Source organism: Ictidomys tridecemlineatus, chromosome 11, assembly GCF_052094955.1.
Source record: "Ictidomys tridecemlineatus isolate mIctTri1 chromosome 11, mIctTri1.hap1, whole genome shotgun sequence".
In the NCBI taxonomy this organism is placed as follows: domain Eukaryota; kingdom Metazoa; phylum Chordata; class Mammalia; order Rodentia; family Sciuridae; genus Ictidomys; species Ictidomys tridecemlineatus.
This window is the reverse complement of record NC_135487.1, coordinates 123,837,289-123,909,377: the sequence shown is the minus strand read 5'-3', so window position 1 is coordinate 123,909,377 and position 72,089 is coordinate 123,837,289. Positions and strand designations below refer to the sequence as shown.

Here is a 72,089-nt window from a genome sequence, read left to right as displayed (position 1 = left end):
AAGACACTGAGGACAATAACTGGAGTTTTTTTGTGTGTGTGTTTATTTTATTTAAAATATTTTACTTTAATGTCCTTGGGAATTTAATCTTGGAAATGCAATTCCTCCCTGGGGAATTGCATGATGGAATGAGGTTTATTGCAGAGTACCTTGGCATTGTCGAGTTGTGATTGGAGTTATGATCAATGATTGGATCTCGTTGCAGAATCTCTGATGGACTGTTAGGAAATATTGGTGAAATATTTGGGAATGGATGATACGACAAAGGGCAAACTCTGGCCATGAGTATGGGGTGACCTGGGTGGCCTGTCACTAGTTGGCTCTCTGTTTTATCCCATTTCAGAGTTCTCAAGGGACAAATTGTCCCCTACCTGGCAGTGGCCTCGGGAGGTCTCCATGACAGAGAAGCAGTACAGAGTCTCCCTGCCCACCACAGCCCTGGTTGGCCACAGGCTCACTGGGTAGTATGTACCCGTGGTCAAAAGAACCAAAAGACGGGGAGTGCAGAAGTTTTCTTTTAAAATCGTCTTCCTGCTCCCCAGCTCCCTAGAACCTTCTCTCAGATGGCCTTTCACTCAGGTGGCACCTCCCTCAGGGGACACCTTCCCTCAGGGGAGACTTCCCTGGAGCGGGCTATCTCAAGTTTTACCCTGGAGAGCAGGCACTCAGCGGGCCCATTTGGCTCTCAGAGTTCAGCTTTGTCACCCACCACCTCCACCAGGGTTCTCCAGAGAAGCAGAACCACAGGGGTCTATTCATTAGAAGTGAGTAGGCCTTTTGATTAGGTCTTTTGATTGACAAGCCCCAAGATCCACAGTCAGAAAACTAGAGACCAGGCAGCCCATGTGTGATCCCCGTTCCATGCCATCAAGCTGAAGAGCCAAGAGGAGCCGTTTCCAGTTTGCCTCTGAAGGCAGGAAGCCGGCACTGGGCAGGAGGGGTCAGTCCCCTTACTCGAAGGAGGTCAGTCCTTTGTTCTACTGAGACCTTCAACAGATAGCGTGGGCCCACTCACATCACAGAGGGCAATCACTGGATTTCGTCTATGGATCCCTATGTTAGTTTCACCTGGATTTGTCTTCACAGAAACACCCAGAATGTTTGACTCCGTGGTAGACGCCCCATGGCCCCATCAAGCTGACCCTTGAAGTGCACCATCCCGATCACCAAGGTGTTCTATGGACTCTGCTATCTTTCTTGCTTGTTTCTCATTTAGGTCAGGACTCTGATAGGAAGAGGGCGGTTATTGGGGAGGGGGCTCAATAAAAAGGCAAGGAGCTCCATTTCCCTCACTTTCGTGGTTAAAAACCACTAACAAAATTAGGCCTGATTTGTCTTTAGTCCCTCCTGGAAGTCTGTCTTTCTCTTTTGCCTCTGACACAATGTTTCCTAATTTAATTTTACTCCAGCTAGCCAACCTTACGGTCTGGCCTCCTCTGATACCTTCGGATCACTGCAGCGTCTACAACAGAGACCTAACGCTTAAAAATAGAACTAAGTATTTTTTAAAAATTAATGAACATCAGACATCACGCTAAGTTTTCTGCATAAATCATAGATAATGTTTTCCACAACAAGCCTACGCAATAATTCATTACAGTTTCTATTTTACAGATGAGGAAACTGAGGCTTAAGGAAATTAGTTTAACCCAAGGCCACATTTGAGTAAGTTGGACCTACAACTGTCCAGCACCAATGTCCAGCACCTGCTCTTAGTTACTTCACCAGATGTTCCTGGATGAGTTTTCTGAGTCCCATTGGGGCAGAAGCATTTGTGAAGAAGTAGAAAAACTTGAGACTTGGAGTCAGGAACTTGGAGTCTGGCTTTGGTTCTACTTGCTGTTTACCCTCTCTGATCTCTGATCACCTCACTGTAATACAAGGAAAATAAGAACAGCTGCTGACTGAACTCCATAGGCAAGGAGAGGAGGTTTGTGAAAACCCCTGCAGATGTTCACAGAAGCAGGTGGGGAGGTGCTGGTGTTTATCACAAAGTTCACTTCGGCTTCTGATTGACTTTATTTGTCCCTCCCCCCATCATTATAGTGAAGCAGCTGCTTAATTGCCCCCCCAAAAAAAATATGTGTCGGAAGAAAATGAGAGGAAATAGTCTGGTATCCTTTTTAACATGAAGGGAATGGGATAATGAGGCGGGAAGTGTGGGAATACCCAGCATTTCAGAGATGACCTTTTGTGATTTGGGTGTTATTTGACCACCGTCCAGGGAATTAAAGACGAGATGGGTGACTTCCCTAGAGCACTCTCCCGGGTGTTTTGTTGACAAAAGAACGTGTTGTTTGCTCCTGAGAGCATTCCCATAAATGCCAGTTCCTTGGGTGGGGTCCCTGGCGTGTCCTGCAGCTCTGGTTACCTGGCACCAGGCGGTTCAAGAGATGAAGGGCAGGGATGGAAAGAGATCAAGGGAGAGAGCTCAGGCTCCTGGCTTCTCAGGGCTGTCTGCTCCACACCCAGCCCCCTCCCGAGTCTCCCTGGCTGCTCTCATTCACACCTTCTCCACAGCCTGAATACCACATCCAGGGCTCTGAACCACAGTGCAAACCCCATAGAAAGTTCTGTGCATGGTTGGTTATGTGGCTATTGACGAGTGAGGGGGAGAGTTGGGAGAAATGAGAGAACAAGGCTGAGAGCAGGTGCCTCTCCCTCTTTCCATGTGCCCAGGGTGCCCTCTCCCAGTGAAGGAGCTGTCACCTGCCTGACCAAAAACAGGACAAAGGACTGGGTGGGGGGAGGTGCTGAGAGAAGCCCAGCTGCATCCCACCTGCAGGGTCAGGGGTCCCAGGACTGAGACTCGGGCTTTGAGAGGCGGATGGGCAGGCAGAGGCAAGCTACTTAATTCTCATGGCTCAGGATCAGAGGAGACCTGGAGACAGCACTCAGCCTGTGCTGGAATCCTCAGCCCCGGAGCACCCCAACAGCCTGGAATCACAGGAAGTGAGAGTTGGAGGACACCCCTGGCGCAGCTTTAGTGCATGCTGGAGGGGGAAGTCTTTACACTTCCTGTTGCCCTCTTTGCACCCTGAAGTCTATCTGCATTAAGAAGATCCTGCTCCCTGTACTTATCATCAAAAGGCCTCTTCCAACAACTGGACCAGGGGAGCAATGGAGTGTGGGGAAGAACCTCCTCTGTCCTCAGGGTCACTGCTGGCCTGTTCTCTGGTTGTGTGCTCAGTGTATACAGCTGAGCCCTTCACACCTTTGCCTTGGCCGACATCCCCGTGAGCACTTCCCTGACTACCTTATTTATAATTGCAGATGGCCAGCGGCCTCGGAGGGAGGATGCCCAGGGAAGAGGGCACAAGCCATAAGACAGGATCACACCTGACGCGTTTGAGGACAGACAGCAGAGAGCAACAGAGTGGAAGCAGACAGACCAGCCAGGAAACCACCATGAGATCCAAGCAAGAGATGATGATGGCTGAGATGAGATGAAAACGGTGATGGTGGTCAGCAATGGCGGGATACCGGCCATATTTTAACTGGAATTTCCTGGTGGATGAGATGACAAGTACATGAGAAAGAAAAGAATCAACATGACTCCAAAATATTTAACCTGGGCCCCTAGAAGGATGGAAATTCTTTTTTTTATATTTATTCTTAAGTTTTAGGTGGACATAATATCTTTATTTTACATTTATGTGAGCTAAGGATCAAACCCAGTGCCTGGTGCATGCTAGGTGAGTACTCTACCACTGAGCCACAGTCCCAACCCCAGGGTCTGAGTTTTATAGGGTGTAGCAGGGACAAAGAAAGGGAGGAAGTTTGTTGGTCACTGATTGTGGACTCTTTTAAGGCAGGGCAGGAAGGCAGGTAGGGGAGCAGTTGTAGATAAGGGAAGTTCTCTGTGGCCTATTGTTCTAGAAGGATGGAGATTCTATCCTAACATGCTAAACAGCCTGAGTGGAACAAATCCGGGAGAGAGGATCAGAGTTCATTTTCAACAAGTTCCACTGGAGAGGCACAGGGGACATGCAGGTGGAGCTGTCAAGCAGACAGTCCATCACCTAAGTCCGGGTCCAGGAGAAAGGCCTGGGGATGCATCTGTCAGTCACTGGCATAAAGACAGCATGAGATCATCAAAGGAGGCATGGTGGGCACAGTGGCCGAGGTAGCCTTTGTGACCACTTCAGAAACATGTGTTGGCTGCCAATTCAACATGGTCAAAGGAGCACTCCAATTGACTCCTCTCAAAAGCCAACACAATATTATTTGATCATTTACTGGTCTCTGTCCTACAATACTGTATGCATTATCTCAATAGATCCCTGAAATTATCACTGAGAGAGTGACATTATGCCCATGTTTCAGATGGCATGGTGCTAAGTTCACATTTTTGTCAAAGATCAAAGATGAAGCTAGGTTTCAAACTCAAGAGGTCAGCCCTCTTTTTTAAAAATATTTTTTATAACTTTATTTATTTATTTATCTTTATGTGGTGCTGAGGATCAAGCCTAGTGCCTCACCTGTGCTAGGCAAGCACTCTACCACTGAGCTACAACCTCAGCCCCAGGAGGCCGGCTCTTAGCCACACTGTTATACAGACAGAGCATGCATTCTAGCAAATCTAAACTTTAGCAAAATAAAATAACATTTCTAAGAGGAAAATACACAAGACCCCTAAAAATGTGGGTGAAAAACCTTCCAAGGTGACAGCCACACAGCAGTCCTAGACAGTAAGTTGTCCTCAGAAAATCAGGGGACTCTAAAGGTTGTGTTCAGGTGAACCACTGCCACTACAGGAACTATACAAACAGGCACTCAAAGTAAAGATCCTAAGACATTGTTGATCAATTCTAAGTGATGAGATAAAGATATATGAATTTTAATAGAGATTTTAATAAGAAGAAAAACAGTAATTAGAGACCCTGGGAAAAACAAGACAGTGTAAGAAAGAGGTGGTACAGATTGGATGCAAACTAAACTATGGGATAATTGTGGATAATTGATGGAGTGGAGAAAAGACCCTTCATTCATAGAACATTCTCCTTCAAGTGCCCAAGGTTTAATTACACAGCATCTTATTTCCTTTTCTGTGGGCCTAATCATAATATGAGAGGACATTTTCTCCAAAGTCAATCATGGCTCAATTTAAGGTGTGAAGAGTTGAGTTATGAGCAATATGATTATCCACATTGTCCAGGAGTACATTCAACCTCTGCAGAGTTAAACTTTGGGACTGCAAAAGAAACTAGGAAGGGCCAGCTCTCCTCAGCTCTCCAGGACTTTTCATCACTAGGTTGGTCCAGCAATGGACACCAAATGCCACCAAGGCCAGTCCTTCCTTTTTCTTGAAAAGGCAAACAATTGGCTCAAATTTATTTCATAACTACATTTATTTTGCATGACCATGGCAAGATGGTCTTTCCACCCCTCAAAACACTAGGTGTATTTTGAGCTCTGTATTTAGAATGAGATGGAAGAAGCTTAATATCTGCCACGAAATGTCTACTGTGGCTCTTCTTTCTCTTAGCCTTTTGGAGGATGCCTGATGACCAATGTTGCTTCCCACCTGCACTGAGCACATGAGCTCCTGTGTCTGACAGCCCAACATGGTGGGCCTCCCTTCGTTCTTCTTCCCCCTGGAAAATGCTGCACTGGCTTTGACTACATTGAGAAGGAGATTGGATTTTCCCTGCTCTCTTTGAGTGGTAAAAGACATAGTCACTATCTTTGGTCTGATGTTAAATTCAACAGCAAGAAAACCCTTTTGAACATAGAGGCTGGGATGCTTTGTCCTGGAAACACCTACGGCAACTGTCATTCAGCAGGGCCTGGGCAGGAGCTAACACAGACACATGTTGGAGTGACTCAGGGAAGGGCAACTCCCTTCCAGTTTAGAGAGCAGCACAATTAACATAAAAATTTCACTGGTTTTCAAAGCCCAGTCAACATTGAATTTGGAGAGAGAAGTCGTTAAAGTCTGACCTGACTTGGACATATGATTATATTCCAAATAAACATTGGGAACTTCCTATGTTACCAAATACATCTGTAAAATATATAAAACAAATTATCTCCCAGCAGAGCTCCAAGACTGGGGTGAGAGCTGTGTGAGCGTGCTTGAGTCTCCCCTTTATATGCCTTCCCTGACTGATAAATGGCTTCCCCAGGCCCGGGTCAGGACAGCTGGAAGGTCTCTCCAGTCACCCTGCAGGGTCCATGCAGTGTCCTGACAAGGGTCTTCTCCCTCCCTGGCTTCTGTCGTTGGTTCCAGCTCAGTGAGAAGTGCCCACACACCCAGGTGTGGCAGCAGGAGTGACCCCAGAGTACAGGGAGGGGCATCTACATAGAAAACCAAGTTGTACACCTCAGAACTTGCTTGCAAGCTCCTGAGGTTTTCTTTCACCTTTTTAGTGCAACACAAATCTACCTTCTGTCTTCTTACCCAGGTGCCTCTCTTAGCCCCTAAAATGCCCTTCTCACACCCTCACAGTCCCAGGTCCTCGTACCTGAGTTATCTGGGTCCTGCCACATGGAGCCCTTTGCTTCAGCCCCACCTTGACTGGCAGGAAGCCGCCTGATCACATGACCTCTGGCTTCACTTGTTTTCTGTACTCAGCCCTGCAGGTGCTGGGCCTTGGTCCTGGAGGGGTCTGTTCCCAGCCAGGGCCTCTCCCAGGCAGAGCTGCTTCACTGGGTTGGAAGTTATCCTCTCAACAGGCCTCCATCCTCACTGGCAGCTTGGTTTCTAAACATTCCTTTCCTGCTTGCCTTGGATGCCTGCATTTGTTGGGACTTTTTTTTTTTTTTTTTTTTTTTGTTTAGTTCTGTCAATTGCTTTCCTCCCCCAGTTGGATCACACAGGGTTCCCCTGCACACATCTCCCCAAACCTGGGTTTATCTGAGTCTGAAGACCTTCTCTTCCCTGTGCCTGCCAGGCCTCTCAAGCTGCTGGTCCTTTAAAGCTTCACCTAATTCCACTCTCCTTTCCTCCATGTCTTCTTTTCTGGGTTCCCTATTTCAAATATGAGACATGCTTCTGGCTACAAATGCTGGGAACAGTAGGCACCCATGACCTCTGTCTTTCTCTTCCAGAGTCCCCCACACGACTCTGCTGCTGCACCTCTTCTGCCCCTTCCTGGCACAGCCCTGGGACCCCTTAAGGAAATTCACTTCTAATAATCCCCTGCATCAAGCCTCTCCCAATGGACTCTGCCTCGTAAACATCTGGGCACTTCATTTTCTTGTTTCTCAAAACACAAATATGACTATGTCATATCTAGAATCAAGGTTGGCTGCTTGTTTATTTTCAAATAAATTAAAATCATGTTGCTCCATCTGGCATCCAAACCCAGAGAGCCACTTTGCCACTGAGCCTCTATTGCTGCCACTTGGATGCAGATCCACTTACCTCAGGTCCCAGGGAGGCGGGGCTGCTGGGAGCCCTGCATCAGCCCAGCTCTGCCTCCTCCAGGTTCCTCCCAGGTGGGGCTTCCATTCAGTGGGTGCAGAGCATGGCCATTTGCTTTAGGGCCTCACATGCGGTGACATAATGATGGCCTAATGGCCTGAAAGGCAGAGGGTTTGATTCTAAATGAGGAACTTTTCTCGTGGCAAATTTAATCTGCTTGAGAGTGAAAGAAGGCATTTACATGGAAGGAGGACTGAGTAGACTCGGAAGTCACAGATGGACCAGGTCTGATATGCAGGTGCCACGTGGAGAAGAGAGATGGTACCTGGTGCTCCAGTTCTCCCAGCTGTCCTGGGTCCCAGGTGTCCTTGTTCAGGGTAGCCATTGCATCCTAACCCACCTCCTGCTGACTTCCCACCTTCTCAGAATGGTCTGTGTAGTAGCTGAAACCTCTCCCCACCTTCTCTGTGCTCTCCACCTGCCTTCCCTCTGCTTCCTGCTGATTCCTTCTGAGCCCTGGTCCCCATGTCCTCTTTGTCCTCCCTATTAGCCATGACCTCATCTCCTAAGCCTCTTAGCATTCTGGTGATGGAAAGTCACTATGTCTGCTCATGCTGCTTCTCCAAGTGCCAGACTCAAGTCACAGGGATGTCCTGGCACAACTACAGAAATGCCAGATAGCCTGCCCACCTGGAGCGCTCTGCCTCCTGTACTCAGAATACAGATGAACACAACCACACCCACCTGTCCCCAGCATACACCTGTCAGCTGAACTTCTAACCTGAGTGCATTTCTAACGACTGCTTCAGTAGTCTGTCTGTATGAGCCCCTGTGCATAGAATGCTTGGTGACTTCAGTGCTGGCCCCCTGTGCCCCCCAGATCTTGCTAAGCTGCAAGGGCACTACCTGCCCTCAGAAAGCCTCCACTCTCCTGGCTCATTCTCCTCCTTAGAAGAACTGCTGCTCGATGAGTCACAGTTGACATGTTTGTCTCCAACACTGGAACATCAGCTTGGAAGGAGTGTTGTCTGGTATATCTAAGGATTCTGGTTTCCTGAGTACTCAGTAACCTAGAATCAAAAGGATGATCAATAAAAGCTGGTTGCACTATTTTATTAATTGTAATAAATGCAGTAGCAAATGAAGTAAATGCAAATGCACCTAATAAGATTTCCTTTCAGTCTTCTGATTAGTAAAGATGAATGCACGAATGTGATTATGAGGTGATAATTAGAAAACTATCTATGTCTATATTATAGATATATAGATATAGTATCTATATATCTATATAATTTTATGTATCTAACATATATGTGCATATAATATATATATAGATAGATAGATAGATATAGATATAGATAGAGAAATAGATATGATGCAGATATTGAAAATTCAAGAAACTAGGTGGGAAAATATTCCAAAAATTAATTTTCTAGACTGATGAACATGAATTTAAAAAAATATTCTCAGCTTCAAATTACTATAAAACAATGGAAAGATTTCTTTTCTAGAATCAAACCACACTGCAGATTTAACATTTACAATAATTTGTCTTTTTAAAATTATAACAAAAGTAAAACTATGTGGTTAAACCTGAAGTCTAATTGCAAAATCGACAGTTCAATTATTTTATTAAGAAGGTACTCAAGGCTTGTCAGTGACTCAACCTAATTTGTTACAAGAAGAATGAATTTCAAATTTCAAAAGGCTCAGTGCAGTGGAAAAGCTCTCTATTTCACTGAAAATAAAGAAATTGGCAAGCAGTATTCATATGTATGCTTGTCAAAACCAAGTTAACTAAACAGTTAATGAAACCATCCCCTGGTGAGTGGAATGGTTGCTAGAGGCCAACACATGGGTGAGAGACACTGAACGAGAAGGAAACCAGTGGATCTCCCAGAGCAATGAAATGCTACGTGTCTCAGAACCCACTTATGATGGAACAGACCATGTTTAGGTACACTCTGTTTACATAGTTTTATATATTTTATTATTGCTACTAAATTAGAATATGATTTTAAAATGCACTTAGTATGAAAAATAAGAAAGCTATCTTTGACAACTAAAAGAAAGTGAACATGGAGTTGGGTGAGGATGTACTTTTTCCTTCACGATGAGTGGCTTTTGAGAGCAGGGAAGAAGATATGTCTCATCCTCTCACTGTCTGAAGTCTCAACATGCACAAAAGCCAGAATTGGGATGGGGGAACTCCCAGTGTGTGTCTTTGGTAATTTATTCAGAAAGAATTTTTAAAGAACTATTAAGTGCCACACAATAGATGCTATCAGTGGAAAGAAAAAAAATGCATCTCCACTCTTAAGAATATCAGTGAAAAATAAATACAAGGACCATACATAACACCCGTAGACTGTAGTGCAGTACCTTAAATTTGGGGTCAGACAGACTTGGACTCTCAAACACTGACTTTGAATTGTGATCCCTAATAGCTACTCAGCATTCACACAGCACTACAAGTGAAGGGATCATAATGGAGTAAATAAGATGGTGTAATGATCCCCTGCCCATCCCTGTTTATCCATACCCTATGATCAATTGGTTGATTCCTCCGTTGGTGAATTTGCAATCCAGAGATGGCTTCTATTAGCATTACTCTAGTTTACAGTTTAGACTGATACCACGTTTAACCCTTCTCACTTAAAAATACATGAACTTAGAAAGATGACTGAAACGATGTGCCTGACTGTGATAGCCCCATGCATGTTCATGGTTAGTTGTTCTGAAAATGGAAAATGCATTGCAAAGAACATAGAAGCAATTTAAGTCAAAGGTAGAGAAACCAGGTCATGTCTCAATCACAAAGGGTGGTCTATTTCCATTTATGCTGCACTTGTGGTGTGTGTAGGGTGCAGGGCAGTTGAGTTTTGCCAGGCTGCCATGCAGCCATCTCTACAACCTGGTGAGGCTCAGACTCTCTCCTGTGCTGGAGCCAGGCCCAGGCTCTCATTCCTACCACTCCTGACACCTCCTGACATGCCTGTCTTCACACAGCTCTTCTGGCAGACTGAGCAGCTGCAGATACTGGCACTGAGTCCATCAGAAGGTGCAGGCTGCCAAAGCACAGTTACAGGGAGGCGAGGGGCAGGGCAACCTCTGGCTGGGCTCTGACCTTTTCTGTACTTAGCTCTATTCCAGAGCCAGTGACCTGACAGAGCAGCGGCCCAGGCAACCATCTCTTCATGTGATCTCACAAATCAGAGATGCTTTTCCTCTACTCCTAACTCCCTAAAAAATCCTGACGTATTTCTGAGCTTAATTTGGCAAACATTTGTGTCTGGGGCTGCAGGGGGGGCCTGTGGACCCAGCACTTGCAGCTCTTCACCCAGGTACCTGTCCGTGTGCTGTCTAGTCAAGCTGCAGCTCTTGAAGGTTGTTTCCCATCCCCTGGATTATTCCTCCTCCATCCTAAGAAACTCAAATAAATCATCAGCCAGGAGTAGATGGGAAGTCCATAATAAGAGAACAGAAAGGAGTGAAAGGAAGTCTTTAAGCCTCACCCTGCCTCCAGAAAAGGAGGAGGAATTGGAAGATTTGAACTGCGAGTTAGATTTAGAAACTTTTGCCCTTCAGTTTCTTTCCAAATAAAATGTGATAATCTCCAAAAGACCTTTTATTGAAGTCATAATAACTAGGCTTTCTATACATATGTCATGAATTAATGAAAGATTAAATGTTTAATTTGCTTTTAAATCATCATTAGGTTTATTAATATTAAAATTACTCTGCTCATGAATATCTTTTAGGTGGTTTGCTGTGACACTGTGAACTAAGGGGGAAAATGTTATTTGCTAATTACTTTAGATGACAATTCAATAGATCCTCACTTTTGTTTAAAAACAGATAAAATAAAACCAAGAAGATGTTCATGGGACTACACCAGCATTTTGGAAACCTGAAGACAGAGGTGAGTGCAACTGGCCCCGTGGAACAACCCATGAGAAGTCTGTGGATTTCATAGTAACTATCAATCCCACTCTCTAGAAAGCTGTGCCACCAACAGACATGGCACAAGGAACCAGAGAACGAGAAGCAAAGTTTCCTGAACAGCCCTCTGGGAGGAAACCCATAGATCACTCATTGCTTTTATTTAAAAAAAAAATTTTGGGGGGGGAGTAAAGTTACCAAGGATTGAACTCAGGGTCACTGAACCACTGAGCCACATCCCAGCCCTTTTTTGTATTTTATTTAGAGACAGAGTCTCACTGAGTTGCTTAGCATCTCACTTTTGCTGAGGCTGGCGTTGAACTCAGGATCCTTTTGCCTCCTGAGCAGATGGGATTACAGGAATATGTCACCATGCCCATAATCACTCATTGCTTTTAACCTTCTCTCAAGCCATCCAATGATTAACAAATATTTTTCTGCAGCAAAGAGTTCCCAGGCACTGCAACACTGGCACATCAAAGGGCCAGGGGTTCCAATCTGCTCACCATCACTACTTATCACCAACCTACCTAATCACCAGCTTGAAATGCTGGGTCCCACCAGACACCCCTGAGCATCTTCCCCTCTTGGCCTCCACACCCCACTGTCAGCACATTTGCTTCCAAATGCTTCACCTTTCTCCAAAGCCACCAAGAAGGGAGTCCAACTGCCTTGCGACTGCCAGCCTGTCTTCTTGATCATCTGTCCTCTACCCTCTGCCCTGTACTCTTTGTACAAAGCAGATCTGCTTGTGCTCTTCACTTGCGTGAAACTAACTTTAAATCAGAGCTCAGACACCTGCAGCCTCAGAGCATCTTGTCCCGCAGGGAGTCCCAGTCCTGCACTGAGAACCCCTTGGTGAGCCTTCAGATATGTCCTTTCCTAAACTCATTCTAAGGCCAAGAAATGTGGATGTCTGGGGGCGAGATCCAGGCACTAAGAACTTCCCAGGTGACTCCAGGGACAGCCAAGATTCCACAGTTCTGTTCGCTGCTCAGATGACTGAAAAATGAGCACAGGTGTGGGAAAGTGCCTCTCCTCAGCATGTGGCCTTTGTTTTCCTCTTCCACCTCCACCCACTGCCCCCAGAAATCCATGCACATCATTGAAACATTGATTATTAATTTTCTCATGTTTCAAAAGATATCAGATGCCAAAGATTCAATTGCCCATAACTCACATTGATAACACACTTACATTGTCCATACTGGCCTGCTTTTATTAAGTTTTTAGTTATTTCTCATAAACCTACCTTGAAAATTCAAGTGTAACAACTGTCATGGAAGTATATGCTTTCCCCTGCCTCCTTTCACCTTTAGGAGTTCTTATTCTCTCACTTTCTTTAAGGTTTTATTGAAGCTGTTAGTATTCCTAACATTATATGTGTATGTGTTTGTGTGTGTGTGTGTGTGTGTGTGTGTGTACAAATGCATATAAATGTATAACATTTTAGTGATCCTTTAACAAAAATATTCTGTTGAATGTATCTGCATTCTGTGTAGTCTGGGAAGAGATAAGGAGAGAGAATGGGAGAGAGATTAGTTTTGATGTGTTGTTTCATATTATGGGAGCAGACCATCTGAAATCCATGGCACTTGTCAGCAGGCTGGAAATGTAGGAAACAGTAGATGCTGCAATCTCCAGTCAATTCCATAAGTTAGCAGGTTGAAAACTCAGGTGAGTCTTCTATGTTTCAGCCTTGAGAATAATCTTTTCTGCTTTAGGAACCTCAGTTCTTGCTCCTCAGGCTGTCAACTGATTAGATGAGGTCCACCTACACTATAAAGTGTGGCCTGTGTTACTCAAAGTCAATGTTAATCACAGCTAAGAAGTATTTTTCCACATCTAGACTTATGCTTGACCAAACAACTGGGGACCATAACCTTGCCAGCTGGACACATAAAAATAGCCATCAAAGAGTGGTGGTCCTTAAACTCACCCACTGTGCTCACTGGTTTTGACTGGAGTCAGCCTGTGGATGTTCCTGGTTGCCTTGCTCACTCTCCTGCTTATGCACTTTTGAGAGTCTTCAGGTTTAAGCTGCTCTGAACCTCATTGCTACAAGCTTCAGGCACAGGCCTCCCTTGTGTGGGACTGTCCCTGGTATATGTGCTGGGAATGTGGCTGCTGGTCACAGGGCATATGAGAGGTCAGCCTAGGGACCACACCCAGCTCTCTTCCTAGAAGCAGCAGCAGTTGCTACAAGTGTCAATCACATGTGAGATGCCCTGGGTCTAGTCTCCCTGGAGGTGTCCAGGCACTTTCTCACGGTCTCTAAGCTGTTGGCAATAAAACCTTCAGAAGCTATTTCATTATGAGGTCTATATTTATTGTTATTGATAATGTTACATTCCTTTTCTGTGTTTGATAGTCATTTGTATTCATTTGTAAAATTTCTGGTCATATATTTTGGTCATTTTTAACTAGATTAATTATATTTTTCTTACCAATTTGTAGGTTATCTTTACATATTTTTAATTTTCAAGTGTGTTAATTATATTGAAACTCTATCAGTTATATTGAAAATATATTCTTAAATTTCTAAACATTTTTAGTTTAAGACATCATTTCCCCCGTATAATCAAGCATTGATTACATTATTCTTGTATCCATTATTTACAAATGTAAATGACAGTGTGTCTCTTAGTTGCTTTGGGTATATGGGAAAAATTAATCCTTCTGAAAATATTATTAACAATCACACAAAATTGATTACTACTTAAATCAATGAACCATAAGTCAAACTTCAGCAATATGGTAAAAACTACTTATGTTTACATTCAAAGAAAAATGCATGAACTTTCCATATCTATATGGGCATATAATTTAAAAAACTCATACTCACTTTACATTATTCTGTAGCTAGTAACATCATGAGATGCTTTTAAAAGTCAGAAATATTGTACTATTTATAAATACTCTGAACAGGAAAGGAATTAGCTGTAAATTTTATTCTCAAAATTGATCAATAGGAGGAAAATACTAGTTAAGCAGACAAAAATGTACCAAAACCGGGGTATTACTTATATATACAGAAGATATGAACAGTATAGATTTATTTCTAGTTGATTCAATCCTATTTACACATTGAAAATACAAAATTCCATTTCAATCTGTCAAGAAGCTGACCACATTTAGCACCAGAAAAGGAACCTGATTGAGCTTCTGACCATGACCTCAATATCCTGGAATAGGAAAAGGAATTTCATGGAATCTAGATGCATTTATCAAGACCAATTAATAAAAATTAATTCTGAAAAGTAATTCCGGAATTTCATCCATTCACAAATGAGTCAAGGCATTAGGACCTTAACACTTGGTCCTCCTTGATGTTGTGACCTACTCTCCTACAGTGGTTTGTTTTCATCTCCTCCAAGGATTGTTACAGTTGCTGAACTAAATGCAGTAGGGTGGCTGAGTCTGCCTGCAGAACTTTGGTGTTGTGGTCTCCATTCTGATTTAGGTGTAGTTTGATAGTCACTGCTGGCTGAATCTATTGCCTGAGACTTCTGCTTGCAAGTTGTACATGTAGTCGCCACTCAAGGCTGTGGTAACTGAAAAGGCTGGGTGCCAATTCACCCAGAATAGTTCTGATCCCTTTTCTGTTGTCCAGGTAAAGCTGAAGCAATAATTTGCTCAGTTCTTCAGAGAATCCCAGAAGAAAAACAGAGTCTTGGAAATCCATTTCAGAAATCATGAGTTGGAGCTCTTGGTGAGCAGGTAGGTCAACCCTTCCACACCATGCTGGACAGTGTTGCTGCTCACGTTGAGCTTCCTGGCGGCACCCTCATAGACCTTGGGCATGGTCCCTGGCCTCAGGAACTCCACCCCGATCCACTCAAGCTCCACTACCACTTCTGCAGGAAGGCCAGCTGCTCCTTAGGCTCTTCCCACAAGTCCAGCAGCATCTTCGCTGGGCACTCTTTTTCCCCCCCAGCACCCCGTCTTCCTGTTTAAGACATCTTTGGACATACAGATGTCTTTAATGTTTTTAAAAAATATTGTTTAGTTATATTTGGAAACAATACTTTTATTTTATTTATTTATTTTTATGTGGTGCTGAGAATCAAACCCAGCACCTTGCACATGGTAGGCAAGCACTCCACCACCGAGCTCCAGCCCCAACCCCAGATGTTTTTAATTTTATGTGCTCAAATTAATAATCTTTTCTCATGTGATCATGTGTTTTCATGTGTTTTAAAAGCTATCTACAATACTTTCCACTAATCATTCTAAAATTTACTTTTAAAATATTAACATGGTTAATATATCTAGAGTTGACCATGCATATGGAATGATGTGGGAATGCAAGTGTGTATTTTATTTCTGGAATGTCAATTCTCCAGTCCCATTTGTTAAGTAATTATCTCTTTTCCTACTTCTCTATGATGCCACCTCCATCATGAATCCAACGTGTCCATGTGGACAGTTCTGTTTCTGAGATTCTTAAGAATGTGTTGATAAACTTGTGTTTTTATTCTATTGATAGATGATTCTTGCTACATCGGTTGAGAATGTTTCCTTCCACTACAGAGTAAAAAGAAAAAATATGATCATAAGACATCCACTTTTATAGAAGGGTAATAATAGTAACCTGTGTGATAGAGCTTTTCTTGGGAAGAATATATGTTGGACATATTTTTTTTAATGTGGGAGTATCAGAACACTGATTATAGAACCCACTCAACACTAAGTAGCCATGAAGCAGAGACCTGTCCCCCACCGATGGACAGCTCTCTTTCTTTCATGACATCTATTCTGACCCTATGAAAAGTCTACCCAAGTAAAATAATTACCACTTACTCAGTATTGTAAAGAGAGTTGTGAGAGACTCTGCATCTAATAGAAGAAAAAAATAGGCCTTAATCTTCATCATGTGGGATTAGGCCCCAACTTCCTTAATAAGACTCTTACTGTACAAGAATTAAAACCAATAATCAATAAATGGGATGGAATCAAACTAAAAAGTTTCTTTTCAGAAAAAGAAACAATCTGTGAGGTGAACAGAGAGCCTACATCCTGGGAGCAAATCTTTACACCTCACATATCAGATAGTGCACTACTCTCTAGGGTACATAAAGAACTCAAAAAGCTAAACACTGAAAAACAAATAACCCAAACAAATGGGCTAAGGACCTGAACAGACACTTTTCAGAAGAGGATATACAATCAATCAATAAATATAAGAAAAAATGCTCATCATCTCTAGCAATCAGAAAAATGCAAATCAAAACCACTCTAAGATATCATCTCACTCCAGTCAGAATGGCAGTTATTAAGAAGACAAACAACAATAAGTGTTGGTGAGGATGTGGGGAAAAAGGTACACTCATACATTGCTGGTGGGACTGCAAATTGGTGCAGCCAATATAGAAAACAGTATGGAGGTATGGAAGCACCATTTGACCCAGCTATTCCTCTCCTCGGACTATATCCAAAGGACTTAAAAACAGCATACTACAACAACACAGCCACATCAATGTTTATAGCAGCACAATTCACAATAGCTAAAGGAGGGGAAGGCAGGGATGTGGGGATCGTAAAGATATTAGAATGAAATAGACATGAGCCAACCTAGATGTCCTTCAGTGGATGAATGGATAAAAAATGTGGCATATATACACAATGGAATTTTACTCAGTATTTAAAAAGAACAAAACCATGGCATTTGCATGTAAATGGATGGCACTGGAGAAGATAATGCTAAGTGAAGTCAGTCAATTCCCCCCCAAAAAGCAAATACTGAATGTTTTCTCTGATATAAAAAGGTTGACTCATGGTGGGGTTGGGAGGCAGAGCATGGGAGAAATAGAGTAGAGGGGTGGGAGAGAAAGGGAGGGGGCAGGGGATTAGCAAGGATGGTGAAATGTGATGTATGAAGACTTGAATTGGGTGTCCACATACTTTATATACAAACAGAAATAAAAAAGTTGTGGTATATATGTGTGTTAAGAATTGTAATGCAAAAAAAAATAGTGTTACCTTAGGTAGAGGTAAGAGAAAGGAGGGGAAGGCAGGGGATATGGGGATAAGAAAGATAGTAGAATGAAACAGACATTATACTTTATATATATGTGACTGTATAACCAATGTGATTCTACAATATGTACACTCAGAAAAAGAGAAATTATATCCCATCTACGTATGATATATCAAAGTATATAAGTGCATTCTACTGTCATGTATAACTAATTGAAACAAATTAGAAATTTAAAAAAGAGAGAATTGTGGCTTTGACCAATAGCGTTGCCCTTGCATCTCCCAAAAGAGCAAGAGTGCATGGCTCTTGGAAAACTCCCTCTGCTGAGAAGTCTCACTTACCTTCAGTCTGGTCCTCACAATTGACCTCTTACATTGTTACTGAGAAAGCCTACTGTGTGCATGGGAGTGGGTATGTCATGAGGAATAGAACATTCAGACATTTAGATTGTATATTGCTTCCATTCTGCATTCTTCTTGCACACTACCCTAGTGTGTAATTTTGCAATGAATTTCCTCCTGCATTTTACTGAACATTTTTAAATGCTTCAACAACTCTGTGATTCTAGAATGCTGAGTTGTTTTGTGAGCCTCTGTGTTTCCATGCAACATGGAATGTCTAATTGATAGGAGATTGCTGTTACATCAAAGTAGTTTTGTACTTAATGTAATTTCTACTTTTTTTACTTAATGTAATTTGTACATATTTGTACTTAATGTAATTTCTACTAGCATTATACTATTTTAATCAGAACAACTTTATAATGACAATAGCTTAATTTATAATAATAATAGCTAAATAGTTAATTGATAGGCCAGACCCACTCCAGGTTCCTCTTTAGATATCATGGTGTTTTAGCCTTCAAAATACTTTTTTTTGAGGGGGAGGATGTACTGGGGATTGAATTTAGGGGCACTCTACCATGGAGCCACATCCCCAGCCCTATTTTGTATTTTGTTTCAGAGACACGGTCTCACTGAATTGTTTAGTGCTTGCTTTTGCTGAGGCTAGCTTTGAACTCATGATCCTCCTGTCTGTGCGTTCTGAGCTGCTGGCATTACATGTTTGCACCACCACACCTGGTTACCTTAAAAATACTTTTAAAAATGGCCTAGACTAAGTCTTATATTGCCAAATGTAGTATATGCCTTTATGTATTTATGTTCTTTTGAACATCCCCTAATAAAATTTTATAATCTATCTACAGAAGTCTTAAGTCTATTTTTTGATTATTTAGGCGATTTCAGTCTCTGATACTATTGTATTTAGTATATCCTGTTCAATCACAATTTCTAATCATTTGCCACTGGAATATAAAACTTTATTTTTACTTTTATAACTCAAGCTTTTATTCAGGAACTTTGACAATTTCTATAGGTATTTCCAAGAATCTTTCTGGAGATTACATTTTTTTTTTCAAAATATAAATAGTTTGGGCTGGGGATGTGGCTCAAGTGGTAGTGTGCTCACCTGGCATGCGGGAGGCACTGGGTTCGATCCTTAGTACCACATTAAAAAAAATAAAATAAAGATATTGGGTTTATCTAAAAATAAAAAATAAATAAAAAATATGAAAAAAAATAGTCATCATTTGAAAATAATGCAAGTTTAAGCTTTCTATATTTTAGTATTCCATTCTTTTACTTTCTTTAATTCTCATTATATTTTACTCATGAGGATCTCCAATACAAATTTGATTAAACATGGTGATCCCGGGTATGATTATTCTGATTTTGAAGTAAACATTTCTAGGGAGAAGAGATGCTAGCAAGAAGTCTGACTGGAAGCCCTACCATCCTTCCTCCCACAAAGAAAACTCCCCAAATAAGCAATGCATTTTGGTGTACAGTGGTTTGCAGACAGGTGCACACCAGCATCATTTGCAGGTCATCATCCCAATTGACCTCCTTCTTCACCTGAGGCTGCTGGCCTCTCTTCCCTGGTTCCCAGGCACTGCTCATGTGATTTGCTCTCCTGGGCCCTTCTCCACATTGACAGAAGGGAGCTGAGCCATTGTGGTTGGATGGTAAACACCAGAACATATTTACAGTCCCGCAGAACTTCTAGCACCATAAAGAGTGCAGGCTCTGCAGCCAGCTGCCTGGGTGCTGGCTCAGCTCCTGCTGCCGTTCTGCCCTGGGCAAGTCCACTGCCCTAGCCCTACCTGCCTTCCTCTGTCAAGACTGACTCCTGTGTGGAGATATGTTGGCATGTGGTCTTAATGATCTACTAAGGAACAGGCTTAGAATTACTTGGTATGTAATAAGCAGTCAAAACTAAAAATTTTAACTCATCTTTTCTTAATATTCCTCATTAGGAGCTCTAGATCTTGCAATAGTAAAATTAATGGAAGCTAGCTGGGTTCAAATTCTGACTGAACGACTCATTTGGAGCACATTATTAAACTAAGATCAGCCGGTTAGACTATAGGATTAATACTAACTACTTCATAACACAGAGTTGTTACAGAAGTAAATAAAATAAATGGAATTAAGCACTTTGTATAAGGCCCAGCATGTAAAAAAATAGGAATTTCTAAACTTCAGTGCAGGTTCTTAGACCTTATGATTACTGATACCAGATTTAAGATCAAAGATATCATATAGTACCCTATTTTCATATATTAATTGGAATTTAGCTCTTAGTATCTAGAACTGCAGTAGCAAGAAGTAGTTTTTTAAATCAGTGTTTATGAACTCTTACAACAAAAATATATTAGAAAAAATTGAGTGAAATATAGTTAAAAAAGTATATTCACATATGTATATTCACTAAAGGCAGACCACAGTCAAAAAAAGTTAGAAAGTTCCTTATGAATATCAAAAGTCTAGTTTGACCCCTGTTGAGTAGTTAGTCAAGAAAGAACTTTCACTGTGTTAACACACCCCTCACTTGGATTTGTTTCATGGAAGAATTTCCAGTCTGTTATTTCAGTGCTGTGTTATTATGCATTAGATGAACTAGTTTTCCTGGTTGGTTTTCTATTTGTAACATTTAATTGATAATCAACCCAGATTTGTATATAAGAGTTGGGACTTTTAAACTCATTACAATGCTTTTTTGTATATACACAGCAAAGAGGCTATTTTCCAAATGATGTTATTTTGCCAACATCATGAATGAGATGCTGCTGATTCGACTGGCTTGTTAAGAAGGTCCTTGTTTTGGTTTCAGGATTCCTCTTGTAGGTCACAATTTGCTAAGTGTTTTTTTTAAAAAACATGTATGGTGTTTAATTTTATTGAATATTCTTTAACACATGCACAATACCAGTATCATGTGATGCTTCCTTTTTATCAGTGTGTCCAATAGACCTTTCTGCCATGACAGAAATGTACAGAATATGCACTGCACTGTCAGGTATGATAGCCACCAGCCCATGTGGTTACTAAGCTCTTGAAATAAGTGGTGGTACTGAGATACTGAAATTTGATTTTGTAGAATGTTAATTAGTTTAAATAGTCATACAAGGGTTTTGGTTCCTGTATTGAATGACTAATATGTAGGTTAGCAGAAGACATTTTAATTGGTGTTCATTATAATTTTTTCCTGATCTTTTTCCTTACCTGCCTTCCTTTCTTTGATCCTTCCTTCCTTCCATTCCTTTTCCTCCCTCTCTCCCTCACTTTTCCCTTTGCCTTTCTCCCTTTCTTTTCTTCCCTCCTTCCTTCCTTCCTTCCTTCCTTCCTTCCTTCCTTCCATCCCTCCCTCCCTCCTTCCTTCCTTCCTTCCTTCCTTTCTTTCTTCCTTCCTTCCTTCCTTCCTTCCTTCCTTCCTTCTCTCTAGCACTAAAGCTCAATCCCAGGGCCTTAGCATGCAAGGAAAGTGCTCTGCCACTGAAACACATCCCAGCCTTCAGGAGAGTTTTCAATTAAAGGCTCCTGAAAGAAAGCTCGGTGCACAAATATGATAATTACAATTTTAGGAATGGGAGGTCCATGCCTTTAATCCCAGAGGCTTGGGAGTGTGAGGCGGGAGAATCATAAGCTCAAAGCCAGTCTCAAAAAATTAGTGAGATCCTATCTGAAAAAATAAGATCTCTGAATGTGACTCAGTGGTTAAGCTCCCCAGGGTTCACTCTGCATTTCCAAGGGGAAGTTAAGAATTTTACAAATGGGAAATAACATTTTTGAAATAATACAAGTTACATAATTTTAGCTTCAATTTAAAAGTTTACTCCTATTCTCAGACTTTATTTACAGGACATTCTGCTATTTTTTTCTTGAAAACATAGTACTTAAACAAATCTGACTTTTTCAAATGTGAAAATAGAATCCACTGAGAGTTAGCTGCCAATTCTTGATAGTATTTATTTGTAAGTTCCACAAATAAAGGTTTTTTGTTTGTTTTTAGTACTGGAAATTGAAGGCAGAGCCTTGCACATGTTAGGCAAGCCCTTAACTGTGAGCTTTATTCCAGCTCATTAAGTGTGTTTAATGATTGTCTTGTCTCTGTTATCTAGCATAGTGATGGTATATAGTAAATTGTCATTAAATGTTTAATTATTATATTTAAATATCAACAACCTAAAGCTTCAAACTACACAGCAGTCCTTAAATCCTACAATCCAATAGTGACATCAGTTCATGTTAGCAGCGAGAAAGAGATGGGATCCAGGGCCACAGTGCAGTGATCCCTGGCTGGTAGCTGAAACCTCAGGATGCAAGCTGCATCAGCACAGTGCACTGCCATGTGTATGGACACATATTTGGAAACAGCCCAACTAGAATCAAGGTCTATTTATCCTACAGTCTTAGGTTCAGAGTTAGAAAGGACTTTCCACATGATTTAAACCAACATTCTTTCCCCAGAAGGATTTCTCTTTACAGTGTATGGTTGCTATGGTCTGAATATGTTCTTCCCAAATGTACATGTTGTGACAATCACCATTGTGACAGCAGCAAAAGGGACAATGAGACTTACTATACTCTCAAAATCAACTTAAATTATTTCTCAATTCTAATGATATATAGATTTTCACTGGTTGAGAGTACAGGTAGAAAAAGTATGGAATGTGATTTATAAGTCAAAACATGTGATTAGGTCATGGGGCTCTATATTTTTTTAGCAGAATGAATGCCCTTATATAAGAGGCTTCACACTTCATTCACATCCCTTTCCCTGCTTCTGCTTTCTGTCATCTGATATTGCAGCAATACACGCCATCTTGGACAATGTGAATATACTTAGTGTTACTTAAGTGTACACTTCAAAATGGTCTAAATGGCAAATTGTAAGTGTATTTTACAATAAAAACATCGAAAGATGCATTTTCTATTGTTCAGTGTTTCCTGCTATTATTTAGTGATCACATTCATTAAGAGCACTAAATAGCCAGGCACATTGGCTCATGCCTGTAATCCCATTGGGAGGCTGAGGCAGGAGAATTGCAAGTTCAAAGCCAGCCTCAGCAAAAGCAAAAGCAATGTGCTAAAAAATTCAGGGAGACTGTGTTCTAAAATAAAAAACAAAATAGGGTTGTAGATGTGGCTCTCTGGTACCCAAAAAAAGAAGCACTAATCAAAATTTCACAACCCTGTATTTGAGATTCAATTCTGCTTGCTGCATCTCTTAAAACTAAAAGCATGTCACTTAGCTAAGCCTCAGTTTCCTCATGTGTAACACAGGAATTATAAAATGCTTACTTACCCATTAGAGGTTGCTGTGAAATTTCAACTCGGTACAGTGTAAATACACAAAGTAAGCTCAATAAATGTTAAATCTGATTTTATTTTTAAGTTTTCAAACCAATTTTATTCTTGTACTTTGTATAAGGAAGGCTACAAAATGTCTTTACCATTAAAAAGGCCAATTGTTCATTTCTCCTTAGTTCTTAATGTTATGGAGAACTATAAGACAACATTCCCTAAAACCCATTTCGTATCATAGTCAAATGATGAGCCCATGTGTTGACCACTGGGTTAATAGTTAATAATCTTAAAGAATCATACTCCAAGTGGCAACAATTTCAGAGAAGCCACAATAACTTATTGTACTTAAAATAATTTACATATAATAATGTGTGTATAAACCTGTACATATAATTTTTATCAAGTATAATATGATCATACAAAAACATTGACTCACAATATAGTTCACACATACCAAAGAAGGCTATTTTATTTTTGTCCCTTTTACATCATATTTTAGGGAAGATGATGAAACCCAGAAAATAACAGAAATGGACTAGTTTCTAAAAACTGGGTATTTTATAAGTGAAACACATTCAGTCACCTACATCTCTCAAATTGCAAACAATGTGACTTACTGTACTCTCAAAATGAACTTAAATAAATTATTGCTCAATTCTAATGACATATACGTTTTCACTGGTTGATAGTCCAGGTAGAGAAAGTATGCAACGTGATTTATTAGTCAAAACATTTCATACCAAAGGATTTTTTTGGGGGGGTACTGGAAATTGAACTAAGGGACACTCAACTATTGAGCCGCATCCCGGTGTTATTCTGAATTTTATTTAAAGAAATGGTTGCTAAGAGTTTTGCCATTGGTAAGGCTGGCTTTCTACTTGAGATACACCTGTCTAAGCCTCCCAAGCTATTTGGATTAGAGGCATACATCCAAAGGAATGGTTTTAACCAAACGCTCATAATGTCAAGAGAAAATGCATTGAAATTAAAAATATCTGAAGCAAGCATTTTTAAAGAACATTTTAAAAAATACATAAAAGGTTAAAAATGTCATAAAATAAAAATTTATGCAGATAAAGTTAAGAGGTTAAAAACTATCAAATGTATTAAAATCATCTAAAGTCAAATAAGATATAATTTATGTATATAATTTAAATTATAATATTATATAAATATATTACATAAATATATAATACATATATAATACAAATTAAAAACAATATAATTATATAACATTCTAATTTATATTATATTATATATAATACATTTATTTTATCATATATAATAAAATAAAAATATATAAATTATACATATTTTATGTATATTAATAAATAAACGTATTATATATTAATGATAATATATTATATATAATTTATATAATATATTTACATAACATACTTATATATTTATATATAAATTATATATATTAATATGTAAATAGATAAATAAATATTATATAAATTATATATATTACATATCAAAATGTTTATGATTTATATTGTTTTATTTAATATAAATTATATATAATATATGAAATACATATGTATTATAAACACATAATAAAATAATATATAAACTTAATATATAAATATTATTTTATTATATATAACATATTTATTATATATCATATAATATATTTAGATTTATATTAATTTATATTATATTGCATTCATTGTAATGTAATTATATAATAATATAATTTCTATTTTTAATATGATAATAATTCAATTATTATATTAGTATAATTTATATTTATATAATATATAAAACATAAGGATTATAGTATAATTATAAATTAACAACTTATAATATATCATATAGATATATGTAAATCTATAATATGTAGTATATAATATATAATATATAAATATATTATAATTTAAATTATATAGTTTAGTTATTTGGCTTTAGATGGTTTTAATGCTTCTGATAGTGTTTTATCCCTTAGCTTTATCTGTACAAATTTTTATTTTATGACAGTTCCAAACTTTTAGTACTTTTTTTTTAAATAACAAACATTTATTGGTGTCACTTATGGTAGAAAAAAGTTCCTACACCAGATTTGCATGACCCAATCATTAAATAGAACATTTATGAGGTGAACACACATCCTGACCCACATTTTTATATCCAGTTTTTTAAGATAGCCAATTCCTCCTCTCTCTCTCTTCCCCAAAACATGTGAGCAACTTCCAATGGAAAGCGGTAAACAGCCACTTGGGCTATAGCATTTTCAACTCCACTTTGAGGTGAAGATTCCAATTACATTGGAGACTTAAGTTCTCTCAGTTTTCTCCTAAGGAAAGTTCTGAGTCTAGGATTTACAACATTACAGCACTAGCAGATCAGTGTCTTCAACTCGTCTCTTTCTGCTGTATCCTCTTCACCAGTTGGGGGAGGGCCTCCACTTTCATTGAGTTTGCTGATAATTGGCTGAACAATTTCTTCTAGTTCCTTCTTTTTAGTTTTGAAGTCTTTAATGTCAGCTTCTTGGTGGTTTCCAGCCATTCAATCTTTTCCTCTACAGCTTTTTCCATGGTCTCCTTATCTTCAGAGGAAAGTTTCCTTCCTAACTTTTCTTTATCTCCAATCTCATACTTTAGAGAGTAGGCATAGCTTTCCAGCTCATTCCTAGTATCAATGCACTCCTTGAGTCTTTTGTCTTCCTCAGCAAACTTCTCACCATCATTAACCATCTTTTCAATTTCTTCAGGTGTCAGGCAATTTTGGTCATTGGTAATTGTCATCTTATTTTTGTTCTCTGTACCTTTATCTTCAGCTATCGACCAAAGAATAACATTCACATGTATCTCAAAAGTGACTTCAATCTGGGGGACCCCACAGGAGGAATTCCAGTGAGATCAAATGTACCCAGAAGGTGGTTGTATTTTTTCAGGGTCCTTTACCTTCATAGACCTTGATTGGAACAGTAGGTTGATTATGAGAAGCTGTAGAAAAGATCTGAGACTCTAGGTGGGTACCACAGTGTTTCTTGGTATTAGTTTGGTCATGACTCCTTTCACAGTTTCAGTACCAAGTGTCAGAGGCATACATCAAGCAGTAGTAGGTCACCTGTATCTTGATCATCAGAGAGTACACCAGCCTGGACAGTGTCACCATATGCAACAGCCTCCTCTGGGTTTATGCCACAGGATGGATCCTTGCCATTGAAGAACTCTTAACAAGTTGTTGATCTTTGGATTTTGAGTAGAGCCACCAAGAAGAACAATCTCATCAATATCAGACTTCTTCAGGTCAGAATCCTCCAGTACTTTCTGAACAGGCTTCATGGTAGACCAGAACAGGTCCATGTTTTCTCTTCAAATTTTGCCTAAGTCAGGGTTTCAGAAAAGTCTTCTCCTTCATAGAAGGACTCAATTTTCATTCTTGCTTAATGTTGAGCAGACAGGGCGCATGTGGCCTTTTCCACTTCATGTGGGAGTTTCTGCACAGCTCTGTTTTCTTTCCTAACATATTTGCCAGTCTTCTTTTTGAACAGCCCGATGAAATGTTCCATAACACGCTGGTCAAAGTCTTCTCCACCCGGATGAGTATCTCTATTGGTGGCCATGACTTTGAAGACATCAAATTGTCAATGGGGAGAAGAGACACATAGAAGGTTCCACCACCCAGATCAAACACCAGGATGTTCTTCTCTCCCTCCCTGTTATCCAGGCCATAAGCAATAGCAGCTGCTGTAGGCTCATTGATGATCCTCATAACATTCAGGCCAGCAAGAGTTCCAGCATCTTTGGTTGCTTGCCACTGGCATCATTAAAATGGACTGGTATAGTAACACTGCATGGGTAAACTTCTTTCCCAAATAAGCCTCTGCAATCTCTTTCATTTTAGGGAAAATCATGGCAGAATTTCTTCTGGAGCAAAGGTCTTAGTTTGCCCACCTCCAATATCAACCTGAATGTATGGTTTAGGTTTCTATTCAAACACTTTGAAAGGCAAGAACTTGATCTTTTGCTGCACAGAAGCGTCATTTTCAATACTGCCAATGAGCCACTGGGCATCGAAGACCATGTTCTCAGGATTGGAGGTGAGCTGCTTCTTGACTGTATCGCGGATCAGACGTTCTTCTTCAGGGATGAAGGCCACATAAGACGGCCTGATGTGGTTGCCCTGATTCTTGGAGATGATCTCCAGTGGCCATTCTTGAATATCCCGATGCACGAGTAAGTGGTCCCCAGGTTGATGCCGACCAGGGTACCCATGTCCTTTTCTTGTCTTCCTCCTCAGCCGTGCTGCACAGAGCAGCAGCAGAACTGTGGCCACCAGAGAGAGCTTCATCTTGCCCTAGCTGTTGGCCACTTGCTCTCCTCAGCAGAAAGCCAGAAGTCGCAGGCAATCCAGCAACAGGCCACAGCTGAGCGCAGAGAGGTTACAGGTCTCTTACGCTCAAGATGCCTCAACTCTGTCTGTGCTGTCTCTGCCAATGTCTCAAACTTTTTAGTATTGAATTGCATTTTCTTTCTACAATTTTGTTAATTACCATATGTAAAAATTAACAAGTAGAATGCTAGTAAACACAGATTCGCAAGCTTTTACGCCACTATGTAAATATTAACAAAGTTAAGTAAATTGCCAATGCTTCCATACATGCTATAACAACACAAGTGTTCAAAGATGCACTAGAACATTATGTGGGAAAAAAATATATTCATACCCAATCAAGATTTTTCAGGCACTTGCATTCAGAAGCATTTTATGAATCAGCACAAGGTTTGCTCCAAAATAAAGCTCATTTTTCCCTACTGCCCTTATTTGTTGAGAACAATATTATACATTAAAGATGCATTTACATGAAACATTTTATAGAGAAAATTATTTTAAATTTAAAATTATAATACTTATTTTATGCATAACTTCAAAAAAGCAGAATTTAAAGACAATACCAGTGAGCACTCTCATTCTATATGACTAAAACACTACCATTCTATATGACTAGCAAAGACAATACAAGGCCAAAAGGCAAAATAGACACTTTGGCAATCCTATACAAAAGAGGTTCTGTTACAATATTCTATCATAAAATAAACAAAATGCATAAAAATGAAACAAGAAAAAGAAAAACTGAATTTTGACAACTACACAAACTGTGGCATTTCAAATTCAAGGTCTTGTAACTCTTCCATTTGTTTGAGCCTGAGTCCCTGGCACATTGGATTCAGGTCAGGTAGGCTGATCTCCTCAGAGTTCTCTTTAGGCTCAGCAGCTGGCTTCAAAGCATAAGCTGATGTGCTGTCTGCCTCTGGGACAGATTTCTCCACATGACTCAGGGGAGGAAGAGCTGTGCTAGGAGGCACTGCTGCTGAAGGTGAAGCTGGTCTGTCCTCAGTCCCCCTGACTTTGCTGGTCGGGGTGGGTGGTTTGTAAAATGTTGTCCCAAGATGGGGCTGCAGTATTCTGGGTGCTCTTGCAGGAGCAAGACTGTGAGAATGAGAGGACAGTCTCACTGGTGCCTCTCTTGCTGCACTGGCTGTCGTGTTGGGCTGTGTGGCACCGTTGGAATGGTCACCACTAACCTTAATGCTCATTGTCACTTTTTCCTGGAGTACACTTGGCACAATCACTGCACTCGTGCCAGTTAAGTTCTTTGGTTCATATTGTTGTCCCTGAGTTGTTTGTGGAATCTGCTGATCAAAACCATTAATTTGGGAGCCCAAACTAGTAGGGGTATCTTTTCTATTAAGTCCTTCAAAGGTAAGATTCTGGCCAAACTTGTCTGAATTGACAATTCCCACATTTCTGCTGTTTTTCTCATTAGGGGAGCTTGCAAGATGGAACCTATCTACAGGCAAACAGCAACATCTGATCTTGGGACTTGGCATAGGCCTCTGTATATCATTTGTTGTCACATCAGATTTCAGACTAAGTGGTTTCCTGGTTTTACACATATTGTCCATCTTTTGTGATGATGATTCAAGTTCTTTGTGATCTGGAAAAGAAGAGATTGTTTTCAACTTCAAGAAGCTTGGTTAATAAGGAAGTGTGGTTATTTGTGAATGGGCATTCTCTCAAACAACAGGGTCTTACATATTTTTTCCAACATTAGTTTCTCAGTCATCTATGCAGAGGAATTAAAAATCCATACAATATTAAAGGCACATTTTTAATTAAAGCATTACTTTTTAAGATTTATCTTAATGAAACAAATAGTCATAAAGAAAATAAAATTTAAAAAACACTTCCTGTAGTAACTTGTTTTAATATACTACCCATGAATGAATATTTTCTGTGTTAAGCCTTTCCCGATTTCAACAGGCAGACAATGGTAACTCTAGAAGAGTAACACTATTCTGCACACCAACAAACGCCATGTCCTGAATCCCAAGGACTTTGCCTGTCACTTAATCTGCTTTCCAGCTACATTCTGTCCATACTGAGGGCAACACACCAGAGAGGACTTGGATGCTCTTTCAGCTGATCCACTAATACAGTCCTGCAGAACTTCTAGCACCACTTCTAGCTGCCTGGGTGCTGGCTCAGCTCCAGCTCCATTTCTGCCCTGGGCAAGCCTAGTGCACTAGCCCTACATGCCTTCTTCTGTCAAGACAAACTCCTATGTGGAGATATGTTGGCATGTGGTGTTAATGATCTTCTAAAGAAAAGGCTCAGAATTACCTGGTATGTAATGAAAATGTCAAATATTTTAAAATTATTTATTGTTATTACTATACCTACCTGGGAATCCAATTTCATTGGACAGCGAAACAAGGTTACATTTATGAATGAGAGAGGATGAGGTTCAAACCCTGAATCAACAATCATTTAGGGACATGACCCTTGGCATTATTTACCTTCCTCAGACTGTTAGCTATGGCTTACAGGAGGCCAAGGATCATAGCACAGAAGTGCTAATAAGATCAAATCATATAAATGGAATCAGTGAGTCCAGTGCTTTTCTTTGCAGAGAGGTAATGGACTGTCTTTGTTTTCAGACTTTCTCAGGCTACACTCATTGATATTTCATTAATTTTATATATCAAATTTAACATTTATGGCTATATATTAAAAAATTCGGATTTAGATCTACTAAAGCAGTAATGAATGAAAGGTTTTCAACCCCCTTACCAGAAACCATTCACTGAAATAAAGCAATCAATAAACAGTGAACAAAAAGACTGGAGCCGAGAAAATGGAAGACATGTGTGCTTAATGTGCTAAAGTTAGGCCACAGGTAAAGGGACATCAAAAAACTTTAGGAGTCTATTTTTTTGAGTTTCAGGAGTCCAGCTTTTTTCTGTTTTGACTTTAATTGATGACAAAGAAGTAAAGGTGAAAACAAATCTCAGAAAGAGAACAAAAATAATTTATGAATTTCAAGATATCTTTTTACAAGAAAGAAACAAAGGATGATATTCATTTAAATGACATTCATTAAACTTTCTCCATGGCTAGAAAACTTAACTAATAAAACCTTGAAGTTTGAACTTACCTCAAATTAATACACCTTGTTTTTTTTTAAAGGATGAGTATTGTAGATGGACACAATATTTTATCTTTATTTATTTGTTTTATATGGTACTGAGGATCCAACTCATGGCCTCACACATGCCAAGGCAAGCGTTTTACCACTGAGCTACAAGTCCAACCCTCACCTTGGTTTTTCATCACGACTTCTTGGCAAAGTTTGAAATATGCAAAGATATATGGTACATGACCACTCACCAATGAGACATGCATCCCATTTTTCCAATGCATTTTGCTTGCATTCTGATTCCTCAAATGATGTAGCCAATTCATAATTGTTAATTTCATTATCTGCAGTGTGGATATCCTATTGATACAAGAAAAATTTTAAACTAAACGCAAAACACATCTCAAAAACAAACAGTTCAAAGACTATTAACTTGTTAACATATACATCACATATTTAATCCAATTCTGTAATGGTCAAAACTCACTTGCTTTGTAGAAAAATATTGTGACTTTGTGGAATGTTCTGTTGATATTACCTGTTTGGAAGGAGGGCTTTTATCCACACAAGGTGCAACAACATCAGTACTGGATGAAATATTTTGTGGCTCTAAGGACCCATCGAAGATCATCTGTGCATTGGTAATTAGAAACTCTACTAACAGGGCCTGATTGGCATATGCAGCAATAGAGGAGGAGATGGTACCAGGAGTGGTTGTAGGCCTGGGCCTCATCACACAGGGTCCAAATACCACCCCCAAGTTTTTTGAGTTCATCAGGTTTTCTTCGGAGTGGTCTACAACCCTGAAAGGAAGAACACATAAAGTGTATGAGATTTGCCTAATAGATGTCCTTAATGGTAGTTTCCTATGACTTGAGAAGGGTGGAGAAAACTTGGGCTATAGAAGACTACAAAACGTTTGTCAAGGGTCAAGGTTGGTGCGTCTAGGGAAAGAATCCTTTGTTTCATTATGATACTTACCACACACCAAACTGAGTTTCAGAGCACTATTTTAGGATAAAATGCATGTAAGTCGAAGGAACTACTGAACTCAGTAGCAGAAGGAAGAAAAACACCTCTAAAAATTTAACCATCTTTGTATGTGGGATATATTCCCCGTTTCTTATACTGGAATCAGAAACATCACTGTCAATTTCTCTGTCACTGCCAGTTAGTTTTCTTTTTTAAAAAAATAATTTTTACGTAGAGATGGACACAATACCTTTATTTTATTTATTTATTTTTATGCAGTGCTGAGTATCAAACCCAGTGTCTCCCATGTGCTAGGCAAGTGTTCTCTCACTAGCCACACTCCCAGCTGCCCACAGCTAGTTTTCTAGCTTAAATGATTCTCTCTCCTGAACATCTCTCTGTTCCATTGCCACTATCAATGTTCTGGTTTTACTTCAAACACTCTCAGCTTTTTATTTCTATGACTATCTAAGGAAATCTGTCTCTGCCTGGTTTAGCTATCAGGATGATACTAGATTCATCTATGGGTAATATATCACAGCTTTTTATATATATAGTGAATGGGGTAGTTTTGCTATTTGTTTTTCAGAGGATTCATCACTGATGTATAGAAATGCATTTGATTTATGGGTATTAATTTTGTATCCTTCTACTTTGCCAAATTCATTTATTATTCTAAGTTTTCTGGTGGAGTTTTTTGGATCCTCCAAGTGTAAAATTATTTTGTTGGCAAAGAATGATAATTTGAGTTCTTCTTTTCCTATTTGTATTCCCTTGAATTTCTTTCATCTAATTGCTCTGGCTAAAGTGGCAAGGATTATGTTGAACAATTTTTAGATGGAATACTTCCAATTTTTCTTCATTTAGAATGATGTTAGCCTTAGGTTTAGCAGAGAGAGCTTTTACTATGTTGAGGTATATTCCTACTACCCCTAGTTTTTCTAATGTTTTGAACATGAAAAGGTACTGTATTTTGTCAAATGCTTTCTCTCCATCAATTGATGTAATCATAGGATTCTTCTCTTTAAGTTTATTGATGTGATGAATTAAATTTATTGATTTCTGTTTGTCGAACCCATCTTGCATCCCTGGAGTACACAACTTGATCCTGGAGCATTGTTTTTTTTCATATGTTTTTGTATGTGATTTGCCAGAATTTTATTGTGAATTTTTGCATCTATGTTCTTCAGGGATATGTGTCTCAAATTTTCTTTCCTTGATGTGTCTCTGGCTGGTTTGGTTATCAGGGTGATACTAGCTTCACAGAATGAGTTTGGAAGAGCTTCCTCCTTTTCTATTTCATGGAATAATTTGAAGCCCTTCAAGATATGAAGAGTTTAAAAAAATGTGGTATATATACACAATGGACTATTAGCTTTACAAGAGAATAAAATAATGGCATTTACAGGTAAATGGAAGGAGTACATGAATATCATGAAGTAAGTCAATACCCCAAAATCAAAGGCCAAGATTCTCTCTGATAAAGAAATGTTGATTCATAAATGGGTCTCTGGTGGTGGAGGAACATTAATTGGGCTCAAGAGAGGGAAGGAAAAGGAGGGGTATGGGTTGTGAATGATGGTGGAATGAGACGAACATCATTACCCTAAGTTCATGTATGATGGCACATGTGGTATGACTCTACATCATGTACAGAGAAATGAAAATTTGCGCTCCATTTGTGTACAATGGATTGAAAAGCATTCTCCTGTCATTTATAACTGATTTGAACTAATAATTTTTTTTAAATTTTTATTTAATTTATTTACTTGTATGTGGGGCTGCTGTTCGAACCCAGGACCTTGCACATGCTCTACTGCTGAGCTACAATTCCAGCCACAGAAAATAAATTAAAAAAAAATTTAAAAAAGGAGATCTTATTTGCTGTGAGAAAGGTGTAGCAGGCAAATCTGAATATGTGAAATTCCTGATCACAAGTTCTTTAGTGGGTATAGAAACTACATGGTCAACTCATCTGCCAGGTCCGTAAGATTTTTTATCAAGTCTCTAGGAAGGATAGCACAGTTCCTGCTACTGCTTGCTATATTGTAGCCTAATGAAATCAGATTTTTCAAATGCAAAATGCTTTCTTGTGTCTCAATGTCTGTTTCTCTCTGCCTCCTATGCTCTTCTGCACATTCTCTACCAAATCATCCCGCAGTTCTTAAAGTTGAACTCAAGGGCATTTGTCTCTTCTGCTCTGTCTCTATCCCCAAAACTTCCTCTGCATACCTACAAGCTGTGCACAGCTACCAGAAAAAGGAGGATGGTGAACTGTGTTTATGTACAGATCTGTACCCCAAGAGGATAAGCCCACAAATAGCAGAAAACCTATGTTTCCATCCTTGTTTCACCAGCCAGAGCCTGGCACACAGGAAGCATCTGAGGGAACCATGTTTGCTGCATGAACATATAATCAATGTATCCCTCTCTCAACACATAATAAGAACATCCTAAAAATCATTTTGAAAATCATAACACAACAATATAAATGTACTGAATAGTATTACCCTGTTCAATTAAAAATGGCTAAGATGGTATAAAAATTCTTACCTCTTAAGATGGATGATAAGGTAACGTAGAGTGTTAAAATTGGACGGTGGCAATTTTCTTAGAAGGTCCTTGGTTTTGAGAATAATTTGGTTGATTTCCATACACATATTTGGAGATGTGTTGTCTTCAGAGTTGTCCCTTTTGGTGTCCTGCTCTTGGTTAAAATGTTGGATGATATTTGCAAGCTCCATAAATTCATGGTACCATTGGAATAAAACCAATGGCTCTGGTAGCTAAAGAAAGAAAATTATATTAAAAATACCTTTGGGCTGAGGTTGTGGCTCAGAGGTAGAGTGTTTGCCTAGCACATGCGGGGACCTGGGTTTGATCCTCTGCACCACATAAAAATTAATAAATAAAATAAAGGTATTGCATCCTGCTACAACCAAAAAATAAATATTTTGAAAAATTCTTCTGCCTGTTTTCTTTGTTAAAGTCAAGTATAAGTGAGAGTTACTCAATTAATTTTATGTCCCTTTAGATTAACAAAATCTAAAGTCAATCTGTATTTATTGATATCTTTTTCAGTACTGGAGATTGAACCTAGGACCTCAAGCATGCTATGCAAGCACTCTAGTACTGAGCTTCATCCCTGCCCATAAAATAAAAAATATATGTTTGGTAGAGTAGTGACTTAGAAAGCAAATCAAAATCTTGACTATAAATTATATTTATGTTAATAACAAATTAATAGATAATGAGTGAAATTCTAAACTTTCAATGAAGTTTAAGCTTTAAGCTTCATCATGGGATTTTAAAACTCTTCATCTCTATCCTAAACACATTATATTCACATCTGCCCCCCAAATAGCATAATCTTCAGCTGTTTTACTGGAACAAACATAGAATCGTGAACAAAATCTATAAAATGAATCAGAAACCCATGGATTTTATGAGTAAGGGGTAAAAATATCAAAGTGCTAAAGAGCATAGATTTTACTTGGGAAGAATGAAGATTAGCACAAGATAATATGACCTACAAAAACATACTGTCAACATCTCATGAAACTTTAAAACAGGCTGATTTGCCATGAATAGATCAAAAAAAGAAGTTCTTACAACAAATATCCACTGCCATAATGAATGTCAATGTTTCTACTGATCTACAATAGAAAATTCAGTGAACTGTTAGCTACCTGATGTCCTATAATATCTGTGGGGAGTGAAGGTGTTGCCCTGTGATCAGTTTCTATCTTCAACACTCTGGGATCTGAAGCAAGTCACTTCACCTCTTGGAGCTTTAGGTCAGTGAGTCAGATAAAGGCTACTCTCTAACACTATTGCAAGAATTGAGCACACTTTCCAAATGAAAGTCTTAGACATACAAAATTCCTCAACAGAATGCAAGTTTATTGTATTAGACCCAATTCATCTCCTCTCCCTAACTGACTAAACAAGATTAAGGATGACACATTATGAGACTTCCAGTCATTCAAAGGTATCCACCTTCATTTCTCAGTTGAGGGGTCTGTAGAATGTGATTAAAGGGTTATCAATGGTTTCCTGGGCTAACTTTGTAGATCAAGCAACGTATACTTAATTTCTTTCCCTCCTGCAATTCCACTTAACTACAGTAGGCTCATAAGGACTAGGAAAATAGAGAAAACAAAAAGCAACAATTCACAAGTAGAAGAGCAGATGAATAAGTCCTGATGCAGCATTTCCAAGAGAACTGACCCTTTGTCACTCAACATGTTTTTCAGAATCCTAAAGGGACATGGACAATCATTACCAGGTCCTCTGATCTTGGGTTAGGTTGCAGGTGGGCCAGCTGAGAAAGCTTAGCTCTCTATAGAATCCTATCTCCACTTTATGTACTAGGGCAATCTCCTTCCTAAAGCTCTAAAAATTTTTTCTCTGGGCAATGGGATACAGAGGCTCTCTGAATCGAGGCATTGCCAAACATAAGGAACAGAGAGGTAACTGTCTTCCAATGGGGATATGTTGGCTATATACACACTGAAAGCACAGATCCTACAGTCTTAGTAACCCTGGCTCCCACAGTATTGGTACTGTATCTCTAGGCAAGGAAAAAACAAAACCTTTCCTAGGGGACTGGGGCTGTGGCTCATGGTAGTGCACTCATCTGGCATGTGTGAGGCACTAGGTTTGATCCTCAGCCCCACATAAAAATAAATAAATTAATTAAAAGTATTGTGTCCATCTACAATTAAAAAAATGCCTTCCCAAGAAGATCACACCAGTCCCAGAAAAGGGAACTAGACATGTAACTAGGCACATACCAAACAGTCCATCTAGACCACTTTATAGTAAAGTTCAAAGTTTTAAAAAAGCCTTGATGTGTTCAAGTGCTTCCAAAGTGATTTCAAGTCCAAACTCTAATATATCTAGGCACCATGAAAGACAAAAATCAAAATGAGTAGAAAAAGAACAAATTGAAGGTGTAAAATGATGCTATTGATATGCTGTCAACTAGTCAGATATGGAGAAAGAGCACTGGAAATGTAGCTGATCTAAATTGAGATGTGCACTAAATGAAAAATAGACACCAGATTTCAAAGAAGAAGAGCTGCAATGCAAATAAATAAATAAACAAAATACCTCATAATTTGAAAAACTAGATATTCAAAATGTTCAATGATATATTAAAATTCATTTCACTTTATTTTTAATTTTTATGTTGCTATAGAAAATTTAATGTTATATATGAGGGTCACATTGTATTTCTACAGAGGTTAGAGGCCAAATAGAGAAAAGAACCCTTAATGAGAAAAATCTATGAATATCCACAATAAAAGAGCATCATATAATCATTTAAAAAATGTTATCAAAAAAATAGAAAATCAGACTTCTTGAATATTAAAACATGATCTCAGAAATGGAATAATTTACTTATTGAGGAAGAAAAAGACAAGGAACTGTCTTAGAAAGTTTTTGAAGAAAAAAAGAGCAATAAAGAAATGGTAAGGGAATTGGAGAACATGTATGCTTGCCAAGCAATTGCAAGACCCTGAATTTTTAATCCCCATGTGTACAAATAACAAATTTATAAATATTTATATACGTGTTTGTGTATGTGCACACACACATCTCCAAACAGGAGCTTCAAGTGCAAATTACAAAGACAGATGGTGGGTGGGAGAATGGCAATAAAAATCAAGAAAAGTTCCAAGAACTAAAGCGCTCACAACTGACAGAGCTCATGGAGTGGCCAGAATACTGGATGGAAATATTTCCACATCAAAGTACATCATTATAAAATCTTAGAATAATGAGGGGGGTGATGCCATAGTCTATACCAATGAAAACTATGAAATATAAAATATTTTTGCTGTTTGCATTTGATGGTAGGTTTAGAATAAAACTTTAACCTTTTGAATGTAATATTTTAACACTTCACAGATGTCATGTGACGAAAATTGGGACAGATCTACTAAATGCCTTCCCGTTTCCAGAGCTTGACACAGAATTGCGATTTTTGCCTTGCTGCCACTGACTCGGTAAATTCCCTTGAAGAGAAAAGAAAAACAGAATGCAATATTTTACTTTAGTACAAAGGACTAAATGCAGACATGTAGACAGAGTTGATGTATCTACTTCAATTTTTATTAGTATTTAAAAATTACAAGTTGAAGTTAAATCAATTAACCTTTTCCAAATAAATGTGAATAAATTTAGTTATTACAAATGGAGAGTGCTGATTTTCTGAAAGTCTCTTTTTCATTAAAACAAATCACAAAGGCATTTATGTTTTTAGAGTTTTAGGAGTAAACAACATACTTGTAAACACAAGGCAGTCTTTTCAATTTCTAAAGTACACATTTTGATGATGAAAGGAATGCCATCTGGCTCCTTTTTGGCAACACAGGACAATTCTTCTCCAAATAAGTGCATTTTCCCCTGCAGTTTCTGATGTCCGCAAACGATGGTTAAGTTTGCCATGCATTTTTTATGGCAGGCAAGAAGACACTACAAGAAAATGATATTTGAAAACTGATTGACTCACCTTAAAATTATTCACAACTAGGAAATTACAGGCAGACTAATAACGACAAAAATAAGTTAAAAAGTACTACTTGTGGTTTGTGAATTGCATTTAACAGCAAAACAAAGTAGAAAACTACAGAAATAAACTGTGGGACTTTATTAAAAATGTATTGGCAAGCCAGGTGTGATGGCATATGCCCATGATTCCAGCTACTTGAGAGTTGAAACAGGAATTTCACAAGTTGAAGGCCAGACCAATCTAGCAAGAACCCATTTCAAAACACAATTTTAAGAAAGGGTGGATGGGCTGGGGATGTGGCTCAAGCGGTAATGCGCTTGCCTGGTGTGCGCAGGGTGATGGGTTCGATCCTCAGCACTACATAAAATTAAAAAAAAGATGTTGTGTCCACAGAAAACTGAAAAATAAATATTAAAATTTCTCTCTCTCTGTGTCTCTCTCTCTCTCTTTCTCTCTTTCTTCTTTCTGTCTCTCTAAAAATATGGCATGTGCAAGACCCTGACAACATATTCATATGTGTGTTTGTGTGTGGACACACACATCTCCAAATAAGTAAAATCATAACAAAAAAGTATATAGCAAAAGAAAAAATTGTGATTCCAAAAAGATCTTACCTCTTCGCATTTAAAACCTCGAAATATGACAATGCGTTCACAGATTCTACATCTTCCAGGAAATTTCCATCTTCTGAACTTATGGGTGGTAGCTGCTTTTGCCATTAGTGATTGCTGAAATGTTCCAAGGGAGCAGGGTCCTAACAGCAGAAATGTTCGTGTGTAAGAAGGTAAAATGACAAAAACATACACCACATGATATTGTACTTGGAATAATTTTTAGACTTTGAAATTTTTTATATATTACAAAAAGCTATTATTTTGCATTTCTAACATACTTTCAGTAGGTGGAGTTGTCTATTCCAAGCTTGGTTCTCTGCCCTCAGGGTGGTGTAGGTAACCAGTGTGAGAAGACTGAAGCTCTCCCTCTCTTGTCTGGGCTTCCCTAATCTTGGTCTCTCTGAGTTGCTCCTGGGTATTAGCCCCCTCCCCTCTCTTGCTTATCAGGTCTCAGCTGGGGGACCTCAGGCCCTCCACCTTAGGATCACACCAGGTGGGCAGCGTCCTGGTGGCACTGCGCTCTTGTTCAACTGAGAGCTGATTTTGTGCTGATAGTGTCTATACAGAGTTATCACAGCTGGGGGAGGGGATTTGGAACCCAGGTACCTGTGCAGTCACAGATCTGGCTGGTAACCACACCCAACAAAGATGGTGAGAAAGGTGGAGACAGTCCTTTTCCCAGTCGGGGTGTCTGGTGAGGTGGTGGGAGCTGGGATGTCCTCGTGCTCTGCCTAGAATGTGGTCTGGGGACCTGCGTGGGAGCAGAGCGTCCTCAGGAGTTCTGCCACCCCAATGAGGTGCTGAGTTGGTGTCTCTGCTCCCCCCTTGAGAGTCACGCCTGTGCTCAAACTGTGGGCTTTGGACTCTCACCTGAACAAGGAGGCTCTGAGTTCTGCTTGGTGTTCGCAGCTCTGGTGGATTCTGCGAAAATCTGTTGGATGGAGTCCTGTCACATGCACTGAGATGTTGTGTTCCCTCAAGGCAAGACCCCGCCTGAGCAGGAGAAGCCACCTGATAGCTTTCTCTGATTCAGGCACAGAGCAGCCAGAAACAGGATCTCCTCTACTCTGCCACCTTGGATCCCAGGCAACCGATTTCTGACAGAGATGCCAGAGTAATTCCGTGGACTTTCAATAAATGCTGCTGAAATAAAAGATATCCATAATGAACCTCAACCCTTATTTCAGTCACCTCTAAAATGAACAGGAACCACACATCTAAACATACAACCTAACACTATCCGTCTTTGAATTCAGGGTTATGAAGGGCAGCTGCCTATTTTTATAAATAAAGGATGTTTTGGGAACACAGCCATGTTGTTGTATTGTGTATAATTGCTTTTAAGGATTATTAATTATAATGCAAGTAGAGATAAAAGACTGTTCAGGTGTTGATAATTTTTGAAACTGAGGTTGTATACACAGAGTTCAAATACTGTTTGGCCTACTTCATGCATGTTTGAAATTTCCCATAATAAAAACTTGTTTTGGTTTTTGTAGTCTACCTTCAGATCTACTCTGGGCTATCTCAAGATCATCCCCATAAGCTCCATCACTCTCCTTCTCATTTCTCTGCAGCAAGGCTCAACCAAGCCTAGAGTCCCCTGAATGTCCTGTGCAAGCCAGCCATTCATTCTAACATGCTAAGCACAAATGTATCATCATGGTGGTACTCAATGAATATTAGAGAAATATATTATAAGTAACATTATGGAAGGTTCTGTCTGCATACACCCTGAAGTTGAAACTGAACTTACCCTTCCCTATCACTTCTATAAACATGTTAATTAGCTCCTACTTCTTCCTTTCAAAGGAAGACTATGGGGCTAGAGTGTAGTTCAGTGGTAGAGTGCTTGCCTAGCATGCCTGAAGCCCTGGTTCAATATGGAACACCACAACAAATCAAATAAAAAGGAAGACTGTGACATTTGAAAACTTTCTCAGCAATACAACCTGAAACTTTCTTCAAGAAAAATAAAACTCTTTTCAAGGGAGGCATTGTTGCCCAATATCTGCTCTACGAACAAGGTGGCTCATTTCCTCATCACGTACTAATAAAGACAATTAATAAAACACATACCACTTTCCACAGAAAAGACCAAAATCTGCTCCCAACCTTTATCAATCCCCTGGTTTCTTTACACACATGAATTATCTTTATGTGTGTGCTCATCACCATGATGAAAGTGAATGGGAAATTAAAAAGAAACAGCAAACCAACTACTCTTCAAAGCTTCAAAGCAGAGCTATTGTCTGTGACTTCTTGTCTCAAATCAAGTGTTTCTGACTTGATTTGAGACACCTGCACATTCTGGCCACCTACAGAGCTCTCTTTTAGATTCCTCAGTGGCTCTGAGCACATGGCTGCACTGTCAAAGCAGTGAGATCCTGGTAGACATTAGAGATAACCAGAAATTCTGTGCAGAGAGCCTCCCCACTTCTGTGCTTATGAAAGTTACCCTTTACTTTGAAGCTCACACAAAAATATCACTTCATTCCCTCCATTGAAAATAATCATTCCTTGGTCTCTAGTTTTTGGTTATTGTATTCTGCCACTCATTAAATGGAAATGTTCTACAGGGACTCTGTCTAGCATAAAGTGAGATCCTGCTAAATTTTCAGAGTGAATGCTGAATGAATTATGATAGAAAGGAATCAAAATCCTTCCAGAATCCCTTCTAAGAATCATCTTTGTTCACTGGTAGTACTAACCCCCTGGGACCAAGAGCAGTTGTAAATGCCCACATTCCTAGGTCAAGGGCTTTTACAGGTGGGAGGTGAAGGCGATGATAATTGAGGTTGTTCTATTTTCGGGAGGGTGGAGTGGGCTGGTGTTACCCTACATTCACTCAACAGTGATTTTTCAACTCAGCCAAACTTGAATATCCTGCCAACTTGGGGGGGGGGTGAAACTTTTCTACCTGGGCACATTGGGCTTTCTTCCAATTCAGTCTGAAAGGTTTTATCAAAATCATGAGACCAGAGCTATAGGTATTGTCAACCTAGTGAGGCTTAAGTGTCACTGTTCCTCCCTTGCACAGTTCTTACAATAAGGTAGCATTTCTAAGTAGGCATTTCTGGAAACTGCTTAAAGAACACACTGGGATGGGGAGGATTTAATTTCAAAGACACACATGTATACATGTATAATGTGCTGTGATTTATTTACTCATCCTGAACACTCATCTTCACATCTAATTTTGAATTCTTTTTCATGAAGAGGGAGACCCCTACACCCAAACTCAAGTGAACCAAACAGGAAAAGAACAAAACTGATATAGTACAAAAAGCTGCCTGCTGTTTAGAAATGGTCTTGGAATATTCACCAAACACCTAACACTCCTCCCTTCCCCCAAAAGATCCAAAGAACTCAGTGGATGTCAAAGATCCAAATGACTCAGTGTGGAACCCTCTCCTTGGTCTCTAAGGTAGGGACAGCAGTGAAAAAGTGAAATAAACCAGCACCTGTCTGACTCAAAGAAAAGGACAGTTCTGGTCCACTTGGTGTCCACAGAAGGGGGGCGACCTTTGGAACACCAGATTTTTGTCACCCACAGGGTCTTGGGGCATCCTGGCCACATACTCACAGGGACATACTCTCCTTGTAGCAGTTGGGATCTCCCAGCTTATCAATTCCAATTTATACCCTAACTCTGTGTGCTAAGGTCTTGGGTGAAAAATGGTGAATGGAAACAGAAGGGACAGTAATAAGGGAAGGACAGAGAAGAGGCAGGATAGAGATGCAACAGTGGGGGCCCTCAGAAAGAAAGGCAAGGAGGGTGTCCCTGCCCCTTTAGGCCCCCCTACCCTCCCCAAAGTAGTCATCACCCAAGGCCTAGATGAGGAGAAGTGGGAAAAGAAAAAGTAAAAGGGGAACAGCACTTGTCAGTTTCTCTACCTAGGTACTCAACAGAATGAAATTTCAGGAAATGTCATGACACTTACAAAACGATCGCAGTGGGAAAGAGGATTGTGAAGACCCGAAAACCCAGAAGGAAGAGTCAAGTTAACCCGTGAGTATCCTGAGTATCACGAGTATGGCTCTGGTCCGCAGCTGCCGCAGCGTCGTCATCCTGCTCCAACTGCTCACTGATCACCAAGGACCAGTGTTCCGGTTCCCATAGTGCCCGCTGGTGACGTCTACCGCTCGTGGGCGCCCATCTCAAGGTTCCATCCTCGCGGGAGACCCCGCCCCGCCCGCAGCCGCCTCCCCTCCGGGACTCCCACGTCACCCTATGGCCGTCCTGACCCTGGATGGCAACTGATCAGCAGCCATCGCTGCAGTCCCCAGCCCAATGCAGCGCCAGAGCGACCACCTCCATCCCACACTCATCCCCGTGCTTCCTCCAGCGTCCAGGACTCAGACTCCCGCCTAATGCATGGCGAGGGAGGGCCAGAGCTCGCTGCCTCCATCCCCACGCATGGCCCTGGGATGCCCTATCAAGCCACCTCCAAGACCATCCTGACCACATAAGACCTTCCTGCCATGCACTGCCAAGTCCCCCAGAGACCAGCCACTGGCCAGCGCTCTTGGGGGTGGAATCAGGGCCAGCGGCAGATGAGGGCGGTTGTGGATCACAGGCTACAGCTGTACAAATACAGCTCCGGCCGAAACAGTTCAGCCTGATCCAGCCAAGACTATGTCTGACAGCCTGGACACCCTTGCATCCATAACCACTGTGGCAGCCCAAGTGGCAAAGAAAAAGCAGACTCTTAAGTGACCCCAGTACAGCCCGGGGTCTGAGGATGCCATCGGGATCCGTAGTTAGTGTTTCGTCTCCTGGGGTACGAAGCTTGCAGAATCACTGACCTTTTTTCACAGGCATTTAGACCACAACACAAGCCTCTCTCACCTCCTTGCATGCACAGGGCATGCCAAGAGCACCAGGGGGTGCGTTTGTGCTCTGTTTTTAATGGCAGCTGCTGTGGTCCCTGCTGATCCCTGCAGCCCTCAAATCGGGACATCGTGCAGCGAGGTCTCCAGCTCCTGTCTCCTTTGCTTGACCCTCCAAAGGCTGCCTGCCGCCCTCCTGTTGGCCAGCGGCAGGTGTGCTCTGCAGTCAGGTGTGTGAATGTCTCCCTGAGGGGAGCTCATGTGGAGCCTTTTTATTTGAGAAGTTGTCTATTTATCGATTGTGTCTACTGCCAACCTCTACATCCAGTTCTGAGATGTCTGAACAAGTCCTTGTTCCTTGCTGCTCAGAGAAGTTTACTGAGATTTCCAGTCCACTAAAGGCACTGAAAGCAGCAGTCGGTCTCTGTGGCATCCCTTTACAGGCATGGAGATGGGGACTTCCACAGGGGGCTGTGAGGATGGCAAGGGTACTACTGGCTGGTGATGGCCTGCTGTGAGGTGGCAGCTGGGCCAGCAGTGGCTGTGCAGGTAAAGCAGGGTAGGGGCTGGTGGTCTGTTCACTTATTAAAAGTAGATTTTGGTAAAAAAAAAAAAACAAACACAAATTTAAATTGAAACCAGCCAACTACTCTGCCCACAGTAGAGGGCAGCATTTTCCTCGCAGGTCTATCTTACTCTCTCCATCTGCACTCTCAAAATTCATCTCAGAATGAGAGAAAATGACTATGGAATGGTTATATTAACTAATCCCCCCCCAAGAGCTCCTGGCCTGCCCTACTCACTGGAAAAAGCAATTCCATTTATCTCAGGACAGGAACTATATATATATATATATATATATATATATATATATATATATATATATATATTAAAAAAAAAAAACCAAAAAAACGGAAACACAGGTAGTGTGTCTGGGATCAACAAGCCAGGGCACAGAAAAATGACCTCATAGGGAGAAACTGAAAAGACCCAGGAGAGTGTGAGAAGTGGACAGAAAATGGGGGTGTACATAGGGAGAGAGATGAAATGATGGAAGGCAGTAACAGGTGAAGGCAAAAAGAAACAAATGAAGGAAGATCCATATGGTCACATTGTCATGAAAGAAAAAAATTGATAATTCAAATAAAACACTGAACTTTAAGGGAAAAAAATTTAAAATATGTGTACCAGATACTGTATACATTTACTTAAATACTGTGCTTATAATTCCCTAGAAATACTTTGAAGAAAAACTTGATATGTAACTGATTGTTTTAAAAATCAGAAATTAAACCATTACACTTAGATGGTAAACATCAGAGGAGCTGAGCATTCTCCTAGGAATGTTCCTAAATTGTACCCTTAGAGCTTTGACCTCTATAGCATGATCAAGGATCAAGGGCCTTGATTTAACTGGCTCTTGTTTTCTGCTTCCCTTTGGATCTTCTCTGAGGATTGCTTTCTTTCCTGAGCCACTTTAGCACAACACTTACAAGATTGCCTCTGTACAGCCTCATCCTGTGCCTGCCAAGTTAACCCAGAAGCCTCCAGTTCCCACCGGCTCCCTCCAGTGTGCAGTCCACCATCTTTTCTTCCTGATATCTGGTCTGTAACTCCAGGCTTGTCACGACCGGTTGTATGCCTTTAGCTGGCCTCTTTGTCTCTGTGAGCTGATGCCCCTTATCTGTAAAAGGTGGACCTAGACTTAGATGATGTCTGAGGTCCCTGTCAATTTGACCTCTCCTTAAGAAAACTGATACACACACTTAACAGGGAACTTCCCCCAACATCTCCTCTCCAATCCCCACAGGGTGTTTCTACATGTGTGTTTTTCATGATCCATTCTTCTTTTCCCAGGATATGACAAAGGCCTTTAATTCCCTTCAGACTACCTAACTTGTAGCATGAACTGGCTCATGAAAAGGAAGTGGTAGGATATGACCACACAGCATGCAGTGGGATGGTGGCTGGGATAGCAAGGATTTGGAGGTACAGGGAGACTTCTCCTCTAAGCTGGAACCTGGAATCTCCTTTAGACCCAGTGCATCCCCTTGGCTCATCCTCTTAACCATCTCCCATCCTGTTCCTACCTTCCTCATGCTTTGCCCTCTTGCCGGCCTCTGGGCACTATCATCAGATCTGACAGTTCTATCTGAACAGGGTTGTTTTGCTTGCTTGCCCATGAAATCCTTAAGGGCCCTGCTGTGTGCTCCTGTCTTGAGAGCCTTGCCTTCTAGGAACCACATAAGAAGCAAAGCCACCACAGGTCTCTAAAGCATAAGGAAGCCTTGGCCTGCCTCCTCCCCCTATCTGAATAACCCCATCTGCTAAGGAGCATCTGGGCCCTCTTCCTTCAAAGCTGGTGCAGGTCTGAAGAGGTGATCAGAGATGTGTCCTACTAGGGTAGGCAGAAAGACAAAATTACTTCCTGACAGTGATGGAATACCCATAGGCAAATATTGCCAGGTCCAGCATTAAGGAAAGAGCACCTAAGATTGCATGGTAAACTTTGTGACACTGCTTCCTAGCAGCTTCTGTGGCACAACACCTGCCACAGCATGGTTCTCACCTCAGCAGCTCTCCTCAGATGATCAGCTTGGGGACAACAGTTGCCCCCTACACATGAGTCTTATGGTCCCAACATGGCATTCCTTGGCAGTCCTAGAAGCACCCTAGTGAGCAGCAGGGCCCTGCTGGACAGTGTCAGTGGTGTTCAGCAAGCACCTTTCACAGACCCACACCTCACCAGGTAGCTCCTCGGAGCCAAGCCAGCTGGACTTTGCACTGCACCATCAGGTCTGAGCTCTTTGAGTCCATGAGGGGAAGGATATTGGTGACTTCACAAAGGCCCTCTCATTCATAGCTTATCATAATCTGCTTCCTTTGTTAACATGTTCTCCAAAATGTACTGCCCTCCTGTCCCCCATTAAGTATGCTGTCCCATTTTATTAACCTGACTTCCCTCAGAAAGAGACTGGTGTCCACACCAAGCCTATGCAAAGTCTTGCACATGGCAGCCCTCTCCTTGTTTTTTAGTGGTGAGGGCAAGACACCAATTGTACTGAAGTCTGTTTTGTGTCTTCAGAGTGTTCCTAGGATGTGAGTAGGTGTGTATACATGTATGATAGAGATTTCTTTTTATGTTGCTGTAGCCATACGTTGAAGGCCAGCATCACTCATGGACATGGAGGGTGAAACAGCATAGCAGTCTTTCAGTGACATTTTTTCTTTTAAAGCAAAATTGTATATAAAAAAGTTTATTTTCTTTCTTTCATTCTTTTTTCTTTTGGCTTTGTTTCCCATTTCTAGACCAGTCCCTAGAACAAGTGATAAGAATAGTATATGTATCCATATACATATATTTACATATGTGTATGTATGTATATATACACACATATATATTTTATATATAATTATATTTATATAATTATGTATTTATAAATTATATATAATTTTTTATATAAAAAGAGGAGGAGGAGAAGAGCACACTCTTACATATTTATTTATATATACATTATATATATATAATGTAAATATACACACACACATAAATATATGTATATGGGCATGTGTGTATGGGCATGTGTGTGTGTGTGTGTGTGTGTGCATGTTTGTGTGTGTATACATACCTAAATATATATATATATGAGTGTGTTTTAAAAATATCTTTTTAACCCCAAATGCCTTTTCTGTTATCTTATTCCTGGTGACATTGACTGAAGAAGATATGTCAGCTCTCTTTTTCAATGGTCTACATTTTGTAGTTTTCTAATAATTTCCTTGTGCTTAAAGTCAGGCTAACATTCAGCAAAAACACTGAATTCCTAATGATGTCTGGGCCTATCTGGAGGCAGAGTGTCCATCTAGACTTGTGGTCTCCTTCCGGTTGCTCATGTCAGGCATACTTTGCAGATCCTCTCTGTCATTGTGTTTTTGCTTTGTATCTCTTTCTGGCCCTTTAAGACATGGGCAATATGTGTTGGTCTTATAGGTTGTTTTTTGGGAATGATATTGGCTGAATGGATCACCAATAGTTGTAAATGTGTCTTAAAAAGATGGTGTTTTAGTGTAACAATTTGTTTTTCAAATGGTTTTCTGAAGTATTGTACAATCTTGCCATTGGAATTTGATTTGTCAGAGATAACATAATTAATAAGGAGTCTGAACAGTAAAAACTAAGTTGGATGCACAATATGCTGCCTCTAATGTGTGAGCTCAGCAGGACTCTCAGGAGGATTCCCTCTTACCCCCAACATCCAATCCCTCCTGGGTGCTCCCCTTCCTTTGCCCAACCAGAAACATAGTAATTCCCATTGTAGGACCAAAAGACATGAGGTATTTAGTAAGAAAAGCATCCAGGTTCTCTCTGTTCACATAGTTAACCTTCACAAGCCAGTTTAAAATCCCCCATTACTATTCCTGTGCTCAGATGTACTCAGTGTATTTTTATATTGAGATATTTCAGAACTTATAGCCTCAAATGCCCCTGGTATGCTTCTCCTCCTTCTCTGTAGGGAACCAAGAGGTCAGTTTCCCCTTGAATACAAGCACCAGCTTTTCTGTTCTCACCTCTTACTTTAGACCTCTTAGAAATATCTGAACAGCGTGTTTCCAAAAGGTTTATTCCCCTTTAATAATGAACAGGTTTTGGAGCAAAATTTAACCAGTTTGTCACTTGAGAGAGAAGGAATAACCCTAGGTATGGTCACACAAGGAAGAGGACCAGCTCAACAGTCAGTGGCTTATCTCATTAAGAAACTTAACATTGCTTTGTTCTTAAACACAATAAGAACTACGGTATGATAATTTTCATCTTAACCTAACTGATTACCAACTAAAATGGTTAAAACAAGTGTCTTAGGCATGAGGTTTTTGCTCAAACCAGCAGTTTTTCCCAGCTCCTTGTAGACCTCAGGCAGGACTTACACTGAAATGCAAATGGCAGAAGCCTGCAAGCCCAGTTGGAGACTGAGACCTGCCCACCCCACAAAAAAAGATAAAAGCTTCTATTACCTGAACTCATACTAGACTAAATCCCAAAGTAAATTGTATGGTACTTGACTAAAATAGTTACCAGACATGTCATTTTTCTAGAACTCTTGTTTTTTTTTTTTTTTGTTTTTTTTTTTTTTTTTTTTTTTTTTTTTATATTTCACATTTTTTGAGCTCACCGTTTTGGTCCTATACACCTAGTTTAATTTTTTTCCCTCATCAATTCTATTTTTATTCAATTATGAAGTATTTAAACATGTGCAACATTGCAATGGAGATTCATCTGTGAAAAGCTACAAGGCCTTCACTTTTATATGTGTGCACACTGTGTGTTGTGTTGTCTGTCCATATATGTGTGGGTCCATATGTCATGTACCTGATATCAAGATTGACAAATGAAAAATAAATGCTCATGAATTAAAATGGATCCGAGTACCTTGAATTAATGTAATTTTAAAAGTTTCAATTTAAATTGAGTAAACAGATGAAAGTAAAGAAGTTTTTAGAATTAAACTTAACTCACAAGTCTCTCTAGGTGGTCAAAGAACTAATAAACTGTTGATGTCTATAAAATATCTAATATCCATTGTTTCTAAGACTTTTCTTCAACATGAAAGAAATGCCTGATATTGTTCAATACATTTACCTGATATCTTGATAAAAATGAGTAAAGTAGATTTGACATGGAATTACTCATAAATGTATTTGTTAGACATCTGATTAATTTATAAGGTTAAAATGCTAACTGTTAAATATACCATCAAGTACTCTTAACTTCTTAAATTCTATTGGGTAATATTATTGATGTTTTCATAAATTAGTAAATAAAAAAGGGGGGGTAAAGTTGCTTTGTCATCACTGAGAACAAGGTTACTAAAATTTAAAGTCTCAACAGACATAAGTCTATATTCTTAAACATTGCTTGCATTTTCACGAAATGGCAAACAGATGTGATTAACTGTGTACTGTAAATAACAAAATATTTTTTATTAAAATACAATAATTTGCCTAAATTAAAACATTTACAAGGATTGTTTCATATTTAAAAAAGGGGATTAACATACGGAAAAGAGAAATTAAAAACTCTTACGATAAGAGTTTAAGTAAATAAGAGGGTTTAAGTAAGTGATAAAGAAAGTCTGTGTAAGTTGGTTATAAGTGTAAGTTTTTGAACAGGTAATCTTTAAGAAATTAAACAGCTGGTTAAACAAGTGCTGTTGTTTTAGAGAATTGTGCTGTTATTTCTTTAAAAGCCAAACTTGGTTAGCATAAAATTATCAATGTAATTGTGATGTTACTAATGTGTTCATATCTTCCAGGTATACAAGGTATACAAGTTTGTAAGGTAAAAGCTTCAAAAGAACATTATATCAAGCTGGTGTTCTAAAGTTGTATGGCGATTTTAGGCTTAAAAAGAAAAAGAAAAAACATGTTGGAGATTTAATTATATCATTTGTGTTCTATAACTAGACTTGTTATCAGTAAGATATATAAAGTTCTATGTTGCTTTCTACACTGAGACACAATTTAAATGTATTTTTAAGTTAATGAGAGCCTAATCTGGGTAAAGTTTTTATTGTAAAACACAAAAGTACTTTGCTACTTTCCTACAAGAGGTTAAAATCTTCCAGCCTTCCTTTAATTCATGTTTTAGATGTGATATTATGTTGTGTTAGCTAATGTTCATGTAAACTTGAGCAACAGTTTATGTAAGCTTTGTAAAATGATGTCTAAAAAGCAAAGATCAATAGTACTTAAGATTTATGAAGAACCCCGCCTTACTTGAGATAAGGCTCTATGTCCCATCTCACTACATGTGGGAGTGACTATAAAAAAAAAATAGACCAGATTTCAGTGCATTTAAGGTTGTGTCCAAAAGTTGGTTTTTGTCACGATTGCCAGGACCTCAACAGGGGATTATAATGTATAACTCTGCCAGAATTCAAGGTAGCTATTACATAAACTAAATATGTTTTTATCCTAGTTAGTTTTGTTTTGTAGTTTGCTTTTAGATGGTCTAAGGATTGCCTGTTAATGTTTTAAAGAGGTACTGCTTTAAGAACTCACAACCTGGGTCAATTTTAATTTAAGATAATGAGTTATAGGGAGTTGTCACCTACAGAATAGAGAGATAGACATTAAAGTTCAGTACCCTTAATATAAGGCTGTTGACTTATTTGCTAGATGTTTAAGATTAAGTGTAAAAATTAAAAATTTGGCTCTTGCCCTCTGAGTCAGTCTGAGTCAGGGAATAGGGGACTTCTCCAAAGGGTTCTGCAACTCCAGGCTGCATAACTTCCTGAGCAGGGAGATTAATGAGACCAGTGGAGGGCAGAAGGCCAATCAGTGCATTTGCTGTGAAGAGGAGGGTCATCAGAGAAGGGAAACGTCCCTGACGCTTCTGATGAAAGCCGTATGGTCGAGCAAGACCTGGACCCATCCTAACGCAAATGGCACTAGCAGGACTGAAAAGCTGCTGTCAAGTTCCCGAGGACTCCCAGGGTAACTCAGCTGACTGTTAACAATAGGTAGAAACAGAAGTCAGTTTGACTTGCTTCATCTTAAACACTTAGCAAAGACAGTCAAAGCCAAAGCACAGCTGTTCCTGGACATCTTAAATGATAATAATAGTTAAATATAACCTCCAACAATAAGTAAACTGGAGGTTACAAAAGAAATTCTTAGACAAAAATGCCTGATAACTGTCAAAGGGACTGCTAGAGTAGTTTTAGTCTAAGGCCTTTATTTCTAACCAACGCAGGTAGGCTTGATGTTTGCTAGTATGGTTATCCAGCCCTAAGTAACAGAATTAAACATTTCTCTATTAGACATAGAGGTCATACTAATAAAGGATTTTGCAGGATCAGATGGCATTAAATTATTAGACTATATCTTAAGGGAAAAGACATCTGTAACCCTAAATGTTAGTTGTTGTGTTTACATCCCTGACATTTCTGACAAGGTGACAAATATCCTTAAAGATTTATGTTGAGAGCCACAGCCAAAGGAGCCCCAGCAAACTTCCACCTGCCAGCAAACTTCCAGCTGCCGGCTGATGATTGGCTCACAGTGGCCCCAGCAACATCTAGCTGATTGGCTCCTCTGTGGTGATGTTCATTGGGCTGTTTCCCTGCCCTTCAGACTGCCAGCTGATGATTGGCACACAGCGGCCCCAGCAACATCTAGCTGATTGGCTCCTTCACGGAGCTGCTCATTGGGCTGTTTCCCTGCCCTTTCAGACCACGGAGCTGCTCATTGGGGGACTTCTTTGGCTCCGCCCACATGACCCAGCCAATCAGCCTCAAGAGCAGGAGGATGGTGGGAGGTGGTGAGGTTGGTGTGGGTGAGAGGCTTGTGAAAGCCGGTGGTGGCAGTTGGGCTCTGAGGGTTTTTTTTTTCCTGAGGAGCTGTTTTGCTTGGCATTTGTAGTTCTAAAAATAAAGTTAGTTTCTTTTGACAAGTGGCTCCTGAATTGTGCCCAGCCAGACTGCGGCAGATTTACATGCTCAGATGGAAGCCATGCCCTCAGCAACTTTGTCGTGGAAACAATACCTTAGCTCCTGGTTCTTGGTATTTCCTGGTGAAAAACATTGTTAGTCTTTGTCTAGGCCATTATACTCATTGGTATATTCCTGTGCTGTGGCATTTATTGCTGCATCAATCTGGTTCCAGTTCTAATGAGTTCTTGTTTCTCTTATAGACCACCTATCATTCAAATGGCCCTCCAGCCTATTACTTCTCAATTGGACTTTTAGCCTGGACCACTCGATAGACCCGATATTTTAAAGGGGGACTCCAAACTGCTTGCCCCACGCCGTCCGTTTTCAGCCTGAAGAAGCCAGAAAGATTCTCTTCGTCCCCCTTCCTCACAGCAGTAAGGAGTTCCCAAATTAGGGGAGGAAATGAAGCCAGATTTAAAATTAAGTAGTCAGTGTAGTTAGATAAATCGGGGTCTAATATCGAGTGAAATCTAAAATGGAGACCATGCTGAAATCGATTCTAGGAAATGCAGGACAACTCATAGTAATCAGAAAACAATATGCTCCACTGGCAGAAATGGAAAATGAGACCCTCCAATAATTATGATTCAGTACTTTAAAGATTAAAAGTAGCCAGAAAAAGGAGTGGGAAATGTAAGGGTAAAATTTCTAAGCTGATTCTAAACTGCAAAATTAAAATGTAAAAGACCCGGGCATCGCAAAGTTCCTCTGCTACACCCAGATTCCTGAGATAGTTAAGACAATGCCCTACTGGCCATTTAGCCTAGGGCCCTGTGCAGTTTGTCACAGGGCCCGAACCAATCAGTTTGAATGTGTAACCCGCTTAGGAATGACCAATCACCCCCGCCCAACATGTTCCCGCCAATGAATGTGCTAATCATGTCTCAGAGTTGTTGTTCAATTTTCCCGCGCCTCATGATGATTTGTTCTGATGTATGCAAAGCCCACCGCCCTCTCCAGAAAGTGTACTTAAGCTCTTCTTGACCTCTGCTCTGGGCTCCGGGCTGCTCTCCCTTCTTGAGTAAGCACGGGGCCCCAGCGTGCTGGAATGGATCCCCAATAAATCCCCTTTTGCCAATTGCATGGAGCCAATCTCTTGTGTGTTCTCTTTCTCTGACGCTCCGCTGGACCCTTACACAACCTCTCCCATGGGAAAAAAAGACATATTTATTTCCAGATAACTCACCTAATAATTGATTCTGCTTTCATTTCCTGTTGAAGAAGAAAAATCCATCCTCTCTATCTTGCCAAATTCCACATTATACAAAAAACAACACCCCAGCAGCCCAGATTCCTGCTTGGAGTGAGAACCTGCTGGGAAACTTTAAAAGCCTAAAAATAATCAATAAGGAACAAAAGACAAGAGGTAGGAAATAGTTTTAAAAGCTGGGGCTTGGTAGGTTTTTCAGTCCTGTCAGAAACTGGAAATGCACAATGAAAAAGGTGCAAATTCTTTATTTAAGGGGAAATACAGCAAGAGATTTCAGTGTGGCAGGCTTCAAGAAGAAAATCAGATAAAGACAGGGCTAGGGAGATTACACCCACTTCCAGAGGAGGCTGAATTTGACCCTAGGGCTGTGAGCTAAGGTGGGCTGTCGGCTGAATCTGAGCCATCTGCAACTGGTGGGTGCAGGTCAGGAGTTCTCAGAAAAGCAACCCCCCTGTCTTGTGGTGGCTCAAACAAATCCACAATTCATACGTGGCTTCCCACAAGAAAACCGGCACCTTGCCATAGCATGTGATGGGAGGGACTGGAACACATAAAAACATCAAGGGACACATCCTGGCCTTGCTCTGGGTGAGGATGGGGAATCTGTTCCAGATGCCAAAAAATGATGAAAAGCTCAGAGAAAAAAAATGTGATCATTTAAGGATCTCTCCTTCGGCATCTTCATGAATAATTGCTCAAAAACAAAGCTTCATCCTTGGGGCTGGGGCTGGTGCTCAGTGTCAGAGTTCTCGCCTAGCATGTGTGAGGCACTGGGTTCAATCCTCAGCACCACATAAGAATAAACAAATAAAATAAAGGCATGCTGTCCAACTACAAAAATATTTTTTTCAAATAAAGTTTTAATCTTTCTTCCTTACCGTGTGTAAAACTGATTGCTGAATGGTTTTAAAGACTGGTTGACACTAAATATTGAATTTATAACCTGAGAGATTGATGATTTTGTCAGGCAGCGTGAATGTTATGCCCAGAGGGAAGACAGCAAGGTGCTGAGGCTGTACCTCAGCAGCAGAGCACTGGCCTACCAAGTGAGACTCTGCATTTGGCCTCCAGCACCGCTAATAATAATATCAAGGATAATAATATTTTTTTCAAAATATACAAAAGAGACATGGAAGACAGCTGGATCAGTCCAAGGTGTGTGATTTTCGAGGCATGTGAGAACTCCTGGGTAGAGCTCACAGAAGTCATGGAAAGCTACTACAGTCAAGGTTATAGTTTATTATAACCTTGGAAAGGACACAGATTAAAAGTGAGCCCAGGAAACACACATCAGGAAGAGCCCAGGGAAGTACCAGAGTTTCCAGTCATCCTCTCGTCATGGGATCAGGTGGGAGAGCATTACCTTCTTGCTCTGGTGTGTGATACAGTGAGTGGGCAGTTTGCCAGTCTGAGTCTTCATGGTCAAAGGTATTATTTGGCCTCCATCATTGTTTTAGTCGATTTTTCACCTCTGTGACCAAAAACCTGATAAGAATAACTTTAAGGAGGAAAAGTTTATTTGGGGGCTCCAGTTTCAAAGGTTTCAGTCCATAGACAGCTGACCCATCCTTCAGGCCTGAGGTGAGGCAGAACATCATGGCGGAAGTGTGTGGTAGAGGAAATCATCTGGGGACATCACTCGAGCAAACAGGGAGACTCAAAGTCAAACCCCCAATAATCTACCTCCTTCAGCCACCTTCTACAGGCCCACAGTTACCACCCTCTCATGGGATTAATGTACTGATTAGGTCGAAACCCTCATCACACAATTAGTTGACCTCTGAAATTTCTCACATTGTCACGCATGAGCTTTTAGGAGACAACTTGTATCTGAAGCATATCAAATCATGTAGGCATGATTAATTACCCACATGGTTGACCTCAGTCTTCAACCACTTGGAGGTCACCTGATGCCATGTGAACTAAAGTCTCCAATCTAAATTACAGTGTTGGTCTTTGGGGCATGGCTAGCTCTCACCTAAAATAATCTAGTAGGGCCAGCCTCCATCCCAAATTACACTGTTAGACTGTTCAGTTGTCCAAAGCCCTCCAGCCAATCAAAGAAACTCCTTGCAGGTCTGACATTCCAAGGGAAAAGTATTAACTCCTAAAAGCACAGGGCGGGACCTCACTTTGGGCCAATCCTGTAACCCACAGACCTGGAACCAACACTCTCCGTGGCTGCTGTGGGCTTGTTTACTGGGAATCTGTCTAGCTCTATTGATGTGTGTGAGCATCTAGATTCCCAGGAATACGTCAGAGCTCTTCAGAGTCCCTGTGTACACAGGTCTCCTATCCAGCTTTTTGTTATAAGCTCTTTGATTATGATTAGCATCAACTGTTATCCTCTCCTGTATACAGCCACAGCCACCAACAACTACTAGTCATCGCTTTCAACAAGTGTCCCCTAAGTTAATGACTTGTCTCAGTGGGGCTACTCCCCTATAGACCAAATCCAGACAGCACTGTGCATGGGGTCTTCCTGGGGACCACTGAGAGGTCAAAGGATGGCAACTCTCTGGAAATGAACCTCTGAAAGAGCCCAGTCCCATCGGCTCCTCAAGCGCCTATTGGACCTGACCACACCCTGTTATTTTCCAAACTACAGAGGACCTGGATAACGGGAAATGGGACTAGGACAGGTTGAAACACCCAACACTCCCTGTTCTTATCAAATGTAAGCTGTTCTTCCTGAATAAATAACTTCTTAGGTTGCTGCAAATCAATGACAAATTTGCAGAGTTCTGAAATGGTTCTTAAGGAAGTTAGTGGGTTTTTTCATTGCTTTCTGGGAGACAAGTTGTGAAAATTCTTCATCATTTTCTGCCCCTCACATTTTGACGTCCATATGAAATTACCAGTTTTCACATTAGTGGTAAAGTTCATCTGTGTTTATATGTTCTTCCCTTAATGACGCATAGAAACCACCTACCATTCTGTTATGATTTTAGAATACTTTAGAGAAAGAGCAAAGCAGTTAGGGTCTGACAATCCCCTTCAATAGCACACCCCTCCTACAGACTCTGGGGCCAAGCCTCAAACACAGGGAGAAACAGACCCAAATGATGGCAGAGCCAGAGGCGAGAGTATCTGATCCTCTTTACGTCACCCTACTTGTTCTTTCCATGACACCTCAGACTTTCCTCTCTTGTGTAATTATTTCTTCATTCTGCAAAAGTCTGTCTGCCCCTCCTCCCACTTCCCTCAACTAAAATACAGGTTCCAGGAGGGCAAGAACTGTCTGCTTAATACTGCCTGCTGTCTGCTTTATTCTGAAGCTCTAAAATAATACCTGTCCCAGGTGTATTCATCAGGATAGTTAATACTACCTATTGTAAAAAAAAAAAAAAGTCCTTTACTATTTGACCCATCTATCCCACTCTTTGGTTTATACCCAAAGCATACTACAGTAATGCAGCCACATCAATGTCTATAGCAGCTCAATTCACAATACCTGAGCTATAAAACCAACCTTGAGGCCCTTCAACAGATGAATGGATAAAGAAAATGTGGTACATATCCACAATGGAATATTACTTAGCCTTAAAGAAGAATGAAATTGTGGCATTTGCAGGTAAATGGATGAAATTTGCTAAGTGAAATAAGCCAATCCCCCCAAATCAAAGGCCAAATGTTTTCTCTGATAAGCAGATGCTGATCCATAGTGGGGCAGGGGCCAGGGTCTGGGGGCGGTGGTAGAATGAAGCAAGAATGAGGGAAGTTTGGATTGTGCAGAGGCTTTTGAGGGGAGGGATGGGGCGGTGGGGATGGGAAGTCGGCTAGAATGAAACAGACATTATTACCCTATATACATGTAGCATCACACTATTGATGTGACTCAGCACCGTGTACAGCCAGAGGAATGAGAAATTATGTTCCCTCGTGTACAATGGGTGAAAAGGCATGCTGCTGTCATGTAAAACTAATTGGAACAAATTTCTTAAAACCCTTGAATCTCATGATTAATACAAAGTGAGCAGCTCTCCTTAATCTCATGATTAATACAAAGTGGCAGTGACTCAGGGTTCAGGGATCTACCATCACGAGGCTCTGCCACACTGAGGTCATTTGCTTGAGCCAGTGAACAGGGAGAAGCACACAGCTCTCAATTGTCCCAGCCCAGGAGCTAAGGAATGTCATCATGTTGGCTGATCTGCCCTGCCTACAGGACAGCTAAGGAGGGTCCTCTTCCTGCCTGGCAGGAAGACAAAGGAAAAGATGTGATGAATGTTTTCTCTATTCTTGCAGATAGGCACTCCACAGATATCTCTTGAAGGAAATGAATCAATTCTCTCTAAAACCATTGAGTCTACTTGGGTTTTGTTCTCCCCCTCCCCCACAATAGACTTGTAACTTTTGTTGCGATTTCTTTCATAACCCCACTTTATGTTTCTGTATGTATTCATGAGACTGTTCAGGTAGACTGCTTCTTTTTGTGGTTGTTGTTCTTTAGATATACATGACAGCAGAGTGTATCTTGACATATTGAATACACATGAGTATATCTTTTTCTAACTAGGATCTCTCTCTTGTTACTGTACCTGATGTGGAGTTTCACTGGTCAGGTAGTCAAATATGAATGGAGCAAAGTTATGTCCAACTCATTCCACTTTCCTATTCCCATCCTTTTCCCTTCCCTTCATTCCCCTTTGTCTAATCCAATGAACTTCTATTCTTCCTGGACCCTTTATTGTGTGTCAGCATCCACATATCAGAGACAACATTCAGCATTTGGTTTTAAGGATGGCTTATTTCACTTAGCATGACAGTCTCCAGTTCCATTAAATATCAGCAAATGCCATAATTTCATTCTTCTTTATGGCTGAGTATTATTCTATTGTGTATATACCACATTTTCTTTATGCATTCATTGTTGAAGAGAACCCAGGTTGGTTCCATAGCTTAGCTATTGTGAATTGAGCTGCTATAAACATTAATGTGGCTGTGTCATATAAGCCCTCTGGGTATACGCCAAAGAGTGGAATAACTGGGTCAAATGGTGATTCCATTCCAAGTTTTCTGAGGACTCTCTGCTTTCCAGAGTGGTTGCATGATTTTGCAGTCCTACCAGCATTGTATGGGTGTACCTTTTTCCCCACATCCTCACCAACATTTATTGTTACTTATATTCTCAGCCTCCCAAGCCTCTGGGATGACAGGTGTGCACCACTGCACTTGGCCAAACTGATAGTTTTGAATATGATTTTTAATATTATGCTGGACCTCTTGCTAATAAACCTGTTTGACTCTCAAAGACAAAAAGGAGGCTGACCTTATTTCGGGGCCAACAGGGCTGCAGCAGGCTGAAGGTCCCTAGCAGAGGCTGGAGAGGGCTGTCCTCCTGATACTTTTTATATCTTGTATCAGATCTTCCCACAGCTTCACTCAGCTGCCCCCAAAGGGAGGGAGGGAACATGACACACCCTGTTAACTAAGAGCAGAGCTGAAGCAGTTTCCTTAAGAAGGCAACCCCATTGGCGCTGAGGCTCAGAGGGAGAGCACTTAACTACCAAGTGCGAGGGCCTGGGTTCGATTCTCAGCACCACAAAAAATAAAGAAATAAAATAAAGGTATGCCACAGTCCGGCTGCAGCAGAATAGCGGGGAGGGGGGGGGGAATGACAAATAACTTGTGTAAGTTGATACAGCAGGAGAGAGAGCCGTTTATTTTAGGACAACAGAGCTATTTATACATTTTGCACAGCTTATCTTAATTAGCATAAACTAGATACATCAGTCAACCAATAAGGAATCTCCACACTTAATGGCTTCCTTTTGTTACTTCTCAAACCACTCCCTCTGGCATTTTGCCAGGCACCATCCAGACTTGTTTACGAACTCTAACATTTCTCTGGCAAAATAACAGGTGTTATTTTGACTTGTTTACTGACCTTAACAAAGGTATTGCAACCAACTACAACTAAAAAATAAATATTAAAAAATGCAACCCCATTGGGACTGAGGGGATGGAGAGGACAGTAGAGTGAGACAGAGGGTATGACCCTATAGATACATGTGTGATGATGTGACTCTATGCCATGTAGAGCCAGAGGAATGAGAAGTTGTGCTCCATTTGTGTGCAGTGTGTCCACATGCATTCTGCTGCCATTTATAGCTTAATTACAACAAATTTTTAAAAATAGAAGGGAGACCAGTAGAATAGAAGAAGGGGATCAGGGGGAGGGGGGAGGGAAAGGGAATGAAATTGATTCAATTATGCTGTTTTATTGTTGCCCATATGAGTGTATCATAGCAAGTCTCACTGTCATATAAAATTATAATATGCCATTTAAAAAGGAAAAAAAAAGGCAACCCCAGTCTGGGGAGTCCAGGGTCATTCTCAGGAAAAGAGAAAGTTGAGAAGGACCTGAAATAACATGGATTCCTCTTCCCAGTCCACAGGATGATGGGTTTGCAGGAGTTTGAGGCGTAAGTCCAGGTAGTACAGGGATCCAGGAAGGCCACTCTGGCCCTGGTGTGTAATGTGCACAAGAAACTCCCCCAGCACACACACACACACACACACACACACACACACACACACACACACACACACACAGCTCCAGAGAAACCCTGCACAAGGAAAGGAAGGAAAACCTAGAAAGGAAGTTGGGCTCCCACTCGCCACGCTGCCTCCATCAACCCCAATTCAGCGGCAGGACCATCTTCACCCCCTCCACTGGGACAAGTCAGCACCTCTTCACGGTGCCCACACCTGGACCTGGGGTCTCAGAATGGCAAGAGTGACGCAGCAGAGGTGTCGAGGCTCTGCCAGCTGCAGAGTCAGGCAAGGTTCTCTTTGGGAGGGCTTCTGAAAGGGAGGGGTCAGAAGCCACAGCAGTGACAGAGGAAGAACCCTGGTTGGATAACACGAGAGCTCTGAGCATCAGGGCAGCTGGGAAGGTGGCAGGAGAAGTGACAGGGCCACATGTGCCCACAGAGGTAGAGACCAGCATCATCTCTAGCTGGATGAAGTGAGAGGAAGCAGGAGGAATCTGCAGGTGTCAGGTGCAGAGTGCAGGTGTCTCCCTAGTGCTGGGTTCTCCTCCCACCTCCAAATAAGTCATTTTCAAGGCCTGGCCTGGTCTCTGGACCACGGTGTAAACATTGGTGCAGGGCCCCTTTCCTTCCAGATGTTTCTCATCAATATCCTGAGAATACAAGAAAGAAGGTTCTCAGAGCAGCTGATGGTCAGAGTGGCCCCAGAGAGACCAGAAGACAATCGACACCCATTAACATGAATAGCTTAAGCCAGGGATGGTGGAGCACATGTGTGGTCCCAAGACTTGGGAAGCTGAGGCAGGAGGATTGAAGGTTCTAGGCAGCCTCAGCAAATTAGTGAGACTATGTCTTGAAATTAAAAAACATTAAACCCCTGGGGGATGGGAGGTACTAGGGGTAAACCCAGAAGTGCTTTACCACTGAGCCACATCTCCAGCTTTTTATTTTTTTGGGGGGGACAGGATCTCACTACTTTGTTTAGGGCCTCACTAAATTGCTAAGGCTAGCCTCCAACTTGTGATCATCCTGCCTCAGCCTCCCAAGTCACTGGGATTACAGGCTTGTGCCACCAACAAAGAAAATACAAATTATTTCATTTTATTTTTACTTTTTTGCAGTACTGGGTATTGAACCCAGGGCCTTGTGCATACTCAGCAAAAACTCAACTGCTAAGTTACACCCCAACTGTATTAGTCAGGGTTCTCTAGAGGAACAGAATCAGCAGGAAGTATAATTATCAAAAGGCACCTATTAGGTTGTCTTTTACAACCAGGAGCTGGATAGTCCACAATGGCTGTCTGCAGGCTGGAGAGCTGGGAGAACCAGTAGCTTCAGTCCAAGAGGCTGAAGCCCCAGATCCAGAGGGATGCACAGTGCTCCCTGGTCTGAGACCTAAGCCTTCTGGAGAATCTCTGTCAGAGTCCACTTGGGAAGAATGAAGAAGCAAGAATTCGATATCCTATCGCTGTAGCCATCAAGAACCCATTCAAGAAGGAGTGTGCTTCATCTGCTGCTGCTTCTTTGTTCTTCCAACTTTTATTCCATCCAAGCCATCATCCTATTGGTCACTGCTGCCCACACTTAGGAAGGGTCTTCTTTTAGTTGGCTATCCCACATGCCAATCACTCCTAGATACACCCTCATTGACACATCCATAATCCTCTAATTCCTTGGAATCTGTCTCTTTTTTTCTCCTAAATATATATCTTTTAGTCATAGTTGGACATAATACCTTTATTTATTTATTTATGTGGTACTGAGGATGGAACCCAGTGCCGCACACTTGCTAAGTGAGCACTCTACGGCTGAACCACAACCCCAGCCCCTCCTTGGCATCTCTTAATCCAATCAAGTCAACAATTCAAATTAACCATGACACCAACCCATAAATTTTCTTAATACTCTCAACACAAAAAAAGGTAAAAAGAAAGAAAAAAAATGCAGTGAAGATAGGACTGCAGATACCTGGCTTAGGGCAGCCCAGGGCTGGGTTCCCTGAGACCTGGCTGGTCACCACTCACAGCTCTCTCCTTCTGCTTGCCCTTCCAAGAATCCTGTGCCATCAGCTGTGCACAGACTGCATCGTCCTTGGCCCTGGGGTCCTCTGGCAATCCCGAATCTGAGTGATGACAGACTGGAGCTTGATTCTGTGCCAGGAAACCTCCACCCTACACACACACACACACACACACACACACACACACACATAATCTTATAATCATGCACACACACACTCATACTCTCACTCATTTACACTCTCACTCACAATCACTTTTTCACACTCTCACACACATTCTCACTCACAGACACACTGAAACACATTAACACTAAAACACACACACTCACACACAGTCACACCCTCTCTCACACACTCACACACACAGCTAGGAACCCAAGGCCATGGTGGCTAAACCCTTCATCCCTTCTACAAGGCCACTTCCTGCCATTAAAATGCAGGAGGAAGGAGGCCCAGGATCCAAGGGGAGAGGGGAGACATCTGGACCCAGAAAGGTAAGTGCAACCTGCCTCTCTCCATCTCCATCTCCATCTTCTTCTTCTTCTTCTTCTCTCCTAAGTGCCAAAGGAACAGGAGCCCTCCGACTCCCAGGATGAAAAACCCAGCCAGGAAGGCCCCTATGGCGCCTCTCGAGTGGCCAGCTGTGGGCGCTCATTTCCAGAGTTAAGAAAACAAGAGTTAAGAGAGGATATGGCAGAAGAGCAGCTGACACACCTATTGCCAGGGGAGGTGGAGAAAGTGCAGGTGTCAGGGGGACCTGGGGCAGAAGCCGCAGAGGGAGGGCGTGGCAGGTCCACTCATTCAAGCAGTGGCCCAGGTCCTTCGTGGAGCAGGGGAGACGGGGATGAGCAAGGTGGGGTCTGTGCACAAGTCATCACCAGGAAGAAACAGAAGCTCTCAACCACCAGGTGAAGGATCTCACTGCAGTGGAGGATGACCCATGTCCAAGGTCTCCAGTGAGACCCCCAGGGACATGCGCAATCACCTGTGTGTGGGGAGCGGCAGGAGTTTCACAGATACTCAGTGTGGAGGGAGCGTCCTGCAGGGGAGGGACAGCACAGGAGGCAGGGCTAGGTGGGGAGGCCCGGGAGGCAGCCGTGAGTCCAGGAGGTTTGGTGGGCCATGTTGAGCTTCCTCTGAGACTCCAGGGTGGAGGGGGGACATGACCAGGGGTGGTGACTGCACTGACCAGTCAGGCTCCTCCAGCAGCCCCTGGGGGAAGACTGAGAGAGGACGGGTGCACACAGGTCCCAGGGATTCGGGGTCAGAGAAACAACTACTGGGCGCAAACTGCCCAGAACTGAGCTGGACACCTGGGCTAAGAGGAGAGAAGGATGTGTCCCCTGCCCTCATGGTGTCCCACTCAGGGAGGACTCAGACCCAGAAAGGGATCTTTCCACTCAGGGGGGATGGCCACGGGCAGCTCCTTAAAGAGGCTGCACCTTCAGAGCCGGCAGTGGCTTCACACGTTAGGGAAGTCAGCAAGCAGCTGTGTCCCTGTGTGGATGAGGCCACCATCAGGACACAGGACCTTCTAAGCCCTACATCCTATGGGGACTAGGTGGAGGTCGATCCCAGAGATGACACAGACAAAGGCCACAATCCGATCTGTTTTTCCAAAGATGACTCTGGACACAGGGCATGGGGACGGGGTGGGACAGGTCCTGGAAGGCTGCCCCTGGCCCAGGGGGAAGGGCCTGGAGGTGAGGGATATTTAAAGACAGTCGTGAGCTGGATGCCACCCCACACTTCTGGATTGGAGAGACCAAGGGAAGGCAGTGCTGTTCATAAACACAGCAGCAAAAAAGCCAGGGACCCTCAGGCTCCAGAGCCACCTGAGCCCCTCCCTGTGCCCCTCCCTCCTGCAGGTGCACTCACCTGGGCTACAGAGGTCAAGGAGCTGTAAGGTGGCATTTCTCTGGTCCACTGGGTTGCTGAGGACACAGGTGAGGCTGACATTGGGCTGCCTCAGTGGCAGGCTCAGGGCCAGGGTCCAGGGGTTGGCGGGTCCTGGTGCCCCTCTCTGCTCCCGCTCACTGGGGGGGCCCTGGACCTCCCAGGTTACACTCAGGACCTCTACAGCTTCTTGGGCCCCACACTCCAGAGTGACATTGCACCAGCAGTGTGTGATGGACGCTGACGTGGTCTGGATCTGGGCAAGGGGCACAGGATCTGAGGAAGGAGGGGACAAAAGGAGAGAGCCTCACACATGCCACACATTGTCCTCCAGAGTCTCACTGACCAGAGGCAGGAGCCCTAGGAGGAAGCTGGGAGCACGTTACAAATAAAGTACAATTTCCCCAGAGCTACATGTTGACAAGTGACAGCAGCCACTTTATTAAGCTCATGTGATCTCACTGGATGAAGCAAGTCTAAACTTTTTTTCCCATGAGAACATGATGGCTGAATCCCAGTTTTTAAGGACCATTATTTCTAGAAGATAGGGGTCTTCTGGAAGAGGAGGAAGCATGGGACAGAAGAGCTTGTCTGGGGCCAGGGTCCTGTGTCCTGGGTCTTCAGCTGAGACAGTGCTTGGGACTGCATAGCCCGACTGGGGCAGGATACCAGGCCAGCTCTGGGAGGACCAGAAAGCTCAGGTCAAAACAGGAGACATTGTGGGAGATACTGTGGCTGCAACAGAGAGCACAGCTCTGCAGGCAGTTAGAACGTGACCCTGAATGTGTGCTCCCGACTGGGGAAGAAGGGTCAGATCCACAGGCCAGTCTGGAAATCACACAGGACCTGCACCTGCAGTCCACTCTCTGCAGAGGGACTGCCCTCTGCAGAGAGGGACTGTGGGGACCCTAGAGTTGGCAAAATGGATCTCCTGGGACGTGCACCAGCATCACTTCTCCTACCCTATCAAGGCTTGCAGAGCAGGATTTGTGGGGTCTGTGCAAGTGAGGTGGCCTCTCACTGGCCACTCCCTGCAAGGATTGGGGATGGTGAACTAGGTACACGTGGATTCCAAACATGGTACAACAATTGAGTCCCAATTGATATCCACATCTTTATCCTCAGAACCTGGGAATATGCTAAGTTATGAAAAAAAGAGCTGAGATTTAAATAGGATTATCCGATAGTCCCAGAGTCCTCACAAGGACTCTTAAAAGTGAAGATGGGCATGGTGGTGCACACCCCCAATCCCAGCAGCTCAGGAGGCTGAGACAGGAGGATCTGAAGATCAAACCCAGCCTCAGCAACCTGGCATGGTCCTAAGCAACTTAGCAGGAGTCTGTCACAAAAATATAGGAAATCTTTAAAAGGTTGGGAGTATTGCTAAGTGGTTAAGCACCCCAGGGTTCAATTCCTGATACCAAAAAGTAAAAAGGCAGAGTGGAGAAGGAAAAAAAGGAGCAGGTATGAAGGATGCAAGAGAGACACCCCCTCCCTTTCTAGTTTAGGCAGAGGAGGGGACCACAAATCCAGGGAGGCTGGCAGCTCTGGAGAGTAGGAAAGGCAGGAAAGGATCCCCTCTAGATCCTGCAGAACACAATGCAGCCCTGCCCACACTTGGATTTTAGCCCAGTGACAACCATGTCTGACCTCGACCTGCAGCATATTGTGGGTATACATTTGTGTTGTTTTAAACCATGATTATGCATTGTTAAAAGAGCAAAGGAAAACTAATATACACAAGCAGTAAATTTAGTCTTACAAAGAGGAGGAAATGTTACTGAAAAAATGGCCAGATTCTCATTTTGTCTTCCAAAACACAGATGTGATTTTTCTCCCTGGTATTAAACCTCAGCTCTACTGTTTGTGATGAATATCTGACATGTTGGTGCCTGAGGACAATCCTGCAGCATGTGGTCTCAGAGCCTCCCAGACTCAAATAAGGAGGCCGGCCCTGGGACTAGGTGAGGGTCTCACTTACCATAAACAGTGAGGTGGAAAAGTGCTTCAATTTCTCTTCCCATCTGAGACATGATCTGGGCCCAGTACTGCCCACTGTCCTGTGAGGTCAAATTGTTAATCCTCAGGGATGACATACTGGGCATCTGGACCCTCTGCTTGTACTTGTCCTGGAGACTGAACCACAGTGGATCTTCCTTCCCATTCTGGAGTCTCAGCATGAATGTGGAGTTTGAATCAGAGGTGATGACGCCCCAGGAGATCTCCTCTATCTTGGGATCCTCTGGCTCCTGGGTCACTTGCAACAAGACTGAACCTCCCCGGATCGCCTTCAGATAAGTGCCGGTTCTAAAACCTTTAATCCCAGAACCATGAGCTCCAGAACTCTTGGCTAAAGTGCTGCAGGCACCTAGGACATTGGGAAAGAGAACATAGATATTTCCTCAAGGAGAACAAGGAGAACAGACATTTTCTTCTTAACCAATCCATTTGGCCCCTTTCCTTGATCTAGAGAGGAAGCCTTGTACAGTGAATTGGATCCATTTCTCAGACCAAGTCCGGTTCTGCTGAAGTGTAACCTTGGGCTGATGACTTAACTGGACTAGACTGCAGTTTCCTTACCTGACTTGAAGTCAGGGTATGAACTACAGGAAGCCAGGGATTCAAAGCTCCCAGCACATCATCTGGCATGTGCTAGATGCGAGCCATGCTAACAGATGGGAGGGTTATCTCATGTGTCTTCAATTCTCATTTCCCTGATAATTAGAGATGTTGAGGATTTTTTATTGCTCTGTTGGCTATTCATTTCTCTCTTTGAGCAATACTTGTTCAAATCTTTTGCCCATTTTTAAATCAAGTTACCTGTTCCCTTGCTATCAAGTTACCTAGTTCTTTCTCCATTAGGGCTATTGGCCCCATATCAGAGGTTTGGTTTGCAAATTTTCTCTCCCAAGACATGGGCTGTCTCTTCACTCTTTTGTTTCCTTTGCTGTGCAGAAGGTTTTTAATTTGATGCAATTCTGTCAGGTTTTGCTTTTGGTGTCTGTGCATTGAGAATCATAGTCAAGAAGTTACCACCCAAGCTCATGGAACTTTTGTTTTCTTCTAGTGGCTTTAGAGTTCCAAATCTTATGATTTAGTATTTCTTCCATTTTGAGTTGATTTTTGTATATGAGGTGAGTTAGAATCAAATTTTATTTCTCTACATGTAGCTCTCCCATTTTCCCATATGCAGTTACTGAAGACACTATTCTTTTCCTGTTCTATATTCTTAGCATATTTGTCAAACATCACATCAACTGACTGTAAACATTGGATTTATTGATGGATTTTTTTCTTTTTCCATTGGTCAATGTGTCTGTTTTTGTGCCAGTACCCTACTGTTTTAATCACAATAACACATCCAGTTTTGTTCTTTTTCATTTGTTATTTGGGGCCCTTTATGATTTCAAACAAATTTTAGGTATTTTTTTTCGTAATTCTGTGAAAAATCATTGGAGTTGTGATAAATTTCATTAAGTCTTATTATGTCATAAATGTGATATGTGGCCCATAGTCACCATCAGTGTATTTTTTCAGTTTCTGTTTTTCAGAATATATTTTTCAGCCGTCTGTTTAACCTCCCATTCTCTCTCCTCTGGCATATTTACCTGCACAATTTTACCTGCTCCTGAAACCTGTGTTACACTCCATTGTTTCCTTCCACATGTTCAGTGTATCCATAGCCATGTGGTATGTAGACGCCCTCTGTTTAACAGGCAGCTTGTCTTTTTGTTTGTTGTTTAAATATTTGTTTCTTGCTCTCTCTCTCTCTCTCTCTCTCTCTCTCTCTCTCTCTCTCTCTCTTTCTCTTGTTTTTTAGTTGTAGGTTGACACAATAACCTCTATTTTATTTTTATGTGGTGCTGAGGATGAAACCTTGTGCCTCACATGTGCTAGGCAAGCACTTTGCCACTGAACCCCAGCCCAAGCCCTCTGCTTGTCCTTTTATATTATAAGGACTTCATGATACTGGGTTCCCTGGATCTTGCTGAGGAGAATCCAGGCATCTCCCTCATGGAAACTGGACATTCTTCCCAGAACACTGGGGCACTGTTTCCTTAGCCTCCATGACATCCCATGCACAGGTGCCCCAGATACTACTCAGTTTGCTTAATTTTTCCTCAATTGACGGCACCTCCTGTTTTTCCAGGGCTTTGCCAGGAACAGTGATGAGATAAGCAAGGTTCCAGCTGAGGTCTCCTGGTCAGGGGCATTTCAGGGTGGGGGGAAGGAGTGCAGACCAGAGGAGCTTCCTCCAGCTCAGACACCAGGGCTCTGGTTGGGACCTCCACAGAAGAGCTGCAGAGGCCCTGAGGACCCTGGGGACCCAGTCTGGGGTGCTGCCTCCTCACCCTGTGCCCCAGGAACAGGCTCTTGGTCTGTCTCCATCCCCTCCCCAGGCAGCTCCGACCCCTCCCTGCTGCTGCAGCCCTGGTGGCCTCAGCTCCCTGGCTATGGTCCCTCATGCAGCCAGGGCTGCCCAGCCCAGGGTCCCAGGTCCTCACCACAAAAAGGCCATTTTGCTCTTTCCGTTCATCCTGGGCTCTGCCCACACTGCACTGGTGAATTATAACAGTGCGGCTTTCTCTTTTTGTTTCCCAAAGGCATCAGAGCCTAACAGCTTCCCAGGACTGAAGGGTCCCAGCTGTCCCAGCACCCCAACTGCCCTCCCTTCCAGGAAACCCAGCTACTCACAGAGCAGGATAATGACTCCCAGGAGCCTGGTGGTCCAGCAGAGGTGGGGGTCCTGTGAGCTGTGTCCCATTCCGGCTGCCTGCCGGCCTCTTCAGCTGCAGAGGAAACATCAGAAAGGGGAATCCATCAAGAGGACAAGCTTCCCTGCTCTGAGGGCAGAGCCACAGGCCAGTGTTAGGAAGCCCACCAGAGTTCACAGAGGCAACCTCACTCACTCTAAGAAATTGCAGAATAACTGTACGAAGGACCAGAGCCTGGATGGACATCTGGTCTCTGATATCTATTGGCAAGCCCCTCCTGCAGGCAGAGCCAGCTTGTCTCAGGTAACTACACCTTCTCACACTCACTGGGCGAACAGCTCCGTGAGACAGCCCTAATCCCAATGCCAGCCTGTGGCCAGCACAGAAGTCCCCCTCTTACAAACAAGCCTGAGCTAAGCCATCCTGAGTTCCATGGCTTTTCTCTGCACTTTCCCCATTCTATAACTCATTTATTGTCTGATATTCCAAGAACTTCAACTGTCAGTTGCCTAAGGAAGTAACTGAGGTCAAAAAAAAAAAAAAAAAAACACCAAATTGTAATGGAGAGTGGTAACCACCAAATATTTGTTCTAAGCTTTGAGGGACAGGCCTAATGGCTTCTGAGCTCTTATTGGTGCTCAGGCAAAGACAAGCTCTTCCCTCTGTTCTGCAGGCCTCTGGAACTGTTTAGATTGCAGGGTGGGGGGAGGGCTAGGGGGGCCTATCCTACAGAGGAAGCAGGATAATGGCTGTAAACTAAGGGCACAAATGTCAGTCAATAGATATTCCAGCTGACAGGTGCCAGGGACTTTTCAGAACACCACATCTCACATTTTCAATGTGACAGCCATCCTACCCTAAGGTATGAGGTGGTATCCAAAACACAGAGGGCCCGGGTTCAATCCCCAGCACCACAAGACAAAAAGCAACAACAAAGGAGCCTGCACAACAGTGTGTTTGCCACCAAGAGCCAAATAGAAGAGAAACAAAGATCAGGCTCATGGAGCGCTGATGGACCAGCCTAATTCCATGTTAAGATTGGGAGCCATCTCATCACAAAGTCACAAAAGTTCATTTCTGTTTTACTGTAAAATACCAAGATTTCTATTTGGCCTGACCATAATTGGATGTTTTAAACAGTTGCTTGGAATTCCTGCCCTTGCTTTGAACTTCCCCATGCCCGGCCCTCCTTGACCAGATGTCAACCCTCCCGGAAATCCCAGCTGCTCCCCATTAACTTTGATGTTGGACTGAGTCTGCTCCCCACCTTGAGACGTTAAAGGTTGTTGATCATAAACCTGCTATCTGCCCTTCTATTATGCTTATCAGAACCCTGTTATCTCCAAGTTCCCAAGCCACCTCCATTTTTTAAACTGTTTTTGTGTGTTATAAGGACTTCCCTGTAGTCACACCACCTGCTTGCTGACCTTGGCCCTGGGGGAGGCAGCCCCTGGCCATACTTGCTTTCATTTCATTGAAATTGGAGTTGGTGGGTTTTCTTTGGATTGTGGTTCAACACGCCAGGGGACAATAAGAGATATAAGAGATAATCCTGAAAGCTGGACACCCAGGAATTGATAGAAATTACAGGATGGCTCTGGACTTCTTTGGGACATGATGGAAGGTCATATCTACATATTTGAGTGTCTAAGGGCAGCACCCAGCTGAGAGCTGGGTTACAAGAAGAACATATTTACTAAGTACCTACTATATGTCAGAGGCTTTACATGAGTTACTTCAACTAATTCACACACTATGTTGAAGTACATCCTCAAAACTGTATTATCTGAGCATTAGTGGCACCTTACAGAGGAGCATGCTGAATGCCCTAAGAGATAAAAATCTTGTCCAAGGTCATAATTTCAGTAAGGGGCAAGGGTCTCAGAAACTGTCAAAATGAGCCCAGCCATGATGCACCCCAGGGTCTGGAGGGAGTGAGGGTTCTGAGAAAGTCCACTCAGGACTCTCAGACCCTAGGGGGGCCCAGGGTTGCTGTTTCCTGGAGCAGGAGGAGGGCTAGGGGCCAGGCAGAGGCCAGTTTGCAGGAGAAGCTCTGCACTGTGGTCTTTCCCTTACCTTCCTGCCTTCAGGAAAGAGAAGAGCCTCAGCCCAGGCCTGCAAGGGGTGCAGGGGAGCATCCAGCAGCCTGGGGCTGTGCTGGGAGGGCAGCAGACAGCAGGGTACAGAGGACAGTCAGCTGGGCATCGCTGTCCTCCCTGTCCTCTTCCCTCTCCCTCTATATCCCTATTAATTGATGGTAAAACAAAATGTGTGTGTGTGTGTCCATTTGTGTGTGTGCTGTTTTTCATTAAAAATAAATAGAACATAAAAATAGATCATAAATAAATAAGTAATATATAAAACATCAGATCATAACAAGAGAGAGGGTGGGGTAGTTTCAATGGCTCATTCAGGGTGTGCAGTTCTGGACAATTTTAGCCAAAATTTGGAAATAAGGAATAATTCAATGTCTGTTAAAATATGAAGAGTAGAAAATATCAAATACCTTCAAAACTTTTCTCCTTCATAAGAAAGAAAGAAAGAAAGAAAGAAAGAAAGAAAGAAAGAAAGAAAGAAAGAAAGAAAGAAAGAAAGAAAGAAAATTCTTTACTCATTAGCGAACCTTTTCAGAACCGTGGAAGTGAGCCAGTGGCTGTCAGTAACAGAAGGAGCATTTATGAAAGTAAAGTGCCCAAATCTCAGTGAGAACTGGAGCCCTATAGTGTTTTTCAAAGTCTTGGAAAATAGCAGCCTATCCTTATGGTGACACTCAACAGCATGAGAGGTACAAGAAAGACTTTTTCAAACCTCAATCCCAATGAAATGTCAGGATCTGAATTCAGTAACAAGGAAGTTGACATGACAGAAATTGGAGCTCTCCCAGTGCAGAGTTATGCAACAATTTATCAACACCAATTACATACTATCATTTAATGTCCTGAATGGGGAAGAAGAACAATACACCAATTAGGACCTTGAAAAGCTAAAGATATAATCGGTTGGTAGAGTGCTTGCCTCACATGCACAAGACTCTGGGTTCAATCCCCAGCACCACCACCACACACAGACACACACAAAAGCTAAGGCTGATCATGGTGACCAACACATGTAATCCCAGCTACTCAGGCAGCTGAGGTAGGAGAATGCCAGGCAATTTCAAGGCCAACCTGGAAAAAAAGTGTGTTGGGATGCACTTCAGCAGTAGGGTGCCCCTGGATTCAATCGCTAGTGCCACATACAAAAAAAAAAGAGAGAGAGAGAGAGAGAGAGAGAGAGAGAGAGAGAGAGAAAGAAAGAAAGAAAGAAAGAAAGAAAGAAAGAAAGAAAGAAAGAAAGAAAGAAAGAAAGAAAGAAAGAAAGAAAGAAAGAAAGAAAGAAAAGAAAAAAAAAGCCTGGAGAACAAGATGTCCATAGAGGCTTTGACATTTTTTCTTTTTCTTTTTTGTTAGAGCTTTATAGTTACACATAGTAGTATGGAAATTGATTTCAGTTCATGACCCTCCCTTCTCCCCCATCACTCTCCCCTCTCCCACTCTCCTTCCTCTGCCCTACTCTACTTCCTTTCCCTCATCTCTTAATTCATATTCGATTGGAGCTTTGTGTTATCCTATTCTTCTCTCCCTCTTCCCTTGGTCTTAGTCTAGCTTCCTCATATGAGAGAACACATTTGACCTTTGAGTTTCTGAGTTGGCTTATTTCACTTAACATGATGTTCTCCATTCCCATCCATTTACCAGCAAAATGCCATCATTTCATTCTTTTTTATGGATGATTAGAATTCCAGTATATGTATACACCATGATTTCTTAATCCACTCATCTAATGTCAGGCATCTGGGTTGATTCCAAAATTTAGCTGTAGTGAACTGTGCTGGTAGAAACACTGAGGTGGCTGTATTGTGAAAGTGTGCTGAGTTTAGATCTTTTGGGAGATCCACCAAGGAGTGAGA

The 72,089-nt window shown here is 41.6% G+C and overlaps 2 protein-coding genes, 1 long non-coding RNA gene and 1 pseudogene across 3 annotated transcripts; all 4 read right to left on the bottom strand.

The window, feature by feature from the left end:
* Positions 1-14,612: 14,612 nt before the first annotated feature.
* On the bottom strand, positions 14,613-15,219 carry LOC144368743 (COMM domain-containing protein 2 pseudogene; annotated as a pseudogene).
* Positions 15,220-27,833: 12,614 nt separating this feature from the next.
* Positions 27,834-36,151, bottom strand: LOC144368742 (rho GTPase-activating protein 29-like). Its single transcript, XM_078027855.1, has 5 exons — positions 36,140-36,151; positions 33,897-34,129; positions 30,859-31,174; positions 30,623-30,731; positions 27,834-28,889 (listed from the first exon to the last, which is right to left on the bottom strand). Exons 1-5 carry the CDS (start codon positions 36,149-36,151, stop codon positions 28,039-28,041), a joined length of 1,521 nt encoding a protein of 506 aa, XP_077883981.1. The 3' UTR covers positions 27,834-28,038.
* Positions 36,152-37,188: 1,037 nt separating this feature from the next.
* On the bottom strand, positions 37,189-40,451 carry LOC144368429 (uncharacterized). The gene is made up of 4 exons (XR_013428185.1): positions 39,348-40,451; positions 38,478-38,617; positions 37,638-37,826; positions 37,189-37,366 (listed from the first exon to the last, which is right to left on the bottom strand). It is a non-coding gene; the product is annotated as an uncharacterized LOC144368429 (long non-coding RNA).
* An 18,203-nt stretch (positions 40,452-58,654) lies between these two features.
* Positions 58,655-68,258, bottom strand: LOC101957328 (CD48 antigen). Its single transcript, XM_078027287.1, has 4 exons — positions 68,121-68,258; positions 65,407-65,793; positions 61,478-63,701; positions 58,655-60,162 (listed from the first exon to the last, which is right to left on the bottom strand). The coding sequence occupies exons 1-3, from the start codon at positions 68,188-68,190 to the stop codon at positions 63,244-63,246; spliced, it is 915 nt and encodes a 304-aa protein (XP_077883413.1). The 5' UTR covers positions 68,191-68,258; the 3' UTR covers positions 58,655-60,162; positions 61,478-63,243.
* Positions 68,259-72,089: the final 3,831 nt, after the last annotated feature.

Coding starts and splice junctions, on each gene's coding strand:
- LOC144368742 (XM_078027855.1), bottom strand. Junction 30,732..30,858: donor AATATTTTTCTACAAAGCAA/GTGAGTTTTGAC, acceptor TTGTATCAATAG/GATATCCACACTGCAGATAA. Junction 28,890..30,622: donor ATGGGATGCATGTCTCATTG/GTGAGTGGTCAT, acceptor CTTCTTTTCCAG/ATCACAAAGAACTTGAATCA.
- LOC101957328 (XM_078027287.1), bottom strand. CDS start 68,190: ATGGGACACAGCTCACAGGACCCCCACCTCTGCTGGACCACCAGGCTC. Junction 65,794..68,120: donor GGGAGTCATTATCCTGCTCT/GTGAGTAGCTGG, acceptor CCAATGTCCTAG/GTGCCTGCAGCACTTTAGCC. Junction 63,702..65,406: donor TTTCCACCTCACTGTTTATG/GTAAGTGAGACC, acceptor CTCCTTCCTCAG/ATCCTGTGCCCCTTGCCCAG.